General features: G+C 48.4%; 1 gene segment (V, D, J or C); it reads right to left on the reverse strand.

Moving 5' to 3' along the window:
* Nucleotides 1-16,013: 16,013 nt before the first annotated feature.
* Nucleotides 16,014-46,010, reverse strand: LOC148149312 (Ig kappa chain V region Mem5-like). The segment is given in 3 exon segments: nt 16,014-16,851; nt 45,458-45,775; nt 45,962-46,010. Coding segments are annotated over 3 exon segments (696 nt in total).
* Between the last annotated feature and the right edge of the window lie 24,926 nt (nt 46,011-70,936).

The raw sequence follows: 70,936 nt of genomic DNA on the forward strand, positions 1-70,936 counted from the left end.
AAATGGGAAAGGCCAATGGGATTTTGGAATGAATATTGAGAGTGAGGAGATGGAGGGGAGAGTGGCCAGGACAGCTGTACTGAAGAAGGGTTAGGTCACATCTGGAATATGGTGTACAGTTAGGGGCTTCATTGAGGGGCAATGCAGAATGGGACAGGGATTGGGGACCTAGGTCACAAGGAAATGCCAGACCAGGATCTCGAGGAGGGAGGGAGGATATTCTGATATTCAAAACATCTTAATGAAATCGACACAGTAAATGTAGATTTACTGTCAATGTCGGCAAACAGAAAGGCAGGTACAGGAAGGAGATCAGGAAAAATATTTTGATGTAGAGATTGGAATTTAGTAAGTGCTGGTAAACGGAGTCCTCCATTCATAATGGGACAGAATTTGGAATTTGGAATTTTGGAATTTGAACAGGTCTGAAGCAAAAGAGCAAATTAGGATCAATTAGTCATTTGAGAATATTGACTTAGCCTGAAAAATGCTCGGTTTTTGGAAGCTTTTCATTTTGCCCTCATCAGGACAATTGTAAAAGTACCAATCAAAGGAGAAAAACATGACATTTATATTGCATATGAGGAAAGTGCTGATCGGTTGAGGTGTTGTCACTATGAACACGCCAGTTTAAATATTGTTTTCCTTTGCTGTGGCATTTCTTGTAAATTGTCCTGATGCATGCAAGACAAAAAACTTCAACAAAATGCTTTGATTTTTGCAACATTCAAATAAGGATCAGTTTGGAGAGAAAGAATGAACATGGAAATGTATTAAGTTAACAATGAAAATTGGTCTAAATTCAGGATAGCTTCACCTTGAACTTAATACAGGAATTATCAGGTGAAGTTTAATCACTGGAATTATTTAATCATCTTCCACCAGTTTAATTGTTTAAATTGTCCATCAGTTACATTGATTACTCCTGGGATGGAGAGGACATTGACGTATCTGCTATTTATTGCCCTTCCCTAACTATCCTGGAGAGTCATGATTTGGAGATGCCGGTGTTGGACTGGGGTGTGCAAAGTTAAAAATCACACAACACCAGGTTATAGTCCAACAGGTTTAATTGGAAGCACACTAGCTTCCAGAGCACTGCTCCTTCATCAGGTGATAATGGAGGGCTCAATCATAACACAGAATTTATAGCAAGAATTTACAGTGTGATGTAACTGAAATTATACTGAAAAATTGATTGCCTGTTTCATCTGTTAGAATACAGTGATAGTTTCACTTCTTTCATGTGTAAATCACAAAACCTTTTTTTTAAAAAAGTTGCATTCTCGGGTTAGCTGTTAACAATGGTGATAGCTAGACAATATGTTGAAGGTGTTGGCCCCCTGTATTCTCTTTCTATGCCATGATGTTTAGATTGATTCTAATCTAAAAAGTGAGATAACGGAGTTTTACATAAATTCATGCAGTTTTTGAGCTCAGAGTTCTACATGAATGCATGTAGTTTTTGAGCAAAGTATTATGTAACCCTGCAAGTACAAATTCACCCCATAAAACATATGTGTGCATGTGGGTCTTTGTCTGTCTGAGTGTGTGTGTCTGTCTGGGTTGGGGGTTGTGAGTGTGAGAAAGTGTATGTGTGTGTGTAGTGAGTGCAGAGTGTCTTAAGTCTGTGAGGGGGTGCATGTGTGAGTGTGGGAGTGTATGTGTCTGCAAGGGTGTGTGTGTGGGTGTCTGTGTGCGCGTCTGTATTTATGTGTGTCCATGTGTATGTGTGCATAGGAGTGCCTGTGTGTGTGAGAGAGCGTGTGTGTGTAGGAGTATCTGTGAGTGTGTATAGTGCAATGGTGGTCACCTGTAATGTGACATGAACCCAAAGTCCCGGTTGAGGCCCTCCATATGGGTACCGAACTTAGCTATCAGCCTCTGCTCGGCCACTTTTCTCTGCTGCCTGTCCCGAAGTCCACCTTGGAGGATGGTCACCCAAAGGTCCGAGGCTGAATGTCCTGGACCACTGAATTGTTCCCCAACTGGGAGGGAACCCTCCTGTCCATTGATTGTTGTGCGGTGCCCATGAACGGTGTGTGATTTTTAACTTTATCCTGGATAGGGGGGTGGTGAGCCATGAGTTTCTCGAAGAGGATCTGACAGAGGGACAAATCATGTGCTGGGCCTGAGAACAGCAGTCCCTCAGGAGAATGAGCTGTGGCACAAGGGAAAACCTGGGAGTAGTGGAAAGGCACAGGCAGCCCGGCTAGGCTGCAGAGGGGCAGAACCAGTTTTGACGAATGAGCTGAGGTCCTTCCGAGCTGAGTTGCAGACTCAGGCTTTCAGGATCGCACAGCTCACACTGTTACTGACCATAGTTCCATGTTGATGAAGCCTGCCCCATGAGAACATCCACAGAAAGCTGCCTCCTGTGTGTCTCTCAGACATGACTGAGCAGGGAGCAAGGGTTTCAGCAGCAACAAAGATGTTACTTTAGTGCCCCTCCCACTTTTACCCATCGACTTACAAACTCCTTCTGGGGAAAGGGTTCAGCACATGCTATCGCCTGCTTCAATGTCTCACACCCCAACTCAAGACAACAGACCCCACAGTCCCCTGCCCCCATCATCTGCTCTCCATCTCTCTCCTGAAGGCACTATCTCTGGCTGGGAAACATCTCTAGCTTCCCCAAATGGTCTCATTCCTCCAAGTGTGGGCTGGGATGGGGAAGCAAGGCAGGCTATTGGACTGGGAGATGTCAGCCTGGCCTCAGTGGGCAGCACTCTCCCCTCAGACTCACTATGTTGCAGACTGGGTGGATGAGCCATTGGGAAATGCAGGGTTACAGGGATTAGATTAGATTACATTGTGGAAACAGGCCCTTCGGCCCAACAAGTCCACACCGACCCGCCGAAGCGCAACACAGCCATACCCCTACATTTACCCCTTACCTAACACTACGGGCAATTTAGCATGGCCAATTCACCCGAACCTGCACATCTTTGGACTGTGGGAGGAAACCGGAGCACCCGGAGGAAACCCACGCAGACACGGGGAGAACGTGCAAACTCCACACAGTCAGTCGCCTGAGGTGGGAATTGAATCCGGGTCTCTGGCGCTGTGAGGCAACAGTGCTAACCACTGTGCCACTGTGCTGCCCACACGGTGGCACAGTGTAGTGGTTTGAATCTGGTTGGGATGCTCTTCGGAGGATTAGTGTGAACTCATTGGGGTGAATGGTCTGCTTCGACATTCTACAGATTTCATCATAACATGATTCTATCTCTGAAGCAAATTATCCATGCACAGGGAGTGCCATACTGTCAGAAGGTCAGTACTGAGGGACTGCCACAGTCAGAGGGACAGTACTGAGGGAGTGCCACACTATTGGAGGGTCAGTACTGAGGGAGTGTTGGACTAATGGTGGGTCAGTACTGAGGGAGTGCTGCACTGTCAGAGGGTGAGTACTGAGGGAATGCCGCACCGTCAGAAAGCCATATTGTGGGAGTGCTGCAGGAGTGCTGCACTGCTGGTGTGTCAATACTGAGGGAGTGCAACACTGTCAGAGGTTCAATGCTCAGGGACCATCTTTCAGATGGGATGTTCTGATATCTGCCCTCTCAGGGGCAGTAGAAGATGCCATGACGCTATTAGAAGAGCAGAGCAGATCCCCATGGTGTCCTGGTCAATATTTTAAAAATATACCTTTTAAAAAATACCTGGATCAGCACCTGAAATATCTGAACATTCAATGCTTTGGGCCCAGTTCTGGGAAGTGGATGGAGAGTAGATTTAGTTTTGCCTTGGTGGGACAGACATGATTGGATGAGAGACTTCTCCTACACTGTATGATTCTCTGATTCTGTGAAACCTCTGGCTGATGACCACGTACTGTCCTCCCTCGGCTGATGAATCAGTCTCTCTTCAACTCTTCACCCTTCCTCCTTCGTGTCTAAATCCTGAGCTCTCACTGTTTCTGGGAGATTTGAGAAGCAGATTTACTCACTTGCTCATTCACTCCCTTCTCAGCCTCTCTTTATCTCCTGAAACTCCACTCAACACCAATCTGCTGGGTCAGGAGCAAGGCTCTCAGCTCAATGAATAAAGGAACCTTTTCCAGCACCAAGCTGGTGAGTGTCAGCTGGAGAACAATGTTCCATTGCAATAATAAAGGTGTCCAGCCATTCTGTATATCCACGTTCACTCCTGGAGGGACCAGGGAGAGAGGAAGAGTCAGTGCAGCCATTGTGCAGCATCCAGTGTCGAGTTGCCCCATTTCCAATCCCACTGCAATGTCATTGTCAATTTGCAAGAAATGGCACAGCAAAGGCAAGTACCATGTAGACTGGAGATCCTAGAGGGTCAGGCAGCACCCATGGAGAGAAAGCAAGGCAAAATGAAATGTTTTCATAAGAAGGACTTTTTCTCACTCTCGTTCCAAATTCTCAAATGGCTATTTGATCCTGATTTCCTCTTTTGCTTCAGACCTGTTGAAATTTTAAAAAGTAATTCTGTCCTTTTGTGAATGGAGCACTCAGTTTATCATCATTCATTATTAAGTTACAATAACTGCATCAAAATATTTTTCCTGATCTCCTTTCTGTAGCTGGTATATGACTGGAGAATATGTTATTTTGCCTTTCAGTTTGTCTGCTCTGATGGTAAATCTACATTTACTGTGTTCCTTTGTTTAAGAATTTTTGAACATCAGAATTCCCTCCCTCCACTGTCGAGATCCTTTTCTGGCCTTCATAGAATCATAGAATCGAGGAATTCCTTCAGTGTGGATGGAGGCCATTCAGCCCAGCAAGCTCGTACCGACCCTTTGAAGATCATCCCACCCAGACCCACACTTCCCCTACCCTATCCCCGTAACCCTGCATTTTCCATGGCATTTTCCATTTGCTAGCCTGTGCATCTCTTGGACATAATGAGTAATTTAGCACGGCCAATCCACCTAACCTACACATTTTCTCTCAGTTTTGTAAATGAAACATCAGTTTTGAATTTTACACTTTGGGCTAGATGTAACACAGTTGGAAACATAACTCGAGGCACATTTAATCTTTCAAGTGGCCCATTTCAATGCCCCCAATGGTAGCAACATTTCTCCCAATGAATATCAGGATAGAAGGAGTGAACTGGAATTCCCAGCCACCAACAGACGACATAAGCTAGATTGAGGAGCCAATTGACATCAACATTCCTGAATCTATCCTGATTTAATGGCAGTTCAGGGATTAAATCAGCTTGGCTTTCCCACAATGTGTCCAACCAAGGGACCTTGCTTCAGATGATGTCCTCATGTTAAACTGCCACCTCTCCCATGACCCACACCTGCCTTTAGTTGCATTTGGCCTGAGATTCCATAATAAGTCAAGGTCTCCAGTGAGAGCCCTGCCTCCAACAGGCATTGCTCTGCTCGCTTCCAACTGGGGACCATCCCAGGAACCAAAAGGAGCTCCCCAGCAGTTCTGATCTCACTGATGGGTGAGATCGTTGTTGACCCAACTTAGAGTGGGCTGAACCCAAACCTTTCTGACTCCATGGAAGGAGTTCTACCAACTTAGCCAAGGCTGAAACTTAAAGAAAGTCATAAAATCTGTCGATAATTAGCACTGCCTTTGTGTGAGGTCAGAGTTTTGAGGTTTAAACGTGTTCTTTTGGAATGCAATGAAGCGTTACCATGGAGAATGTTGCTGCTGGACAAGAACAGCCAACTCTGCACAAAAGGTCACCACAATAATTAATCCATCACCATCCAGTCGAATGCTTTTCAGCATTACTTTCCCTTTATTATTCCTCTTTTTCAGGTCATTAAATACCTTTTAAAATAGTGCACGTATGGGAACATTGCCACCTGCAAGATTTCTCCCAAACCATTCATCATCCTGACTTAGAAATATCTCATTGTTCCTTCACTGTCACTAAAATTGGGGAATTCTCTCCCTCAGGGCATTCTTGGTCTATCTACAGCACATGGCTGCAGCAGGTTCAGGAAGGCAGCTCCTCACCACGTTCAAAGAAAATGAGGGACATGCAGGAAATGCTGGCCAGCCAGCAGTGCCCATGTCCCACCAGAGAATAAAACATGGATAGGTTTTGTTTTAACAGCCTGTGGCAGAAAATTGCAAATTCTTACCACCTTCTGTGTAAAGAAATCTACATCCCGAAATAAAACTTGTGACCTAGATCCTCTATCCCTGTCCCATTATGTATTGTCCCGCAAAGCAGCCCCTAACTGTGCACCATATTCTCGCCATGACCTAACCATTCTTCAGGACAGCTGCCATGGTCACTCTCCCCTCATCTCCTCACTCTCAATATTCAATCCAAAACCACATTGACCTTAGTTTCTGATATTGTTTCCAAGGTAAAGGAGATATATCACTCGACATCCTTTCTTGCGCGCTGCAGTGTTGTTTATAAACGGCCCTTCAACCTTTATCGTTCTCAGAGGAGTTACAACCGAGAAAACCCCTTCCAGCTCTCAGTGGAGAAATTCAGTTATTCCCGTTTCCCTGCTCGATCCCAATAGCTTCCCTTTATGTGTGACTGTGCTTCCGGTGTGTTCAGCAATATCTGACACTTGCCTGCTGTTAGAAACGAAAATCGCTTCTCAATAATCGCTCTAGACAAATTCAGGAAAACAAAGTTTTATTAACAAGTCTGCAGAGTTGGGCACCCTTAAAAAAAAAGGCGCGCTGAGGCTTACAAAGTCTCCCATTATATACAGTACAAGTCCCCCCCCTCCTTGGCTCTAACGAGCCATGAGGTTCACATTCTTAAAAACATCATTATTCTCCAATTTGCACTCTTATCACAAAGTCTGTAACAAATGTCTTCAGAGTCTCTAAAGTTGTTGTTTTTCTCACTCTGTAGTCTTATCAGTCAAAGACTTATTCTTCTCTGTCTGTGCTAGCGGTCTTATCAATCTGTAGCAGATGTCTCTCGAGTCGTTTCCCTATCCTGCAGTCTTATCAGTCAAGGACTCATCCTTCCCTGCCTGTGTTAATGGTTTCATCAATCAAGGGCCTGTTTGTTTTTTTACTCTGCTCACAAATTGTCAGCATTCTGCACAATTTAAACTATTCTACTTTTGAGTATATAAAATGTTCTAGAAAAGAAACAAAAGTTTTGTCTTTTATTATAGATCAGTCTGTGGTCCAGGCACATCTTAAAGTTTAAACCGAAATTACCTCTCACACCTGCCTAATGCTCTTACACCCACTGATACCTGTTGAGTTCTCCCACATAAATTGCTGCTCTTTGCAGTTTGGTGACCCACTTTGATAGCCGTGTGTTCGGTCTTTGAGTGTAATTCATTTTGTGCCTGATCCCAGTGTCAATCCGAAGGACACTCCACCTTTCAGTCTGACAAACCAGGTTCACCCATGTCATGGCTCTATTTCTAGCCTAGGCTCCAGTCTTTCAAAGAAATGAATTCAAGCCTCTCCAGTTTGATCATTTGAAGTGTATCTCATTTATTTTGATTTCTCCTGGGATGGGCGGGCACAAAAGTAGCTGCTATTTGTTGCCCTTCCCTAATTGTCACTGGAGAGGGCAGTGGTGAGGCATATAATATCTGGGAAGGAAGGCGTTGGGATCTGAACAAAAAAAAACCCATGAAACTCATGAATGTTCACGAATGTAGTTTGGACAAGGGAACCCAGTCACCACCCGGTCTGTGACTCCAGTCCCACAGTGACATGATTCATTCTTAACGGCCCCATCATCTGGCTCAGAACTCATTCAGAGTAACTAGAGATAGGCAATAAATTTGAGGTATAATTTAGAATAGTTTATAAAATAGTTCATTTTAAAAACTATTTAAAATAGTTAAATCTATGTTAACCTGAGTGTACAAGGCATAATTTCAAAATTTGCTGATGGTATGAAACTTGAATGTATTATGGCTCATGAAGAAGATAGTGTCTAACTTCAAAAAAAGATATAGGTAAGTTAATGGAATGAGCAGATGGTTGCGGATAGAATTTAATGGAAAGAGATGTCACTGATTCATTTCGGAGGGAAAATGTGGAGAAACAAAACAAACTAAAGGGTACAAGTATGGGTGGGTGTAGGGGCAGTAGGACCTGGATGTTTCTGTGCATCAGTCACTGAAGGTGGCAGGATAGGTAGCTGTTCTCATGACAGAGCAGCTGATTAAAGCAGATGCCATATCAACATGAACATAGAATACAGCGTGGATGTGAAAAGAATGCTTCCTTTTCAGGGAGAATATAAAACTAAAATAAGTTCCCTCATTTAAGACCAAGATAAGCAGAGTTTTTTTTTCTTGCTTAAGATCATAGATTTTTGGAACTCTTCTCCAAACATAGAAATGAAACCTCTGAATGCTTGTAGTGAGGAAGTAGATAGCCATTGCTTATCAAAAATCTATCAGAGTGAGGCAAGAATGTGGAATAATCAGGTCAGCCATGGGGAGCAGCTCAAGAGGATGAAGCTCTTTCATTTGTCCCTAATTCATATGACCATGCGTCAGTTCCACCATTGAAGGATCAGCGCCTTGAAAGCTTGTGGTTTTCAATAAACCAGCTGAAGTGGCTGCAGGTTTGTGTGGGCGCGAATGGAAGGGGACTTTACCCATAATCCTCAGCAGCAGGGCAAACGCTCTCTCGCCACTAGAGGGCAGCTGCTTCACTGTCCCTGATCAGTAAAACATAAACTGGGGCCCTGCTTGGAGCTAACTGGCTCAATCTGTAAAGATACATGGAGTGTTCAGCTTTACACGCAGGGTACTTGTCACACCACAATGAAAATGTCCCCTGTGATAAGGAAAGTACTTTGATGTGACTTTTGTTTGTCTTCACAGCGTGCTGTTTTGTTCATTCTGTTAAACACATCAACAATGACAGTATTGAGTGGCACAAAGTATATTTCCTCCTCTAAACCCTTTCCAAAACACCCTCTCCATCTTGCTTTACTCCTTATTGACTCTTCTACAATTGTCCCTGTTCCCTTACTCCATCCCGGTCCCAGAGGGATTGATGGCCGGAGTTCATGACCCCGCACTGTGTGAAGGTTGGTGTGAAGTGAGGCCAGTGTTTTGGAGCTTGGGCTCCTGCCTCGGGCCCAGGTGTAGGGGCCTGTTCAACAATCTGCACATTGTCCTTTTTGTCTTTCTGACAGTACTGGAGTTTTCAAACTGCAGTAACTTGCTGGCAACAAACTGTCTTGTCTAAAATGATCCCAGCACTGGACAGATCTCTGCTGTTGATCTGTTTTCTCTCAGGAGCCTGCTCTGTATTCAGTGCCTGTTATCATTTTGTTAGAGTTCATATGTCAGCTGCTGCTTCCTTGCTATGATACTGGAAAAAAATCATCAATGCCTCTTGAGATTTAAAATACTCCGTCTTTATGAAAGTGGTTGGCAGACTTTTTAACATCATTTAACATTCTAATGATGTGAATGCATCTGTGTTGTTTCTGGCTGGGAGCATTTAACATCATGATCCTAGTTTTTAATGGAGCCTCACTCGTGGTAATAAGTTTGCAATGTTTCTCTCTCCTTCCGTTTTTTTTAAGAGGCTTTCAAATGTGTTATAATGAGAACACCGTGTGATGGAATGGGTGATTGTTTGGATTCCCATCTCATTATCGTCCAGCTTTCAAAGAAAATGCTGTAGTCTTTGAAATGAGATTGTACTCAGTTTTTATACATATTGTGTTTGGATTTTATTTTTGGAATGCCAATTTGTCATAAAAATATCCTGTTCGGTTTTGTAGCTCAGTAGTTGTGTTTGTTCTCTGAGATCCTGAGAATTTACACAACCCTCCATATGCCACAACCCAAGCCATTGTCTTGCTCTCTGCAGTTATACCATCAACTTGGTTTCTCAGTGTGAGCCAGGAGACCACTGCGTGGTGACTTCCTGCCCCACTGTCGGTGGAAAGGCAAGTGGGAACTGTCAAGGTTAATCCCATCATGAACAACAGAACATTCCACTCAGCTGGAAATACATCCACTAACTAATTTCATTGGCTGCCATTGCAGTAAAAGCAAATCTCTCCCTTTGCCAGCAGAAAGAGAAAGTGCCCATCAGATTCCCTCATGCGTGATGGTTTAGCCCAATAGGAGCAGCACTGGTAGATCATGTTGTATCAGCCTGTACAGAAACCTGGGCAACCTCCAAATGAAAGCATGACCTTCAGTGGATCTGCTGCCACACGAAATATGGAATTGGAATCCTTGTTACTGAGAAAATATAAACCAAACCCATTTCCCAAGGACATATGTCACAACAAGAAAGTGGGGAACAGACAGTTACTGTTCGCCTGTCTCTGGGGAGTGTCACGTTTCCCGTCCCCCCTCTCTCTGCGGGGTACCATTTTTACCAACCTTTCTGTCTGAGAATATTACTGTTTCTGTCCCATTGTCTTGGGGAGAGGATGGGGTTGTCACACTCACCCAGTTTTTTTGTTCCATTTACTCTTGTGAAATGGATAATCCCTGCTTCACTCTGTATGTGAGCCATGTGTGAAAGCCCAGCACAGCTAACCCTTCATCTCAATCAGATCACAGGGTCTAAGGTTGGTCAGTACTGTCTGGACCAGACAAAAACACTGACTGGCTGGAGACAATTTAGATCAAGGCCCATGAGACAGCTATTGACCTTCATCCTCAAAGCCCACTGAGGAGCTGGTCATTAATCCCAGTGTTGTCATAGATTAAGTTGTCCCAGATTTTCATGGTTCATTCTAGATTTTACACAAGTGTGTAATGTTGTCAGGCGACAGCTGGGCAGACATGGAGATAAAATATAAAAGGAGAGAGAATTATATATGTGTTATACGTTCCTTGAACTTCGGATGTTTGAAAATGTTTTCCAGCCAATGGAATACTTCTGAAGTCCAGACATTGTTGTAATGTGGGAACTGTGACAGCCTGGGCAAGGCAGATCATTTGGCAGCACCACCCAGAGACTGGAGGCTGCTACTGCAGACAGGCTCCAACCAGCTCTGATGTGAGAGAAGGATATTGGGGCACAGAAGGACATGGGAAATAGAAGCAGGAGGAAGCCTCCAATAGCTGTCCATCCTTTCTTAAATACAGGGACCAGAATTGCACACAATACGCCAAATGCAGGCTCACTAACACCCTGTACAGTTTTAACAAGACTTCTCTACTTTTAAATTCCAACTCCCAACAATAAAGGTGAAAGTTCCATTCACTTGCTGTACCTGCACTAACTTTCTGTGTCCCATGCACAATACTACCCAGATCACTTTGTTGGAATCTCTCACTATTTAACTAATAGTCGGCCTTTAGATTATTCTGACGCAAGTGCATGGTCTCACACTTTCTGATATTAAATTCCGTTCACTGTGTATTAGTGTTTCATTTCCAGTTTGGTCTTCTCTTTGATTGACCGTTTCAATGCATCTATCTGTAGCATGCACCATTCCCATTTATTCATGGCCCTGACACTTGGTTGTCTAATCCCTTCCTGCTGGTTCCATTCAATGATAGGCAGGAGATTGGAAAAATACAGCAAGTTAGGCAGCATCAGGTGTTGAAGAAGTTGACATTTTGGGTGTAACTCTTCTTCAGGAATGGGGTTGGGTGTTGGGGGAGCTGCCGATAAAGGGGGTGACTGGGACAGGATGATGAAGTGGGGATCAGTGATGTCAAGTAGATGATACTACCTGGTTGGTTAATGGGAGGAATGAATCTGTTTGGTGGCAGGGAGGAGTGGAAGGGAGGGCGAGGAGTTGGGAAGGGAGTCTGGGGATGGGAAGGGTGATTATTTGAAATTGGCAAACTTAATGTTGAGTCCTCCAGGCTGTAGGCTGCCCAGACAGAAGATGAGATGTTGTTCTTTTGATTTGTGGTTTGGTTCATTGTGGCAATGGAGGAGGGCAGTGATCGTCATGTCAGAAAGGGAGTGGGAAGGGGAATTAAAATGGGTGGTGACTGGGAGGACCGTTCAGTCCCTCCGGGCCTGGCTGAAATGCTTGGTAAAATGTTCCCTAAGTTTACGTTTGGTCTTCCCGATGTAGAGATGACCACATCAGGAGCACCTGATGCAGTGAAATAGGTTGGAGGAGAGGTAGGTGAACCTCTGTCTCACCTGGAAGGACTGTTTGGGGTTCTGGATAGAGGTGAGGGGTTGGTGTACCAGCAGGCTTTGCATCTTTTTGGGTTGCAAGGGAAGGTTCCTGGGGGTTCGGGAGGGTTGGTGAGTGAGTGGCACAAACCAAGAATTGTCAAAGGGAATGGTCCTTGTGGAAGGCAGCCAGCGGTAGGGAGAGGAAGATGTTCTTGGTGGTGTGGTCTAGCTGGAGTTGGTGGAAGTATTTAAGGATGATGTGGTGGATGCGGAGATTGGTGGGGTGGTAGGTGAGGACAAGGGGGCTCTGTCTTTATTACGTTTGGAGGGGTTTAGAGCAGTGGAATGGGAAATGGAGGTGGTGCAGTGCATGACAGAAGGAGGAATAGCACATTGTTCATAATAGGTGGACATCTGTGATCAGTGGAATGTCTCCTTATCCGAGCAGTTGGGGCAGAGGCAGAGGAATTGGGAGAATGGGATGGAGTTCTTGCAGGATACTGAGTGGGAGGAGGTTTACTCCAGTTAGTTATGGGAGTCTAAGTAAATGTCAGTCTGAAGATTGTCACCGGAGATGGGAATGGAGAGGTCATTAATGGGGAGGGAGGTGTCCAAGGTGGACCAAGTGAATTTGAGGCCAAGGTGGAAGTTGTGGGTGAAGTCGATGAACTGCTCCAGTTCAGTCTGGGTGCAGGATGCTGCACCGATGCAGTCATCAGTGTAATGGCAGAAGAGCTGGGACACAGTGCCTGTGTAGGCAAGAAAGAGGGACTGTTCAACATAGCCAATAAAGGGGCGGGTTAGCTGGGGCCCATCCAGGTACTCATAGCCACCCCCTGGATTTAGAGGAATTGGGAGGAGTTAAAGGAAAAGTAGTAGAGCGTGAGGACCAGTTCAGCAAGGCGGAGGAGGGTATTGGTGGAGGAGACTGGATAGGTCTGTTGGAGAGGAAGAAGCAGAGGGCTGGAGGCCATCCTTATTGGGTATGGACATATATAAGGACTGCACACCCATAGTGAAGGTAAAGCACTTAGGGCTGGGGAACTGGAGGTTACTGAAGAGATGGAGGGCATGGTTGGTGTCACGGATGTCGGTGGGAAGTGTCTGAACCAAGGAGGAGAGGATGGAGTTGAGGTAGGATGAGATGAGTTCAGTGGGGCAGGAGCATGCTGAGATGTTGGGTTACCCAGGGTATATGGGCTTGTGGATCTTGGGGAGCAGACAAACTGGGCATTGCTGGGCTGGGGGACTGAGATTAGAGGCAGTAGAGGGGAGATCACTGGAGGCAATGGGGGCACTGACAGTGCGAGTGATTTTGGCCTGATGGGTCGTGGCGGGGTCATGGGCAAGTGGGAAGTAGGATGTGGTGTTGGAGAGTTTGCGCTTGGCCTCTGCGACATAGCAGTGAGTCTTCCAGACTACCACTGCCCCACCTTTGTCAGCGGGTTTGATGGTGAACCAGGGGTTGGAGCGGAGAGAGTGGAGTGCTGCATGTTCGGGGAGGGTGTGGCTGGAGAGGGTGAGGGGAGAAATTGAGGCACCTGATGTCACATCAGCAGTCAGCAATGAAGAGGTCGAGGAAGTGTACACAGCTGGAGGGGGTGACCAAGTGGTGGAGGAAGGTTGGAGGTGGGAGAAGGGGTCCTCAGAAGGATGTTGGGAGTTTTTGTTAAAGAAGAAGACACGGAGGTAGAGGCGGTGGAAGAAGAGCTCCGCATCGTGGTGGTTGTGGGATTCGTTGAGGTGGCGTCGGGCGGGAATGACTGTGAGCCCTTTCTGAGGATGGACCTTTTGGCCTCAGAGAGTTCGAGGTTATGGGGGGATAGTAAATATGGGGCAAGGCTCGGGGGCGAGGTCTTCGGGGGGGCCCAAGTTGGCTGAAGGAGGGGAGGGGGGAAGGGTGATGGCATGTGGTGGGTGAGGGTTGGTTGTGATGCAGCACGGTGGAATGGGTGTGGGAGAGAAAGGAGATTGGGACGGAGGTGGGTTGTGGAGTGAGGTGGGGGAATGGGAAGGTGGGGATGAGGTGAAGAGGGAGAAGTGGAGGGATAGGGTGCACTGTGGGGATGGATGGGTGAGGAGGATGAGTGAGTGTGCTGGCTAGCTGCAGGTAGGACTTAGGGTGACCCTGGGAAATGCAGCCAGAGTCTTAGTTGCAGAGTGGATGGGGCCAGAACTAGAGGCAGAGGCTGGAGCGAAGTCAAGACTGGTCCGAGTGTTTTGACCCGGGTTTGATTCCAGCCTCAGGCAACTGTCTGTGTGGAATTTGTACATTCTCCCTGTGTATGCGTGGGTTTCCTCTGGGTGCTCTGGTTTCCTCCTACAATCTAAAGACGTGCAGGTTAGGTGAATTGGCCGTGCTAAATTGCCTATAGTGATCTGCCAACCAACCCCCTCCTTCTGTCACCCTCAATCTCCCCATGCTTACTCTTGATGCCCCTTCGATCCAGCTTGTGCTGTCTTTGGGAGAGGTTGACCTTCGCTCCATCAACCAGAAATGTGGTCATCATCCCAGAGCAGTCACACTTTTAACCTGAGGGTCATCACAGCTGGGGCAAGAGGAGAGTAAGTGGCACCGTCATGGTAGTCATGGTAGTTGTTATTAATCTACCGCAACCTCTCTTGGGGCTGCAAGAGTTCAACCTCCCTCACTCAGACAGCTCCCCTCCCTGGAAGGTAATATTGCTGCACCTAGTTTTGGGTTAATTAACTACTGAAATATGACTATGGGGAGCCAGCATTGGCTGGGCAGGCAGCCACGACTGCTCTGACCCTGGATTCAGTAAATCCCCTCGGAATTGGGCAACACATTTGGGAGCACAGTGTCCACGACCTCTGAAATCACTCACTTACCGAGAATATACTCTCAGCTGCCATCTCAATTTACTGGAAATTCTGTGTCCAATGATCCTGCCCCTCCAGCTACCTGATGAAGGAGCAGTGCTCTGAACGCTTCTACTTCCAAATAAACCTGTTTGACTATAACCTGGTGTTGTGTGCTTTTTAATTTTGGCCATCTGAATGAGCTGCCATCTCAGACTGAATCAGCTGAACTGTTTTTCATTCATGATTTGAGAAGATTAAAGCCTAATCTACAATCCCCAGCACAAGGCCCATTCTCAATCCAGGGCTCGAGACACATTCCTCAGAGAAACACCGACATGCAGCACAGAGTAACACACTCGGGTTGAGACACCTACAGGCAATACTAAGTAACACACGCACTCTGAGAAATAGGCAGCACTGAGTAACATGATGACACTCCATGCTGCGGATTGATCTCTCTGAATGTGCGTGTGTTACTCAGTGCTGCCTGTTGGTGTCTCTCTGAGTGTGAGCATGTAACTCAGTGCTGCCTGTCGGTGTCTCTCTGAATGTGGGTGTGTTACTCAGTGCTGCCTGTAGGTGTCTCTCTGAGTAACATACCCACACTCAGTGAGACACCTGCAGGCAGCATGAAGTTAAACACTCACACTCAGAGAGACACAGCTGACAATTTCTGTGAATGGTCGAGATTTTTTTCAGGGGCTACCCAACATGCAGCAAGGATTGCACAGTGCAATCCCTTCAGCTGGGCCTGGACCAACTGATTGAAGAGGGAATGTGTCAGATTGTACTTATTAAGTCCTAACAGCTTTCAGTTTTTGTTCTTTTCACCTAATGAAGGAGCGTCGCTCCGAAAGCAAGTGTGCATCCAATTAAACCTGTTGGACTATAACCTGGTGTTGTGTGATTTTTTAACTTTGTACACCCCAGTCCAACACCAGCATCTCCAAATCATGTTCGTATTAGAATCTTATAACCTACATAAATTCCTGATCAAAGGGATTATTTGAAAAGGATTGATGATTGATGATTATAATTGATGGACAGGCCAAGCAACCAATTGTGACAATGACCTACTGAAATGCAGCCAATCAATAGGGGGAGGGGGGAGGTCGTCTATTTTCAAAGCACACAGAGACGAAGACTGAATTTTCATCTTTATTCCCTTTTCCATATTCACATTGACAGAAAAAAAACAACTGGAATTAATAGCCCAGACAGAGTAAGCTGCTCAAATTCATAGCCCAATGGAGCTTGAGGAAAACACTTGTGGAGATTTTCTCAACAACATGAGAAAACAGTGACAAAACCCTTAAATTGGAACTGGCGGCTGAGCAGGAAGATGATCTGGTTAACTGAAGCAGAGATCTCTGAGGTTCACATTGTTTTGTACAGCTGACAGTCTTCAGCATCTTCAAGAAATTTTATTTAGCATCACAAGTCAACCCTGTCCCCATCAAACACTCCCAGGACAAGGACAGCATGAGGTTTGACACAGCATTAAGCTCTCTCGACACAATCCAAACACCTGCTTTAACATCCAAACCTCAGGAGTGTCTCCAAGTCAGTCCCGAGAAGGAAGAGTTGAAATTCAGTACTAACAATGACCTTTGTCCTGCCAGCTCAGCCCTGTTCTATTTAAAGTTGTGTCACCTCTGTGGACTGTCTTGAACACTCTACACACATTCTGATCTCACTATGCTCTTGCTGAGGGGAGAGGAGAGGGTCACGTGGGTGAGGGCACAGGAGAAGCGAGCGTTGGACTTCCAGTCAGACCCAGAGAGGGTCAGCAGGCTGCTGACACTGTAGGTGCTGTCCGAAGCTCGCAGGTAGTTGCTGGTCTGAACCCCGTCTGAAATGACTGCACCGTCCTTCTTCCACTGCACCTCCAGCTCATCAGGATAGAAGTGATTGGCAAGGCACACCAGGGTGGCAGTGCCCTTGGCATTGACCTGCTCTGGGGAGGGGGGCAGCAGGGTCTGCTTGGGCTGAGAGTTCTCACAGCCTGAAAGACAAGAGAAACAATTTTAATCCCTGCCATTTGAAGGGAATTTAACCCTCACAATATTCACTGGCAAAACAATCTTTGTGAACATTTTTGGTCAATACAGAATAAACACGACAAAAGTATGGGCATTGTTCACATTGCTTCTTGGGATGTGAGTGTTACTGGCAGGGCCAGCATTTATTATCCATCCCTAATTGCTCCTGAGAGGGTGATGATGAAAGAGAAGGGACAGTTTTAGACCATTGTTTATGGAATGAATGAGGGCAGCTGGAAGGGTTATCAATGGGGGATCATTTTAGTGACAGTGATCAGAACTCAGAGAGATTGAGAGGAGGGATGGAAATGGAGAACCATGGAGCAAGTGTAAAAGTTTTCATTCTATTAAACTGTGTGGTGCTTTGGTAAAAGTGGACCGGAAGCAGTGACATGATGGGAAATCAGTGTCAGGGCAGTGGGAGCCCTCAAAGGACGAGACAGAGATCGTTCAGAATCTGTTCCCACAATGAGTAAGGGTGGGACTCCCAAATCTCGACCGAATGAACAAAGGGATTAGGGGTCATGCACTGACATGGATTGGGAACTAGTTGGCAGACAGGACAGAAAGAAGGAGTCTTTTTCTGAATGACAGGTAGTTACAACTTAGAGTACCACATGTGTCAGTCCTTGGTACCCAGTTATGCATAATATATAATCATAGAGTCATCGAGTCAGAGAGACCCAAAAGGCCCATCAGCCCATTGCGTCCATGCTGGTCAAAAAACAACAACTCAATAATTGTCATCCATTTTTCCAGCAAGAGGGAATTAGATGCAGTATGTGTTTAAGACGGAATTAGATATAGTTATTCGGATTAAAGGGATCAAAGAATGTGGGGAGAAAGCAGGAACAGGGGACTGTGTTGGATGATCAGCCATGATCATATTGAATGGTGGAGCAGGCTTGAGGGGCCAAATGTCCTACTGCTGCTCCTAGTTTGGACGTTTCTATCTTTTTCTCACACAATGAAGGAATGTCTCTCATCAATTTGAAGCTGGAGGTCACATGAGTGTGGAGGTGGAAGATGTGGCCATGGTGATTAATGCGGGTCAGTAAGGTGATCAAGAAGACACATGGGAGAAAGTGTTTTTCTTTTACTCTTAATGGAATGAGGACATTGCTGGATCAGTAGCATTTATTGCCCATCCCTAATCACCCAGAGGGCAGTTTAAAGTCAACCACATTGCTGTAGTTCTGGAGTCACATGGTAAGGATGGCCATTTCCTTTGCGAAAGGACATGAAGGAATCAGATGGCGTTTTTCTGACAATCAACAATGGTTTCATGGTTGTCATTAGACTCTTAATTACAGATTTTGTTTGATTGAATTTGAATGCCACCATCTGCTGGATCCTAACCCTGGTCCCCAGAACATTATCTGGATCTCTGGATTAACAGCTCAGCAATAATACCATTAGACCATCGCCTCCCTTATCTCATTTTCGGTTGACAGTGAAAGCGAGGAGTTTGTTTATTCTGGAACTGTATATAACCCCAGTTAGAGCATAGTGAGAGAACAGTGTACGGTTCTGGTCACCACATGACAGGAAGGATGTGATCCCATTAGAGACGGGGATAGAGGAGGATTTTGTCAGAAAAGGGGAGTTTCAGCTTTGAGGAATGATTGGATTGGCTGGGACTGTTTTCTTTGGAACAGAAGAGGCTGAGGGAAGATTTGATCGTAGTGTGTAAACAATGGGGGGCCTGGATAAGGTGTGTAGGAAGGACTGATTTCCACCAGCACAGAGGGCAATAACCATGATGAGAGATTGAAATCATTTGGGGGCAGGGTTTGAGGGGAGTTGACGGTAATTGTTTTCCACCAGAGGCTGGTGGGATCTGAGACTGTCTGTCTGAAGGGGTGGGAGAGGCAGAAACTCTCATCACATTGAAAAACACTTGGATATTCACTTGAACAGTGAAACCTCCAGAGCTATGGAGCAAGAGCTGGAAAGTGGGATGGAGCTCGATACGTCTTTAACAAATCTCCGATCACCCACAGATCAGGAGAACTTTATCCGAGAACATTGGAGCAGACTTGGATCTACACAATTCAGGAAAGAGTCACATTGGGTGTCTGTGTAGAAGGTTGTAGATTACATTCCAAGCCTTGCTGCACACCACTAGGCTGACGTCAAGGGTGAGGCTGCAAAGAGTCTCAGTGTCCTGGGGTCAGATATGGTCACTGCTCCTAATGAACCCTGGAAGGTGAGAGTGCGCAGACAATGGGTGAGGATCCGGATCAGGAGACTCAAACCTTAATAACAGACTTGCATTTGTGTAGGACCTGTCCCCATCTCAGGATGCCCCAATGGATCTTTCCAGCAGACTGTGCATAGCAAGATCCCAAACACGGTATGATAATTAACAGAGGAATATATTTTTAGTGATTTTGACTGTAGGATAAATATTGACCAGGGACACCAGGGGGAACTGCCGGCTCTTCATCCAAAAGTGTCATGGAATGGCATCTTTCACAACCGAAAGACTCCCAGTTCATCCAAAAACAAAAATAATAGTTCCTTGAATGTGGAGTTGCAGGCAGGTGGGGGGGTAAATAAATAATTTGGTTTGCTTTCCTTTATTGGTCAGTGCATTGAGTATTGGAGTTGGGAGCTGTTGCGGGTGTACAAGACATTGGTTCAGGCACTTTTGGAATACTGTGTGCAATTCTGGTCGCCTTGCTGTAGGAAAAATGTTGTGAATCTTAAAATGGTTCAGAAAAGATTTACAAGGATGTTGCCAAGGTTGGGGGGTTTGAGCAAAAGGAAGAGGCTGAACAAGCTGAGGCCATTTTCCCTGCAGCATTGCTGGTTGATGGGTGACCGTATAGAGGTTTATAAAATCATGTAGGGTTTAGATAGGGTGAATAGAGAAGATCTTTTCTCCAGAGTGGGGGAGTCCAGAACTGGAGGGCATAGGCTGAAGGTGACAATGGAAAGATTTAAAACGGACCGAAGGGACAACGTTTTCATTCAGAGGGTGTTAATTGTGTGGAATGAGCTGCCAGAAGAAGTGGTGAAGGCTGGTACAATTACAACATTTAAAAGGCATGGGTATATAAATAGGAAGAGTTTAGAGGGATATGGGTCAAATGCTGACAAATGGGACTAGATTAATTTAGGATATCTGGTCAACATGGACAAGTTGGACCGAAAGGTCTGTTTCTGTGCTGTCTATCTCTCTGACTCTAATTGTATTTCAATCCAGCCCTTAATACTTCAGGCTCGCCCAAAGACATTTACAGACTGTTTTGTTTGACAAGCAGTCACTGTTGCAATGCCAGTAAAGTGGCAGCCAGTTTCTACACAGCACGATCCCACTAGAAGCAATGAGATCAAAGAGCAATAATGATGTTGGCTCAACGATAAATATTGGCCTGAACTCAACCCAAAGAGAAAGTTATTTGGTTCAGTTGGATGGAAAATGAGAAAATGGAAGGTAAAGGAGAAGGGAGGATTGCTGGTTAGTGATGGGATTGATTATTACCAGAAAATAAAAGGAAGGGACAGAATTTTTGAATATCAAAGGAACCATAAAAGTGCAGGGAAAATCAATAATAGAACAAACTTAAAGAGTTTGTATCTAAACACACGAAGCATTCCGAGTAAGGTCAACAAAGTGATGCCACAAATTGAGATAAATTAAGTTTCCAAAGAATTTAAACCAGTTAAAATGGAGGAGGGCTCAGGAGAGGGTATTCAAGTTTTTAGAAGATGTAATAAGTTTGAGAGGATGGAAAGGATCAGAGATCAAATATCAAGCACAGCAGATAAGAGGACAATGATGAGAAGGAGCTTAAAAATGTGTTGCTGGACAAATGCAGCAGGTCAAGCAGCATCCAGCATCTGCAGTCCTCACTTTCTCCTAATGATGAGAAGGAGGGCAGTCAATGCAGGACTGAGGGTGTTGTACTTAAAAGCACACAGTATACACAATGAGCTTGTAGTGCAGATTGAAACTGGCAGGTACAATGTTGTGGGTATCACAGAGACATGGCTGTAAGGGGATCCAGGCTGGGAACTAAATATACAAGAATGCATGTCCTATCAAAAGGACAGGCAGATGGTCAGAGGGGGGAAGAGTTGCCTTGTTAGTGAGAAATGAAATTAAATCAATAGCAAGAAGTGATAGAGAGTCAGAAGGTGTAGAATCTGTGTGGGTAGAGTTGAGGAACCGCAAGAAATAAAGAATCTGATGCAAGTTTTGTTCAGGTCTCCAAGCAGTAATCAGGGTGTGGGGAAGGAAATCTATCAGGAAACAGAAAAGCCATAAACTAAATGTCAGGGCAGACTTCAATGGATAGGTGGACTGGGTAGCGCATCTCAAGGAAAGGATTTCATGGAATGTCGATGAGATGGTTTTTGGAGCAGCTTGTGGTTGAGCCATTATGGAACAAGCAGTTCAGGATTCAGTGATGTGTAATGAGGCAAACTTGATTAGTGAGTTTAAGGTGAAAGTATCCCTATGGATACGTGACCATAATACGATAGAATTCCCCCTGTGGTTTGAGAGGGAGAAGCTGCAATCAGATGGAACAGGATTTCAATTGAGTAAAGGTAACTACAAAGACATGAGGAAGGAGCTGGCCAGAGTTGACTGTAAGGGGAGCCGAGCAGGTAAGATGGTGGGGCAGCAAACAGCAGAGTTTCTGGGGGTAATTCAGGAAGCAGAGTAGGAATTCATCCCAAAAAAGAAGAAACATAATAAGGGGAGGACAAGGCAACCATGGCTGATGGGGGAGGTTAAGGACAGCATAAAAGCAAAAGGAAAAGCACACAATGTGGCGGAGAATAGTGGGAAGTCAGAGAATTGGGAAGCCTTTAAAAACCTGTAGGGGAAACTGAAAAATCATTAAGGGTGGAGAAGGTGAAATGTGGGGGTAAGCTAGCCAGTAATATAAAAGAAGGTTGCAAGAGTTTTATCAAATATATAAAAAGGAAGAGGGAGGCAAAAATAGACTTTGGATCGCTGGAAAATTAGACTGGAGAACGAAGAATAGGAAATGAAGGAATAGCCGAGGAATTGAATCGATACTTTACATCAGTCTGCACCATGGAAAACACCAGCAGCATACCAGTACTTCAAGGCTGTCAGGGGGCAGAGGGGAGTGTAGTGGCCATCACTAAGGAGGAGGTACTGGGGAAGCTGAAAGGTCTAAATGTGGATAACTCACCCAGACTGGAAGAACTACACCAGTGTGTTCTGAAAGAGATCACTGAGGAGGTTGTGAGGACATTGGTGATGATCTTTCAGGGATCAATGGAGTCAGGGTGTGGAGGTGGGGTGTCGTGGGATTTAGTGGGGGCAAGGGACAGGAAAATGGCTCACACAATACCACTGTTTAAGAAGGGAGGCAGGTAGATAATGGGAAACTATAGGTCAGTTAGCCTGGACTAAGTTGTTGGTAAAGTTTTAGACTTCAATTTAAGGATGAAATTGTAGAGGACTTGGAAGTGCAATGGTAAAATAGGGCTGAGTCAACACAGCTTCATCAAGGGGAGGTCATGCCTGGCAAATCTGCTAGAATTCGTTGAGGTGACAATGAGCCAGTCAGACAAAGGAGAGTCAGAGGAAGTAATCTACTTGGATTTCCAGAAAACATTTGACATACAATAAGCGCCCATAGTTTTAGGGGCAATGTACTGGCATGGACTGAGGACTGGCAGGTTGGCATAAAGCAGAGAGTGAGGAACAACGGCAGCTGGTGACCGGTAGAGTTCTGCAGGTGTCAATGCTGGGACCAAAACTATTCACGTTATATATGAACAATCTGGATGAAGGAAGTGAAGACATTGTTGCTAAGTTTGCAGGTGACATGAGATAGGTGGAGGGACAGGTAGTGTTGAGGAAGTGGGGAGGCTGTAAAAGGTCCTAGATAGGCTCGGAGAGTGGGCAAAGAAGTGGCAGATAGAATACAATGTGTTACAATGTGAGGTTATGCACTTTGGCAGGAAGAAGAGATGCAAAGACTGTTTTCTAAATGAGGAAAGCCTTTGGAAATCTAAAGCACAAACCTCATTCAGGTTTCTCTTCAGGTTAACAGGCAGGTCCAGTTTGTGCTTGGGAAGGCAAATGAAATGATAGCATTCATTTCAATAGATCTAGAATACAAGAGCAGAGATGTACTGCTGATGCAGTGTAAGGCTCTGGTCAGACTGCATTTGGAATATTGTGAGCAGTTTTGGGACCCATATTTTAAGAAACAATGTGCTGGCATTGGAAGAGTTTGCAAGAATGATCCTGGGGATGAAGAGCTTGTCATATGAGGCATGGTTGAGGACTCTGGGTCTGTACTTAATGGAGTTTAGAGGGATGAGGAGAGATCTTATTGAAATTTACAGAATACTGATAGGCCCAGATAGAGTGGATGGGGATAAGATGTTTCCAAAAACAGGAGAGACTCGGTAACCAAGGCACAGCCTCAGAATGAAGGGCCGACCCTTTCGAGCTCAGATGAGGAGGAATTTCTTCAGCCAGAGGGTGGGAAATCTGTGGTACTCATTGCTACAGAGGGAAGTCGAGGCCAAGTCACCGAGTGTATTTAAGACAGAGATAAATAGGTTCGTAATTGTTAAGGGGATTGAAAGTACCTGTGAGTAGGCGGGAGAATGGCGGTGAGAAGCATATCTGCCAAGATCAAATGGCAGAGCAGATTCAATGGGCTGAATGGCTGATTTCTGCTCCTATTTCTTAAAGTCTTCTGGAGAGTTTCACCAAACCCCTGGAACACTGAACCCACTGGACTGTGAGCCCTGCTGGAGCTGTTTCTCATCAGAATGTTGCCAAGAGATAACCAAAGAGTGGAGAGAATGTGCATCTATGTGGGAATTTCAGAATGCTTCCCAGCTTCTGGAGTACCATGAGTACAGGAAGTCTGGTCAGTGACAGTAGTTGGAGCTCCAGGTTTCAGAGCTTGAGCAGCAGCTGGTGTCAGTGTGGAGCGTCCGTGAGGCTGAGAGCTCCATGGAGAGCACGTTTCAAGATGTGGTCACTCTGCAGCTTCAGAGTATGCAGGGAGAGAGGGAATGGGGAAGCAGCAGACCATCCAAAAGGACCAGGCGGCTAGTATAGAAATCCCCTGAGTGCATCTCACACTCCAACCAGGATTCATTTCAGAATCCTGATGAGAATGATGGTTCATCTGGGGAGTGCAGCCAGAGCCAAGTCCCTGGCACCACGGGGGGCTCAGCTGTACAGGGAGGCACAAGGAACACTGGAAGAGCGATAGTGAGAGGAGATTCAAGAGTGAGGGCAATTGATGGGTGTTTCTGCAGCTGCAGATGGGAATCCAGGATGGTGTGTTGTCTCCCTGGTGCCAGGGTCAAGGATGTCACTGAACAGCTGCAGAGCACCCTGAGGGGACAGGGGGAACAGTCAGCAGTCGTGGTCCACATCGGTCTCAGTGATGGATGGAGAAAAAGGATGTGGTCCTGCAGTCAGAATTTAGGGAGCGTGGAAAGGAATTAGGAGCAGGAACTAAAAAGAAGGAATCTGCACATTACTTCCAGTGCCCCCCACAAGTGAGAAGAGGAACAGGAGGATAATACAGGTGACTGTGGGGCTGGAGAGAGGGTCCAAGAGGGGGGGCTTTAGATTCTTGGGACATTAGGAGTGGGTCTGGGGGAGATGGGACCTGGACAGACCAGACAGTGTTGCTGCTGAACAGAGCTGGGACTGAGTTCCTTTGGGGTGATTTACTGGTGCTGTTGGAGCGGGTTTAAATTAACTTGGCAGGGCTGTGGGAGCCAGGAGGGAATATCAGAGAGGAACACCAAGGTCCACAGAATCCTCACCACCCAGCGGGAAGGATGTGGAGGAATACAAATTCAAGGAATTTACAGAGACTTGCAAATATGATAGAATGGGGTGACGGGGTCTTTAAATTCTGTATATAGACTGGGGCAGTAGCAACGTAACAGGCAGAGAGGGGCCAGAATTGCGAGACTATGTTCAGGTGAATTTTCAGATGGCATCGTGGCCAGTGAAGAAGGCTGTATAAGAGTACGATGGAATCTTGACCAACTGGGCCAGTAAGCTGAGGAATGGCAGATGCAGTTTAATTCAGATAAATGTGAGTGCTGTATTTTGGTAAGACACAGGAGATGGGTGAGATCCTAAACAAATATTTCAGGTCAGTATTTATTGTGGTGAAGGATATGAAAGCGAGGGAATTTGGAAAAATAGTGATGTTTTGAAAAAGTCCACAATACAAACGAGGAGATGCGAAAGGTCTTAAAACATATAAAGGTAGATAAATCCCTAGGACCTGATCAGGTGTATCCCAGAACATTGTGGGAAACTAGGGAAGAGATTGCTGGGCCCCTTGCTGAGATATGTTTATCATCAACAGCTATAGGTAAGGTGTTGGAGAACCAGAGAGGTTGGCTAATGTTGTATCATTATTTCAGAAAGGCTGTAAGGAAAAGCCAGGGAACTATAGACTAGTGAGCATGATGTCAGTGCTATGTAAGATATTGGAGTGGATTCTGAGGGACAGGATTTACATCCATTTGGATAATCAATGTGATTTTGTGCATGGGAAATTGTGTCTACCTGACTTGATTGAGGAGGTGACAAAGAAGATTGATGAAGGCAAAACAGTAGACAGTGTCTTTATGGACTTCAGTAAAATGTTTGACAAGGTTCCACATGACAGACTGGTTAGTAAGGTTAGACCACATGGGATCCAGGGGGAGATAGCCGTTTGGGTAAAAAAATTAGCTTGAAGATAGGAGAGAGGGAGTGGTGGTAAAGGGTTGAATTTCAGATTGGAGATCTGTGAATAGCTGTGTGCCGCAAGGAGTGGTGCTGGGTTCACTGCTTTTGGTCATTTAAATAAATGATTTCTCTGTGGATATAGGACTTAACATAAGTTTGTAATTGACACTAAAATTGGCGGGACAGTGAATAGTGAAGAAGATTATCTCAGGGTACAGTGGGACCTTGATCACATGGGGCAATGGTCAGAGGTGTGGCAAATGGAGTTTAATTTAGATAAATGTGAGATGTTGCATTTTGGAAAGGCAAACCAGGGCAGGACTTGTACAGGAAATGGTAGGGCCCTGTGGAGTATTGCTGAAATAGGAGACTGAGAGGTGAAGGTGAAGGTGAAGGTGAAGGTGAAGGTGAAGGTGAGGATGAGGGTGAGGGTGAGGGTGAAGGTGAAGGTGAGGGTGAAGGTGAGGGTGAAGGTGAGGGTGAGGGTGAGGGTGAGGGTGAAGATGAAGGTGAAGGGTGAGGGTGAGGGTGAAGGTGAGATTGAGGGTGAGGGTGAGGGTGAGGGTGAGGGTGAAGGTGAAGGTGAAGGTGAGGGTGAAGGTGAAGGTGAAGGTGAGGGTGAGGGTGAGGGTGAAGGTGGAGGTGATGGTGAAGGTGAAGGGTGAGGGTGAGGGTGAGGGTGAAGGTGAAGGTGAGGGTGAGGGTGAGGGTGAAGGTGAAGATGAAGGTGAGGGTGCGGGTGAAGGTGAGGGTGAGGGTGAGGGTGAAGGTGAAGTTGAGGGTGAAGGGTGAGGGTGAGGGTGAAGGTGAGATTGAGGGTGAGGGTGAGGGTGAGAGTGAGGGTGAAGGTGAAGGTGAAGGTGAGGGTGAAGGTGAAGGTGAAGGTGAAGGTGAGGATGAGGGTGAGGGTGAATGTGGAGGTGACGGTGAAGGTGAAGGTGAGGGTGAGGGTGAAGGTGAAGGTGAGGGTGAGGGTGAGGGTGAGGGTAAGGGTGAAGGTGAAGATGAAGGTGAAGATGAAGGTGAGGGTGCGGGTGAATGTGAGGGTGAGGGTGAGGGTTGGGTGAAGGTGAAGGTGAAGGGTGAGAGTGAGCATGAGAGTGAGGGTGAGGGTGAGGGTGAAGGTGAAGGTGAGGGTGAAGGTGAGGGTGAGGGTGAGGGTGAGGGTGAGGGTGAAGGTGAAGGTGAAGGGTGAGAGTGAGGGTGAAGGTGAGATTGAGGGTGAGGGTGAGGGTGAAGGTGAAGGTGAAGGTGAGGGTGAAGGTGAAGGTGAAGGTGAGGGTGAGGGTGAGGGTGAAGGTGGAGGTGACGGTGAAGGTGAAGGGTGAGGGTGAGGGTGAAGGTGAAGGTGAGGGTGAGGGTGAAGGTGAAGATGAAGGTGAGGGTGCGGGTGAAGGGGAGGGTGAGGGTGAAGGTGAAGTTGAGGGTGAAGGGTGAGGGTGAGAGTGAGGGTGAAGGTGAGATTGAGGGTGAGGGTGAGGGTGAGGGTGAAGGTTAAGGTGAAGGTGAGGGTAAGGTGAAGGTCAAGGTGAGGATGAGGGTGAGGGTGAATGTGGAGGTGACGGTGAAGGTGAAGGGTGAGGGTGAGGTTGATGGTGAAGGTGAGGGTGAGGGTGAGGGTGAGGGTGAGGGTGAGGGTGAAGGTGAAGATGAAGGTGAAGGTGAAGGTGAGGGTGAGGGTGAAGGTGAGGGTGAGGGTGAGGGTGAGGGTGAGGGTGAAGATGAAGGTGAAGGTGAAGGGTGAGAGTGAGCATGAGAGTGAGGGTGAGGGTGAAGGTGAGGGTGAGGGTGAGGGGGAAGGTGAAGGTGAAGGTGAAGGTGAAGGTGAGGTTGAAGGTGAAGGTGAAGGTGTGGGTGAGGGTGAGGGTGAAGGGTTGTGGTGAGGGTGAAGGTGAGGTTGAGGGTGAGGGTGAGGGTGAGGGTGAGGGTGAAGGTGAAGGTGAAGGTGAAGGGTGAGGGTGAGGGTGAGGGTGAAGGTGGAGGTAAAGGTGAAAGTGAAGGGTGAGGGTGAGGGTGAAGGTGAGGGTGAAGGTGAGGGTGAGGGTGAGGGTGAAGGTGAGGGTGAGAGTGAAGGTGAAGGTGAGGGTGAGGTGAGGGTGAAGGTGAAGGTGAGGGTGAGGGTGAAGGTGGAGGTAAAGGTGGAAGTGAAGGGTGAGGGTGAGGGTGAAGGTGAAGGTGAGGGTGAGGGTGAAGGTGAAGGTGAGGGTGAGGGTGAGGGTGAAGGTGAAGATGAAGGTGAAGGTGAAGGTGAACGTGCGGGTGAAGGTGAGGGTGAGGGTGAAGGTGAAGGTGAGGGTGAAAGTGAAGGTGAGGGTGAGGATGAAAGTGAATGTGAGGGTGAGGATGAAGGTGAAGGTGAGGGTGAGGATGCGGATGAAGGTGAAGGTGAGGGTGAGGGTGAGGATGAGGGTAAGGGTGAAGGTGAAGGTGAGGGTGAGGGTGAGGGAGAGGATGAAGGTGAAGGTGAGGGTGAGGGTGAGGGTGAAGGTGAAGGTGAGGGTGAGGGTGAGGGTGAGGATGAAGGTAAAGGGTGAGGGTGAGGGTGAGGGTGAAGGTGAAGGTGAGGTTGAGTATGAAGGTGAAGGTGAAGGTGAGGGTGAGGATGAAGTTTAAGGGGAGGGTGAGGGTGAAGGTGAAGGTGAGGGTGAGGGTGAAGGTGAAGGTGAGGGTGAGGATGAAGGTGAAGGGTGAAGGTGAGGGTGAGGATGAAGGAGAGGGTGAGGGTGAGGATGAAGGTGAAGGTGAGGGTGACGGTGAGGGTGAGGGTGAAGGTGAGGGTGAGGGAGAGGGTGAGGATGAAGGTGAAGGGTGAGGGTGAGGGTGAGGGTGAGGATGAAGATGAAGGTGAGGGTGAGGGTTAGGGTGAGGATGAAGGTTAAGGTGAGGGGGAGGGTGAGGGTGAGGGTGAAGGTGAGGGTGAGGGTGAGGGTGAGGATGAAGGTGAGGGTGAGGGTGAGGGTGAGAGTGAGGATGAAGGTGAAGGTGAAGGTGAAGTTGGAGGTGAAGGTGAAGGTGAAGGGTGAAGGGTGAGGGTGAAGGTGAAGGGTGAGGGTGAAGGTGAAGGTGAAGGTGAGGGTGAGGGTGAATGTGGAGGTGACGGTGAAGGTGAAGGTGAGGGTGAGGGTGAAGGTGAAGGTGAAGGTGAAGGTGAGGGTGAAGGTGAAGGTGAAGGTGAAGGTGAGGATGAGGGTGAGGGTGAATGTGGAGGTGACGGTGAAGGTGAAGGTGAGGGTGAGGTTGAAGGTGAAGGTGAGGGTGAAGGTGAGGGTGAGGGTGAGGGTGAGGGTGAAGATGAAGGTGAAGGGTGAGGGTGAGGGTGAAGGTGAGATTGAGGGTGAGGGTGAGGGTGAAGGTGAAGGTGAAGGTGAGGGTGAAGGTGAAGGTGAAGGTGAGGGTGAGGGTGAGGGTGAAGGTGGAGGTGATGGTGAAGGGTGAGGGTGAGGGTGAGGGTGAAGGTGAAGGTGAGGGTGAGGGTGAGGGTGAAGGTGAAGATGAAGTTGAGGGTGCGGGTGAAGGTGAGGGTGAGGGTGAGGGTGAAGGTGAAGTTGAGGGTGAAGGGTGAGGGTGAGGGTGAAGGTGAGATTGAGGGTGAGGGTGAGGGTGAGAGTGAGGGTGAAGGTGAAGGTGAAGGTGAGGGTGAAGGTGAAGGTGAAGGTGAAGGTGAGGGTGAGGGTGAGGGTGGAGGTGAAGGTGAGGGTGAGGGTGAGGGTGAAGGTGAGGGTGAGGGTGAGAGTGAGCATGAGAGTGAGGGTGAGGGTGAGGGTGAAGGTGAAGGTGAGGGTGAAGGTGAGGGTGAGGGTGAGGGTGAGGGTGAGGGTGAAGGTGAAGGTGAAGAGTGAGAGTGAGGGTGAAGGTGAGATTGAGGGTGACGGTGAGGGTGAAGGTGAAGGTGAAGGTGAGGGTGAAGGTGAAGGTGAAGGTGAGGGTGAGGGTGAGGGTGAAGGTGGAGGTGACGGTGAAGGTGAAGGGTGAGGGTGAGGGTGAAGGTGAAGGTGAGGGTGAGGGTGAAGCTGAAGATGAAGGTGAGGGTGCGGGTGAAGGGGAGGGTGAGGGTGAAGGTGAAGTTGAGGGTGAAGGGTGAGGGTGAGAGTGAGGGTGAAGGTGAGATTGAGGGTGAGGGTGAGGGTGAAGGTGAAGGTGAAGGTGAGGGTGAAGGTGAAGGTGAAGGTGAGGGTGAGGGTGGGGGTGAAGGTGGAGGTGACGGTGAAGGTGAGGGTGAAGGTGAGGGTGAGGGTGAGGGTGAGGGTGAGGGTGAAGATGAAGGTGAAGGGTGAGGGTGAGGGTGAAGGTGAGATTGAGGGTGAGGGTGAGGGTGAGGGTGAGGGTGAAGGTGAAGGTGAGGGTGAGGGTGAAGGTGAAGATGAAGGTGAAGGTGAAGGTGAGGGTGAGGGTGAAGGTGAGGGTGAAGGTGAAGGGTGAGGGTGAGGGTGAGGGTGAAGATGAAGGTGAAGGTGAAGGGTGAGAGTGAGCATGAGAGTGAGGGTGAGGGTGAAGGTGAGGGTGAGGGTGAGGGGGAAGGTGAAGGTGAAGGTGAAGGTGAAGGTGAGGTTGAAGGTGAAGGTGAAGGTGTGGGTGAGGGTGAGGGTGAAGGGTTGTGGTGAGGGTGAAGGTGAGGTTGAGGGTGAGGGTGAGGGTGAGGGTGAAGGTGAAGGTGAAGGGTGAGGGTGAGGGTGAGGGTGAGGGTGAAGGTGGAGGTAAAGGTGAAAGTGAAGGGTGAGGGTGAGGGTGAAGGTGAGGGTGAAGGTGAGGGTGAGGGTGAGGGTGAAGGTGAGGGTGAGAGTGAAGGTGAAGGTGAGGGTGAGGTGAGGGTGAAGGTGAAGGTGAGGGTGAGGGTGAAGGTGAGGGTGAGGGTGAGGGTGAAGGTGAAGTTGAGGGTGAAGGGTGAGGGTGAGGGTGAAGGTGAGATTGAGGGTGAGGGTGAGGGTGAGAGTGAGGGTGAAGGTGAAGGTGAAGGTGAGGGTGAAGGTGAAGGTGAAGGTGAAGGTGAGGATGAGGGTGAGGGTGAAGGTGAAGGTGAGGGTGAGGGTGAAGGTGAAGGTGAGGGTGAGGGTGAGGGTGAAGGTGAAGATGAAGGTGAAGGTGAAGGTGAACGTGCGGGTGAAGGTGAGGGTGAAGGTGAAGGTGAAGGTGAGGGTGAAAGTGAAGGTGAGGGTGAGGATGAAAGTGAATGTGAGGGTGAGGATGAAGGTGAAGGTGAGGGTGAGGATGAAGATGAATGTGAGGGTGAGGGTGAGGCTGAGGATGAAGGTAAATGTGAGGGTGAGGGTGCGGATGAAGGTGAAGGTGAGGGTGAGGGTGAGGATGAGGGTGAGGGTGAAGGTGAAGGTGAGGGTGAGGGTGAGGGAGAGGATGAAGGTGACGGTGAGGGTGAGGGTGAGGGTGAAGGTGAAGGTGAGGGTGAGGGTGAGGGTGAGGATGAAGGTAAAGGGTGAGGGTGAGGGTGAGGGTGAAGGTGAAGGTGAGGTTGAGTATGAAGGTGAAGGTGAAGGTGAGGGTGAGGATGAAGTTTAAGGTGAGGGTGAGGGTGAAGGTGAAGGTGAGGGTGAGGGTGAAGGTGAAGGTGAGGGTGAGGATGAAGGTGAAGGGTGAAGGTGAGGGTGAGGATGAAGGAGAGGGTGAGGGTGAGGATGAAGGTGAAGGTGAGGGTGACGGTGAGGGTGAGGGTGAAGGTGAGGTTGAAGGAGAGCGTGAGGATGAAGGTGAAGGGTGAGGGTGAGGGTGAGGGTGAGGATGAAGATGAAGGTGAGGGTGAGGGTTAGGGTGAGGATGAAGGTTAAGGTGAGGGGGAGGGTGAGGGTGAGGGTGAAGGTGAGGGTGAGGGTGAGGGTGAGGATGAAGGTGAGGGTGAGGGTGAGGGTGAGAGTGAGGATGAAGGTGAAGGTGAAGGTGAAGTTGGAGGTGAAGGTGAAGGTGAAGGGTGAAGGGTGAGGGTGAAGGTGAAGGGTGAGGGTGAAGGTGAAGGTGAGGGTGAGGGTGAATGTGGAGGTGACGGTGAAGATGAAGGTGAGGGTGAGGGTGAAGGTGAAGGTGAAGGTGAAGGTGAGGGTGAAGGTGAAGGTGAAGGTGAGGATGAGGGTGAGGGTGAATGTGGAGGTGACGGTGAAGGTGAAGGTGAGGGTGAGGTTGAAGGTGAAGGTGAGGGTGAAGGTGAGGGTGAGGGTGAGGGTGAAGATGAAGGTGAAGGGTGAGGGTGAAGGTGAGATTGAGGGTGAGGGTGAGGGTGAAGGTGAAGGTGAAGGTGAGGGTGAAGGTGAAGGTGAAGGTGAAGGTGAGGGTGAGGGTGAGGGTGAAGGTGGAGGTGATGGTGAAGGGTGAGGGTGAGGGTGAGGGTGAAGGTGAAGGTGAGGGTGAGGGTGAGGGTGAAGGTGAAGATGAAGTTGAGGGTGCGGGTGAAGGTGAGGGTGAGGGTGAGGGTGAAGGTGAAGTTGAGGGTGAGGGTGAGGGTGAAGGTGAGATTGAGGGTGAGGGTGAGGGTGAGAGTGAGGGTGAAGGTGAAGGTGAAGGTGAGGGTGAAGGTGAAGGTGAAGGTGAAGGTGAGGATGAGGGTGAGGGTGAATGTGGAGGTGACGGTGAAGGTGAAGGTGAGGGTGAGGGTGAAGGTGAAGGTGAGGGTGAGGGTGAGGGTGAGGGTGAGGGTGAAGGTGAAGATGAAGGTGAAGGTGAGGGTGAGGGTGAGGGTGGAGGTGAAGGTGAGGGTGAGGGTGAGGGTGAAGGTGAGGGTGAGGGTGAGGGTGAAGGTGAAGATGAAGGTGAAGATGAAGGTGAGGGTGCGGGTGAATGTGAGGGTGAGGGTGAGGGTTGGGTGAAGGTGAAGGGTGAGAGTGAGCATGAGAGTGAGGGTGAGGGTGAGGGTGAAGGTGAAGGGTGAAGGTGAGGGTGAGGATGAAGGAGAGGGTGAGGGTGAGGATGAAGGTGAAGGTGAGGGTGACGGTGAGGGTGAGGGTGAAGGTGAGGGTGAGGGAGAGGGTGAGGATGAAGGTGAAGGGTGAGGGTGAGGGTGAGGGTGAGGATGAAGATGAAGGTGAGGGTGAGGGTTAGGGTGAGGATGAAGGTTAAGGTGAGGGGAGGGTGAGGGTGAGGGTGAAGGTGAGGGTGAGGGTGAGGGTGAGGATGAAGGTGAGGGTGAGGGTGAGGGTGAGAGTGAGGATGAAGGTGAAGGTGAAGGTGAAGTTGGAGGTGAAGGTGAAGGTGAAGGGTGAAGGGTGAGGGTGAAGGTGAAGGGTGAGGGTGAAGGTGAAGGTGAAGGTGAGGGTGAGGGTGAATGTGGAGGTGACGGTGAAGGTGAAGGTGAGGGTGAGGGTGAAGGTGAAGGTGAAGGTGAAGGTGAGGGTGAAGGTGAAGGTGAAGGTGAAGGTGAGGATGAGGGTGAGGGTGAATGTGGAGGTGACGGTGAAGGTGAAGGTGAGGGTGAGGTTGAAGGTGAAGGTGAGGGTGAAGGTGAGGGTGAGGGTGAGGGTGAAGATGAAGGTGAAGGGTGAGGGTGAGGGTGAAGGTGAGATTGAGGGTGAGGGTGAGGGTGAAGGTGAAGGTGAAGGTGAGGGTGAAGGTGAAGGTGAAGGTGAGGGTGAGGGTGAGGGTGAAGGTGGAGGTGATGGTGAAGGGTGAGGGTGAGGGTGAGGGTGAAGGTGAAGGTGAGGGTGAGGGTGAGGGTGAAGGTGAAGATGAAGTTGAGGGTGCGGGTGAAGGTGAGGGTGACGGTGAGGGTGAAGGTGAAGTTGAGGGTGAAGGGTGAGGGTGAGGGTGAAGGTGAGATTGAGGGTGAGGGTGAGGGTGAGAGTGAGGGTGAAGGTGAAGGTGAAGGTGAGGGTGAAGGTGAAGGTGAAGGTGAAGGTGAGGGTGAGGGTGAGGGTGGAGGTGAAGGTGAGGGTGAGGGTGAGGGTGAAGGTGAGGGTGAGGGTGAGAGTGAGCATGAGAGTGAGGGTGAGGGTGAGGGTGAAGGTGAAGGTGAGGGTGAAGGTGAGGGTGAGGGTGAGGGTGAGGGTGAGGGTGAAGGTGAAGGTGAAGAGTGAGAGTGAGGGTGAAGGTGAGATTGAGGGTGACGGTGAGGGTGAAGGTGAAGGTGAAGGTGAGGGTGAAGGTGAAGGTGAAGGTGAGGGTGAGGGTGAGGGTGAAGGTGGAGGTGACGGTGAAGGTGAAGGGTGAGGGTGAGGGTGAAGGTGAAGGTGAGGGTGAGGGTGAAGCTGAAGATGAAGGTGAGGGTGCGGGTGAAGGGGAGGGTGAGGGTGAAGGTGAAGTTGACGGTGAAGGGTGAGGGTGAGAGTGAGGGTGAAGGTGAGATTGAGGGTGAGGGTGAGGGTGAAGGTGAAGGTGAAGGTGAGGGTGAAGGTGAAGGTGAAGGTGAGGGTGAGGGTGGGGGTGAAGGTGGAGGTGACGGTGAAGGTGAGGGTGAAGGTGAGGGTGAGGGTGAGGGTGAGGGTGAGGGTGAGGGTGAAGATGAAGGTGAAGGGTGAGGGTGAGGGTGAAGGTGAGATTGAGGGTGAGGGTGAGGGTGAGGGTGAGGGTGAAGGTGAAGGTGAGGGTGAGGGTGAAGGTGAAGATGAAGGTGAAGGTGAAGGTGAGGGTGAGGGTGAAGGTGAGGGTGAAGGTGAAGGGTGAGGGTGAGGGTGAGGGTGAAGATGAAGGTGAAGGTGAAGGGTGAGAGTGAGCATGAGAGTGAGGGTGAGGGTGAAGGTGAGGGTGAGGGTGAGGGGGAAGGTGAAGGTGAAGGTGAAGGTGAAGGTGAGGTTGAAGGTGAAGGTGAAGGTGTGGGTGAGGGTGAGGGTGAAGGGTTGTGGTGAGGGTGAAGGTGAGGTTGAGGGTGAGGGTGAGGGTGAGGGTGAAGGTGAAGGTGAAGGGTGAGGGTGAGGGTGAGGGTGAGGGTGAAGGTGGAGGTAAAGGTGAAAGTGAAGGGTGAGGGTGAGGGTGAAGGTGAGGGTGAAGGTGAGGGTGAGGGTGAGGGTGAAGGTGAGGGTGAGAGTGAAGGTGAAGGTGAGGGTGAGGTGAGGGTGAAGGTGAAGGTGAGGGTGAGGGTGAAGGTGGAGGTAAAGGTGGAAGTGAAGGGTGAGGGTGAGGGTGAAGGTGAAGGTGAGGGTGAGGGTGAAGGTGAAGGTGAGGGTGAGGGTGAGGGTGAAGGTGAAGATGAAGGTGAAGGTGAAGGTGAACGTGCGGGTGAAGGTGAGGGTGAAGGTGAAGGTGAAGGTGAGGGTGAAAGTGAAGGTGAGGGTGAGGATGAAAGTGAATGTGAGGGTGAGGATGAAGGTGAAGGTGAGGGTGAGGATGAAGATGAATGTGAGGGTGAGGGTGAGGCTGAGGATGAAGGTAAATGTGAGGGTGAGGGTGCGGATGAAGGTGAAGGTGAGGGTGAGGGTGAGGATGAGGGTGAGGGTGAAGGTGAAGGTGAGGGTGAGGGTGAGGGAGAGGATGAAGGTGACGGTGAGGGTGAGGGTGAGGGTGAAGGTGAAGGTGAGGGTGAGGGTGAGGGTGAGGATGAAGGTAAAGGGTGAGGGTGAGGGTGAGGGTGAAGGTGAAGGTGAGGTTGAGTATGAAGGTGAAGGTGAAGGTGAGGGTGAGGATGAAGTTTAAGGTGAGGGTGAGGGTGAAGGTGAAGGTGAGGGTGAGGGTGAAGGTGAAGGTGAGGGTGAGGATGAAGGTGAAGGGTGAAGGTGAGGGTGAGGATGAAGGAGAGGGTGAGGGTGAGGATGAAGGTGAAGGTGAGGGTGACGGTGAGGGTGAGGGTGAAGGTGAGGTTGAAGGAGAGCGTGAGGATGAAGGTGAAGGGTGAGGGTGAGGGTGAGGGTGAGGATGAAGATGAAGGTGAGGGTGAGGGTTAGGGTGAGGATGAAGGTTAAGGTGAGGGGGAGGGTGAGGGTGAGGGTGAAGGTGAGGGTGAGGGTGAGGGTGAGGATGAAGGTGAGGGTGAGGGTGAGGGTGAGAGTGAGGATGAAGGTGAAGGTGAAGGTGAAGTTGGAGGTGAAGGTGAAGGTGAAGGGTGAAGGGTGAGGGTGAAGGTGAAGGGTGAGGGTGAAGGTGAAGGTGAGGGTGAGGGTGAATGTGGAGGTGACGGTGAAGATGAAGGTGAGGGTGAGGGTGAAGGTGAAGGTGAAGGTGAAGGTGAGGGTGAAGGTGAAGGTGAAGGTGAGGATGAGGGTGAGGGTGAATGTGGAGGTGACGGTGAAGGTGAAGGTGAGGGTGAGGTTGAAGGTGAAGGTGAGGGTGAAGGTGAGGGTGAGGGTGAGGGTGAAGATGAAGGTGAAGGGTGAGGGTGAAGGTGAGATTGAGGGTGAGGGTGAGGGTGAAGGTGAAGGTGAAGGTGAGGGTGAAGGTGAAGGTGAAGGTGAAGGTGAGGGTGAGGGTGAGGGTGAAGGTGGAGGTGATGGTGAAGGGTGAGGGTGAGGGTGAGGGTGAAGGTGAAGGTGAGGGTGAGGGTGAGGGTGAAGGTGAAGATGAAGTTGAGGGTGCGGGTGAAGGTGAGGGTGAGGGTGAGGGTGAAGGTGAAGTTGAGGGTGAGGGTGAGGGTGAAGGTGAGATTGAGGGTGAGGGTGAGGGTGAGAGTGAGGGTGAAGGTGAAGGTGAAGGTGAGGGTGAAGGTGAAGGTGAAGGTGAAGGTGAGGATGAGGGTGAGGGTGAATGTGGAGGTGACGGTGAAGGTGAAGGTGAGGGTGAGGGTGAAGGTGAAGGTGAGGGTGAGGGTGAGGGTGAGGGTGAGGGTGAAGGTGAAGATGAAGGTGAAGGTGAGGGTGAGGGTGAGGGTGGAGGTGAAGGTGAGGGTGAGGGTGAGGGTGAAGGTGAGGGTGAGGGTGAGGGTGAAGGTGAAGATGAAGGTGAAGATGAAGGTGAGGGTGCGGGTGAATGTGAGGGTGAGGGTGAGGGTTGGGTGAAGGTGAAGGGTGAGAGTGAGCATGAGAGTGAGGGTGAGGGTGAGGGTGAAGGTGAAGGTGACGGTGAAGGTGAGGGTGAGGGTGAGGGTGAGGGTGAGGGTGAAGGTGAAGGTGAAGGGTGAGAGTGAGGGTGAAGGTGAGATTGAGGGTGAGGGTGAGGGTGAGGTTGAAGGTGAAGGTGAAGGTGAGGGTGAAGGTGAAGGTGAAGGTGAGGGTGAGGGTGAGGGTGAAGGTGGAGGTGACGGTGAAGGTGAAGGGTGAGGGTGAGGGTGAAGGTGAAGGTGAGGGTGAGGGTGAAGGTGAAGATGAAGGTGAGGGTGCGGGTGAAGGTGAGGGTGAGGGTGAAGGTGAAGTTGAGGGTGAAGGGTGAGGGTGAGAGTGAGGGTGAAGGTGAGATTGAGGGTGAGGGTGAGGGTGAGGGTGAAGGTGAAGGTGAAGGTGAAGGTGAGGGTGAAGGTGAAGGTCAAGGTGAGGATGAGGGTGAGGGTGAATGTGGAGGTGACGGTGAAGGTGAAGGGTGAGGGTGAGGTTGATGGTGAAGGTGAGGGTGAGGGTGAGGGTGAGGGTGAGGGTGAAGGTGAAGATGAAGGTGAAGGTGAAGGTGAGGGTGAGGGTGAAGGTGAGGGTGAGGGTGAGGGTGAGGGTGAGGGTGAGGGTGAAGATGAAGGTGAAGGGTGAGAGTGAGCATGAGAGTGAGGGTGAGGGTGAAGGTGAGGGTGAGGGTGAGGGGGAAGGTGAAGGCGAAGGTGAAGGTGAGGTTGAAGGTGAAGGTGAAGGTGTGGGTGAGGGTGAGGGTGAAGGGTTGTGGTGAGGGTGAAGGTGAGGTTGAGGGTGAGGGTGAGGGTGAGGGTGAAGGTGAAGGTGAAGGGTGAGGGTGAAGGTGAAGGTGAGGGTGAAGGTGAGGGTGAGGGTGAGGGTGAAGGTGAGGGTGAGAGTGAAGGTGAAGGTGAGGGTGAGGTGAGGGTGAAGGTGAAGGTGAGGGTGAGGGTGAAGGTGGAGGTAAAGGTGAAAGTGAAGGGTGAGGGTGAGGGTGAAGGTGAAGGTGAGGGTGAGGGTGAAGGTGAAGGTGAGGGTGAGGGTGAGGGTGAAGGTGAAGATGAAGGTGAAGGTGAAGGTGAACGTGCGGGTGAAGGTGAGGGTGAGGGTGAGGGTGAAGGTGAAGGTGAAGGTGAGGGTGAAAGTGAAGGTGAGGGTGAGGATGAAAGTGAATGTGAGGGTGAGGATGAAGGTGAAGGTGAGGGTGAGGATGAAGATGAATGTGAGGGTGAGGGTGAGGCTGAGGATGAAGGTAAATGTGAGGCTGAGGATGAAGGTAAATGTGAGGGTGAGGGTGAGGGTGCGGATGAAGGTGAAGGTGAGGGTGAGGGTGAGGATGAGGGTGAGGGTGAAGGTGAAGGTGAGGGTGAGGGTGAGGGAGAGGATGAAGGTGAAGGTGAGGGTGAGGGTGAGGGTGAAGGTGAAGGTGAGGGTGAGGGTGAGGATGAAGGTAAAGGGTGAGGGTGAGGGTGAGGGTGAAGGTGAAGGTGAGGTTGAGTATGAAGGTGAAGGTGAGGGTGAGGATGAAGTTTAAAGTGAGGGTGAGGGTGAGGGTGAAGGTGAAGGTGAGGGTGAGGGTGAAGGTGAAGGTGAGGGTGAGGATGAAGGTGAAGGGTGAAGGTGAGGGTGAGGATGAAGGAGAGGGTGAGGGTGAGGATGAAGGTGAAGGTGAGGGTGACGGTGAGGGTGAGGGTGAAGGTGAGGGTGAGGGAGAGGGTGAGGATGAAGGTGAAGGGTGAGGGTGAGGGTGAGGGTGAGGATGAAGATGAAGGTGAGGGTGAGGGTTAGGGTGAGGATGAAGGTTAAGGTGAGGGGGAGGGTGAGGGTGAGGGTGAAGGTGAGGGTGAGGGTGAGGGTGAGGATGAAGGTGAGGGTGAGGGTGAGGGTGGGAGTGAGGATGAAGGTGAAGGTGAAGGTGAAGTTGGAGGTGAAGGTGAAGGTGAAGGGTGAAGGGTGAGGGTGAAGGTGAAGGGTGAGGGTGAGGGTGAAGGTGGTGGTGAAGGTGAAGGGACGGGAAGGGTTGACGGGGAGGGGTTGAGGTGTAGGGAGAGGGTGGTGGTGAGGTAAGGGGTTGAGGGAGGGGTGAGGGGTGGAGGTGATGGGGATAGGGTGGGTGTAGGTGGGGGTGGGGGTGGTGGTTGGGGATGGGGTAGGGGTGGGGTGGAGGTTGGAAGGGTTGGGGTGGCGGGTGGGGGAGGGTGAAGGTGAAGGTGAGGGTGAGGGTGAAGGTGAAGGTGAGGGTGAGGATGAAGGTGAAGGGTGAAGGTGAGGGTGAGGATGAAGGAGAGGGTGAGGGTGAGGATGAAGGTGAAGGTGAGGGTGACGGTGAGGGTGAGGGTGAAGGTGAGGGTGAGGGAGAGGGTGAGGATGAAGGTGAAGGGTGAGGGTGAGGGTGAGGGTGAGGATGAAGATGAAGGTGAGGGTGAGGGTTAGGGTGAGGATGAAGGTTAAGGTGAGGGGGAGGGTGAGGGTGAGGGTGAAGGTGAGGGTGAGGGTGAGGGTGAGGGTGAGGATGAAGGTGAGGGTGAGGGTGAGGGTGAGAGTGAGGATGAAGGTGAAGGTGAAGGTGAAGTTGGAGGTGAAGGTGAAGGTGAAGGGTGAAGGGTGAGGGTGAAGGTGAAGGGTGAGGGTGAGGGTGAAGGTGGAGGTGAAGGTGAAGGTGACGGTGAAGGTGAACGGTGAGGGTGAAGGTGAAGGGCGAGGGTGGAGGTGAAGGTGAAGGTGAAGAGTGAGGGTGAGGGTGGAGGTGAAGGTGAAGGTGAGGGTGAAGGTGAAGGGTGAGGGTGAGGGTGAAGGATGAAGGTGAGGGTGAAGGTGAAGGTGAAGGGTGAGGGTGAGGTTGAAGGTGAAGGGTGAGGGTGGAGGTGAAGGTGAAGGTGAAGGTGAAGGTGAGGGTGAGGGTGAAGGTGAGGGTGAGGGTGAAGGTGAGATTGAGGGTGAGGGTGAGGGTGAGGGTGAGGGTGAAGGTGAAGGTGAAGGTGAGGGTGAAGGTGAAGGTGAAGGTGAGGGTGAGGGTGAGGGTGAAGGTGGAGGTGATGGTGAAGGTGAAGGGTGAGGGTGAGGGTGAGGGTGAAGGTGAAGGTGAGGGTGAGGGTGAGGGTGAAGGTGAAGATGAAGGTGAGGGTGCGGGTGAGGGTGACGGTGAGGGTGAGGGTGAAGGTGAGGGTGAGGGAGAGGGTGAGGATGAAGGTGAAGGGTGAGGGTGAGGGTGAGGGTGAGGATGAAGATGAAGGTGAGGGTGAGGGTTAGGGTGAGGATGAAGGTTAAGGTGAGGGGGAGGGTGAGGGTGAGGGTGAAGGTGAGGGTGAGGGTGAGGATGAAGGTGAGGGTGAGGGTGAGGGTGAGAGTGAGGATGAAGGTGAAGGTGAAGGTGAAGTTGGAGGTGAAGGTGAAGGTGAAGGGTGAAGGGTGAGGGTGAAGGTGAAGGGTGAGGGTGAGGGTGAAGGTGGAGGTGAAGGTGAAGGTGACGGTGAAGGTGAACGGTGAGGGTGAAGGTGAAGGGCGTGGGTGGAGGTGAAGGTGAAGGTGAAGAGTGAGGGTGAGGGTGGAGGTGAAGGTGAAGGTGAGGGTGAAGGTGAAGGGTGAGGGTGAGGGTGAAGGATGAAGGTGAGGGTGAAGGTGAAGGTGAAGGGTGAGAGTGAGGTTGAAGGTGAAGGGTGAGGGTGGAGGTGAAGGTGAAGGTGAAGGTGAGGGTGAGGGTGAAGGTGAGGGTGAGGGTGAAGGTGAGATTGAGGGTGAGGGTGAGGGTGAGGGTGAAGGTGAAGGTGAAGGTGAGGGTGAAGGTGAAGGTGAAGGTGAGGGTGAGGGTGAGGGTGAAGGTGGAGGTGATGGTGAAGGTGAAGGGTGAGGGTGAGGGTGAGGGTGAAGGTGAAGGTGAGGGTGAGGGTGAGGGTGAAGGTGAAGATGAAGGTGAGGGTGCGGGTGAACGTGAGGGTGAGGGTGAAGGTGAAGTTGAGGGTGAAGGGTGAGGGTGAGGGTGAAGGTGAGATTGAGGGTGAGGGTGAGGGTGAGAGTGAGGGTGAAGGTGAAGGTGAAGGTGAAGGTGAGGATGAGGGTGAGGGTGAATGTGGAGGTGACGGTGAAGGTGAAGGTGAGGGTGAGGGTGAAGGTGAAGGTGAGGGTGAGGGTGAGGGTGAGGGTGAAGGTGAAGATGAAGGTGAAGGTGAGGGTGAGGGTGAGGGTGAAGGTGAAGGTGAGGGTGAGGGTGAGGGTGAAGGTTAGGGTGAGGGTGAGGGTGAAGGTGAAGATGAAGGTGAAGATGAAGGTGAGGGTGTGGGTGAATGTGAGGGTGAGGGTGAGGGTTGGGTGAAGGTGAAGGGTGAGAGTGAGCATGAGAGTGAGGGTGAGGGTGAGGGTGAAGGTGAAGGTGAGGGTGAAGGTGAGGGTGAGGGTGAGGGTGAGGGTGAGGGTGAAGGTGAAGGTGAAGGGTGAGAGTGAGGGTGAAGGTGAGATTGAGGGTGAGGGTGAGGGTGAGGGTGAAGGTGAAGGTGAGGGTGAAGGTGAAGGTGAAGGTGAGGGTGAGGGTGAGGGTGAAGGTGGAGGTGACGGTGAAGGTGAAGGGTGAGGGTGAGGGTGAAGGTGAAGGTAAGGGTGAGGGTGAAGGTGAAGATGAAGGTGAGGGTGCGGGTGAAGGTGAGGGTGAGGGTGAAGATGAAGTTGAGGGTGAAGGGTGAGGGTGAGAGTGAGGGTGAAGGTGAGATTGAGGGTGAGGGTGAGGGTGAGGGTGAAGGTGAAGGTGAAGGTGAAGGTGAGGGTGAAGGTGAAGGTCAAGGTGCGGATGAGGGTGAGGGTGAATGTGGAGGTGACGGTGAAGGTGAAGGGTGAGGGTGAGGTTGATGGTGAAGGTGAGGGTGAGGGTGAGGGTGAGGGTGAGGGTGAGGGTGAAGGTGAAGATGAAGGTGAAAGTGAAGGTGCGGGTGAGGGTGAAGGTGAGGGTGAGGGTGAGGGTGAGGGTGAGGGTGAGGGTGAGGGTGAAGATGAAGGTGAAGGTGAAGGGTGAGAGTGAGCATGAGAGTGAGGGTGAGGGTGAAGGTGAGGGTGAGGGTGAGGGGGAAGGTGAAGGTGAAGGTGAAGGTGAGGTTGAAGGTGAAGGTGAAGGTGTGGGTGAGGGTGAGGGTGAAGGGTTGTGGTGAGGGTGAAGGTGAGGTTGAGGGTGAGGGTGAGGGTGAGGGTGAGGGTGAAGGTGAAGGTGAAGGTGAAGGGTGAGGGTGAGGGTGAGGGTGAAGGTGGAGGTAAAGGTGAAAGTGAAGGGTGAGGGTGAGGGTGAAGGTGAGGGTGAAGGTGAGGGTGAGGGTGAGGGTGAGGGTGAAGGTGAGGGTGAGAGTGAAGGTGAAGGTGAGGGTGAGGTGAGGGTGAAGGTGAAGGTGAGGGTGAGGGTGTGAAGGTGGAGGTAAAGGTGAAAGTGAAGGGTGAGGGTGAGGGTGAAGGTGAAGGTGAGGGTGAGGGTGAAGGTGAAGGTGAGGGTGAGGGTGAGGGTGAAGGTGAAGATGAAGGTGAAGGTGAAGGTGAACGTGCGGGTGAAGGTGAGGGTGAGGGTGAGGGTGAAGGTGAAGGTGAAGGTGAGGATGAAGGTGAAGGTGAGGGTGAGGATGAAGATGAATGTGAGGGTGAGGGTGAGGCTGAGGATGAAGGTAAATGTGAGGGTGAGGGTGCGGATGAAGGTGAAGGTGAGGGTGAGGGTGAGGATGAGGGTGAGGGTGATGGTGAAGGTGAGGGTGAGGGTGAGGGAGAGGATGAAGGTGAAGGTGAGGGTGAGGGTGAGGGTGAAAGTGAAGGTGAGGGTGAGGGTGAGGATGAAGGTAAAGGGTGAGGGTGAGGGTGAGGGTGAAGGTGAAGGTGAGGTTGAGTATGAAGGTGAAGGTGAAGGAGAGGGTGAGGATGAAGTTTAAGGTGAGGGTGAGGGTGAGGGTGAGGATGAAGGTGAAGGGTGAAGGTGAGGGTGAGGATGAAGGAGAGGGTGAGGGTGAGGATGAAGGTGAAGGTGAGGGTGACGGTGAGGGTGAGGGTGAAGGTGAGGGTGAGGGTGAGGGAGAGGGTGAGGATGAAGATGAAGGTGAGGGTGAGGGTTAGGGTGAGGATGAAGGTTAAGGTGAGGGGGAGGGTGAGGGTGAGGGTGAAGGTGAGGGTGAGGGTGAGGGTGAGGATGAAGATGAGGGTGAGGGTGAGGGTGAGAGTGAGGATGAAGGTGAAGGTGAAGGTGAAGTTGGAGGTGAAGGTGAAGGTGAAGGGTGAAGGGTGAGGGTGAAGGTGAAGGGTGAGGGTGAAGGTGAAGGTGAGGGTGAGGGTGAATGTGGAGGTGACGGTGAAGGTGAAGGTGAGGGTGAGGGTGAAGGTGAAGGTGAAGGTGAAGGTGAGGGTGAGGGTGAAGGTGGAGGTGAAGGTGAAGGTGACGGTGAAGGTGAACGGTGAGGGTGAAGGTGAAGGGCGAGGGTGGAGGTGAAGGTGAGGGTGAAGAGTGAGGGTGAGGGTGGAGGTGAAGGTGAAGGTGAGGGTGAAGGTGAAGGGTGAGGGTGAGGGTGAAGGATGAAGGTGAGGGTGAAGGTGAAGGTGAAGGTGAAGGGTGAGGGTGAGGTTGAAGGTGAAGGGTGAGGTTGGAGGTGAAGGTGAAGGTGAAGGGTGAGGGTGAGGGTGGAGGTGAAGGTGAAGGTGAGGGTGAAGGTGAAGGGTGAGGGTGAGGGTGAAGGTGAAAGTGAAGGTGAGGGTGAAGGTGAAGGGTGAGGTTGAAGGCGAAGGGTGAGGGTGAGGGTGAGGGTGAAGGTGGAGGTGAAGGTGAGGGTGAAGGTGAAGGGTGAGGATGAGGGTGAAGGTGAAGGGTGAGGTTGAGGGTGAGGGTGAAGGTGGAAGTGAAGGTGAAGGTGAGGGTGAAGGTGAAGGGTGAGGATGAGGGTGAAGGTGAAGGGTGAGGGTGGAGGTGAAGGTGAAGGGTGAGGGTGAGGGTGAAGGTGAAGGGTGAGGGTGGAGGTGAAGGTGAAGGTGAAGGGTGAGGGTGAGGTTGAAGGTGAAGGGTGAGGTTGAGGTTGAGGGTGAGGGTGAAAGTGGAGGTGAAGGTGAAGGTGAGGGTGAAGGTGAAGGGTGAGGATGAGGGTGAAGGTGAAGGGTGAGGGTGGAGGTGAAGGTGAAGGTGAAGGGTGAGGGTGAGGGTGAAGTTGGAGGTGAAGGTGAAGGTGAAGGGTGAGGGTGAGGGTGAAGGTGAAGGTGGAGGTGAAGGTGAAGGTGAGGGTGAAGTTGAAGGGTGAAGGTGAAGGGTGAGGGTGAGGATGAGGGTGAAGGTGGAGGTGAAGGTGAAGGTGAGGGTGAAGTTGAAGGGTGAGGGTGAGGGTGAAGGTGAAGGGTGAGGGTGGAGGTGAGGGTGAAGGTGAAGGTGAAGATGAAGGGTGAGGGTGAAGGTGGATGTGATGGTGAAGGTGAGGGTGAAGGTGAAGGGTGAGGGTGAAGGTGAAGGGTGAGGGTGGAGGTGAAGGTGAAGGTGAAGGTGAGGATGAAGGTGAAGGTGAGGGTGAGGGTGAGGGTGAAGGTGAAGGTGAGGGTGAGGATGAAGGTGAAGGTGAGGGAGAGGGTAAAGGTGAAGGTGAAGGTGAGGGTGAGAGTGACGGTGAAGGTGAGGGTGACGGTGAAGGTGAAGGTGAGGGTGAGTGTGAAGGTGAAGGTGAAGGTAAGGGTAGTGTGCATTATTCCTTATAACTGGATCACTGGGAGAAAGGGTGATAAAGAAGGTGTTGGGAATGTTTGCCTTTAGTGGTCACTGTATTGAGTATAGGAGTTGGGACATCATGGTGCAGCTGTACAGGAGATTGTTGAGGCCACTTTGGGAATAATGTGAACAAATCTGATCATTCTGTGATAGGAAGGATATTGTTAAACTTTAAAAAGGTGCAGAAAAAGATTTGCAAAGATTTTGCTAGGAATTGGAGGGTTTGAACGATAGGGAGAGGATGAATAAATTGGGGTAATTTTCCCTGCAGCATCGGAGGCTGAGAAATTTATAAAACCATGAGGGACATGGATAATTCAGGAAGCATGTGAATGTTTTGTAGAGATGACAAATTATATTCTTAAAGATCATTCCAGGGATGATGAACATCAGTTATGAATATCCACTGGAGAATTTGGGACTGTCTTCTTTGAAGAAGGCTGAAAGGAGATATGTTCGAGGAATTCAAAATCAGGAGGGGCCTGGATACAGTAAATAGGGAGAAAATGTTCCCATATGAGAAAGGTTGAGACCGAGAGACCACAGATTGAAAGTAATTGGGAAAAGTAACAAAATGAGATGGGGAACAACATGTTTAGCCAGTGAGTGGTTAAGGTGTGGAATTCGCTGCCTGAGAGTGTGGTGGAGGCAGCTTCAATTGAAACGTTCCGAAGGGAATGAGAATGTTATTTGAAAAGGAACAATGTGCAGGGTGACAGGGAGAAGGCAGGAGAATGACACTCAGTGAATTGCTCATTCAAAGAGCCAGTACAGACAGGATGGGCAGAATGGCCTCCTTGTGCACTGTAACAATTCTGTGATTGTGTGATTGAGCGGAGTTAAAGCTGGGGGAGGTGGGAGCTCGGTGTCTCACTGTGCTGCTGCTGCTGCTGAGGTCAGTGAGATCAGAGACTGGGACAGGGAGCCAGAGCTCACATCAAACTCTGCCCGTGTCCGTCACACTGAGACTGGCAGGAGGCTACTCATTGATTTCACTCCATGCTGCAGGAATGGGACCACAGGCTACAAATGGACAGAGCTCCTCCACACGGTGAGTAAAACTGACTGACTTATATCTTGTTGCTTAAAAGGGGCATGGAACTAAAGAAATACAGCTGGACACCCTGTTAGACACAGTGCTCCTCAATCAACCATTTCGTTCAGTGCAGCTCCCCACTAACACCTTCAACAATTCAGCATTTGTGTTTTAGAAATTGTGTTTCAGTATTGACAGGGTTAATAACGGAGGATTGAGGTTTATTTACTCAGTCTGAGCTTGGTTCCTCTACCAAACGTAAAGGCCAGCTGACAGTAATAGTCAGCGATATCCTCATTCTGAATGTTGCTGATTTTCAGGGGGAAACTGGTCCCTGATCCACTGCCGGTGAATCGATCAGAGACTCCTGGGAATCGATTTGTTGCATCATAGATCAGGGGAGAGGGTTTCTGACCTTCTCGCTGCTGGTACCAAGCAAGGGCACTGCTAATACTTTGACTGGCCGTACAGATGATGGTTGTGGTCTGGCCCAGTCCCACTGACAGCACCGGGGGAGACTGGGTCATGGTGATGTCCCCACTGATACCTGAGAGGTCAGAGAGAAACACAGTGAAGTCAGAACTGTCACAGAAAGAGCCTGTCAAATGAGAGATTGTTGGAGACACTGAGCATTCCTCTGGTTTCAGCATTTTCCCTTCAATCACAAGTCAGTGGAATTGGAGTGAAATGGAGAGCAGCTAAAGATTCAAGGTGGAAGGAGAGAGATTTGTACCTGCGACACAGAATGTCAGGGGCCAGATCAGCTGGATGTGTGAAATCATGGTGTGTGCTCCTGTCCCTGTGCCTGGTTCCTGATAAACTCTCCCTTCACTGGGCTCTGCTTTATAAAGCTGCAGCCTGTGAGAGTCTGACTGGGTGTTCCTCAGTATGTAAATGGAATCAGGCAGAGAGAGCCACGTCAGCCCCTCACACTTCCTCTTCTTTCTCTCTCCCCCTCATTCTCTCTCTGTCTGTCTCAGAGAGTCAATGATGTGAACAGCACTGAATGAGGCCATTTGGCCCATTGTGTCTGTGCTGGTCAACAGCGAACTGATGACACTAATCCATCCTCCAGCTCTTGGCCCATTACCTTGGAGGTTACAGCAACACAAGGGAATATCTAAACACTGCTCCAATGTTACGAGGGTTTGTGACACAACCAGCCTTTCAGGCAGTGAGTTCCAGACTCCCACCACCCTCTGGGTGAAAACAATTCTTCTCAACTCTCCTCTCACTCTCCAACTCGACTGGGCCTGGACTCACTCGAGTTTAGAAGGATGAGGGGATCAGATTGAAACATATAAAATTCTAACAGGGCTGGGCAAGGGGGAGGTTTCCCCTGGTTGAAGAGTCTGGAACCAGGGGACACAGTCTCAGTGGGATACAGAGTAGATCATTTAGGACTGAGATGAGGAAACATTTTTTTCACACAAAGGGTGGTCAATCTATTGAATTTTCTACCACAGATGGCTGTGAAGGACAAGGAACTGAATATATTCAATAAAAAGAGAGAGATAATTGTTTTGCATTTTAACAGCATGAAGGGAATGGGGAGAAAGCAGGAATATGGCCTTGAGATGGAGGGTCAGCCATGATCATACTGAATGACAGAGCAGACTCAAATGGTTGAATGGCCTACTCCAGCTCCGAGTTTCTGTGTGTCCATGTCTGTGTTACCTTCAATCTCGGTCCCTGGTTATTGAGTCCCTTAGTCTTGTAAAATGTCCCTTCCTACCCACCCTGTCACTGCCCCAAATAATCTTATACCCCTCTATCATGTCCCCTCTCAACCTTCACTGATCCAAGGAAAACAACCCCAACCTTTCCAATCTTTCCTCACAGCTGGCCCTCCATCCCAGGCAGCATCCTGGGAAATCTCTGCACCGTCTCAAGTATGATCACATCCTTCCCAGAATGTGGTGACCACGACCTGTCCACCTCTCTCTCTCTATCTCCCTTTCTGACTCACATCTGCCACTTGTTTCTCTCTACTACTATCTCTTTCTCCCACTGCTAATCTCTTTCATATTCTCTCTCTCTCTTTCTTTCTCTCTCTCACTCTGTCTCATAACCACTCTCTCCAACTCACTCCGTCGGATATTCTCTATTTCTCCATCTCTCTCTGTCTCCGTCACCCGCTTCAATTGAAAGCCTCCAAATGTTAGCTGCCCCTTTCTATTCCTCCCTCTGTCTCTCTCCCTATCTCTCCATACCTCAATCTACAGTCTTTCTCCCTCCCTCTCCGTCATTTTGTCTCTAACCCTACTCTTGTCTGTCTCTCTCTCTCTCTCTCACACACACACACACACTCAACCCTACCCTCTCTCTCCCAATTCCCTTCATTCTTGGTCTCACTCCTCTTGTTCTTTCTGTCACTCTTTCCCTCACTCCATCCCTCTCAGGCACATCTTGTTTCTCTCCCTCTATCCCTCAACACCACCATTTCTACCTCTCTCGACCTCTCTCTTGGTCACCTCACATTTCTCACACTGTCTCAGATGCTCCTCCCTCTATCCCTTGATCACACACGCGCAGACACTCTCGCTCTAACTCTCTCTGTCTCGCTTCTCTCTCTTTCTCACAGTGTCAGTGTCCCGGGTGGTGACAGTTGAATTCAGGATAAATCCCCCTCTGCTCTGCCCCACTAATGGATGTTAACCCTTGACCCCAGAAGCATGTCTTCTCCTGGAGTAAGGCCCCATTTCCCACAGTGACCAAGGTTTAGCCTGTCTCAGGAAGGTGGACAGATTCTTGTCAAGTGAAGGACAGTTCTGTGCTGTTGGCCTGTTCTCACTGGGGACTGGTTTGGACACAAAGCTCATTCCATGAAGGCCCAGCAGTGAGATGAGATCCTCAGGTTATCAGTGTGAGCTGGACGGACAGGACAAGCTCTGACCCACTGACTCATCCTGTCCATTCAAAACATTTCCAATCCATTCCCCTCTCCTTTCCCTTCCATGATCAGTCTCTGAATCAGGGTGTTTCACTGGGATGAGTTACAACAGAAAGGAAGTGAACCACACAGCAACCATGATGTCCATGATACACTGAGCACTCCAACAGATTCCGGTAAACATGGGCCTCGTTCTGACTGGATCCTGCAATAGAAACCAGTAAACATCGGCCTCCTATTCACTGGACCTTCCAATGGAGATGAGAAGATGACTGAGTTTTTGATTAAGTAACCAAGAAGATAGATTAAGGTAGAACAGTGTACACTGTCTACATGGGCTTTAGCAAGGCTTATACATGGTTCCCCATGGTAGACTGCTTAGGAGGATTATATCACATAGGATCCAGGGAGAGCTCGCCAATTGGATATAAAATTGGCCTGATGGTGGGAGGCAGAGGCTGGTGTGAGAGGGTTGTTCTTCAGACTGGAGGCCAGTGACCAGCCGTCTGCCACAAGAATCAATCCTGGATCCACTGTTGTTCATCATTTATATGAAAATTTGGATGAGAAAATAGCAGGAACGGTCAGGAAGTTTGATATTAAAATTGTTGGCATCGTGGACAGGGAAGAAGGTTATCCAAGAGTGCAATGTCATCTTGATCAACTGGGCCAGTGGGTCAACAAATTCAGATGGAGTTTAATTTCGATAAATGGAAGGAGTTGCATTTTGGTAAGACAAACCAGGGCAGGAATTACACAATTAATGGTAGAGCCATGGGGAGTGTTGTTGAACAGAGAGACTGAGGGGTACAGGTACATAGTTCCTTGGAAGTGGTGTCACAGATAGACAGGGTGGTGAAGAAGGTATTGGGCACGCTCACCTTTATTGGTCAAAGCAGGGAGTACAGGAGCTGGGACATCATGTTACAGCTGTACAAGGCATTGGGAAGGCCACATTTGGACACTGTGTACATTTCTGCTCACCCTACTATAGGAAGGAAGTTATTACACTGATTTGAATAAAAGAAAGACTAACAGGGATATTACCAAGATTGGAGGGTTTGAATTATAAGGCGGAGGTGGAGAGGCCGAGATGTTCCAGAAGAGACCAGTAAACAACAGCCTCTCTCCCATGGGACTGTCCAGTACCTGAGCTGCAAACCCACATCCTCTCCGTCATGTAGGTCTCTTATTTCATTCTCAGCAACATTGTCTGTCTCTCCACTGCCTCAGCTCTTTGACCACAGAAACCCTAATTCTTGCTTGTCCCGCCTCCTAACTATATGATTCCAATGTCCTCTCCCAGCTTCCTAAAGCCACATTCCATAAACTCCGACTTGTCTGATATGGAGTGGGCCCTTCACTGTCTTACCTGTATGTCATTGCAGAATGACCCCTGACCTCACCGCCAGCCAATTGCCTCCATGGCCTCCCTCCTCCCTCACTCAGTGTTCTACTGCAGACTTACGTTCCCTCCTTTTCCCTTCCATCTCCTGTCTTTGGTCTCCTGCCCATTGCTGCTTCCTCCATCCCACCATTGACAGCAGAGCCTTCAGACCCCGAGAGCATGCTCTCTGACCTCCTGCCCTTCATCCCTCCCCCTCTCAATGGTTGTGCTGTTGAAGATATTGTTCAGTTCCTTCACTTTTGTTTCACGGTTCACTTGCCATGGATTTGCTAATTTATTCCAGTAAATCTAATCTGGCCTATTCCCTGAGTTGGTTCAAAACTGTTTTGTTTGAGAAAACACTCTTCTGTAAACAAGGTTGTCTGTTTCTCCCAGTCATTGTGTAAAGGTGAGTCTAAGTGTGTGTAAGCTCTTATACAGCACAGACAGAGGTCACTGGGCCTATTATGACTGTTAGTCAAATGAGTCCAATGAGTCCCATTTACCCAGCCCTTCCTGTATAACCCTGCAATTGTTTCCTTTTCAGCTATTTCTCCAAATGCCCTTTTGAAAGTTGCTGTTGAATCCACTTCCACTCACCTTGCAGACAGTCATCATGAACTCGCTGGATAAAAATGTTCCTATCTTCTCTCTTGTCCTTCAGACCCTTTCTGAAATGTGTGCCCTCTGGTTACTGACCCTCCTGCCTGGAGACACAATTTGTCCTGTATTTACTGCATCCAAACTCTCGAATTGTGAACCCCTCATTGAGTGAGACCTATTTCCAGCACAGGGAGAGAACATTCAGCCTGTCAGGTAAATGCTGTCATTTCATGGAGCAATCCAATCAGTCCCACCCCCTCCCCTACTCGACTCCCAGAGCCTTGCAGGTTTATTTCCATCAAGAGCCCATCCAATCTGCCATTGCAATAACTGAGTGTCTTCGCCTGCCTCACCTGAATGGGCACTAATTTCCACGTCATTACCAATTGCTGCTAAAAACAAAGTTCTTCCTGACATCCTGTATCTCCTACCGAACAAAATGTAAGGTATTCTCAATGTGAAGATAGGATTTTGTCTCCACACGGACTGTGCGGTGGTCACTCTTACTGATACTGTCATGGACAGATACACCAGCAGCAGGCAGATTGGTGAGGGTGATAGTGAGTATGTTTTTCCCTCTTGTTGGTTCCCTCACCACCTGCCCCAGGTCCAGTCTAGCAGCTGAATCAGGTGGAACGTGACCACCTTGCTCAGTAGCGATGCTTCTGAGCAGCTCTTGATGGTGGACTTTGAAGTCCCTTACTCAGAGTATATCCTAGATCCTTCCCACCCTCAGTGATCCCTCCAAGTGTTGTTCAACATGGAGGAGGACTGACTGCTCAGTTGAGGTTGGAGGGGAAGGCGGTGCTATGTGATAATCAGCAGGAGGTTTCCTTCCCCATGTTTGACCTGCTGTCATGAGGCTTCGTGGGTTCCATAGTTAATGGTGAGGACTCCCAGGGCAACTCCCTTCCGACTGTACACACCACTGTGTTGCCTCCCCTGCTTGGTCTATCCTGCCAGTTAAAAACTGAATGAGGGAACAATTCTATGCAGGGTTCACAGCTTGGAGAGAGAGCTGCTGCTGGATTCTGTTTCTGATCTCCGAGTGTAGGCGTGTGTGTTTGTGAGAGAGTGACTGACACTTTTTCCATCACTGTGCTGTTTCTGCAAAAAGAAATCCCAGAACCAGCCTCCTGTGCTATCAGATTCCAGGGAGTGCAAATGGTTCACAGTTTTCTCCCGTCTCAGTAACAAACATCCAGCTGCTCCGAGCTCCTCCTTTCACTTCCTCTCTTGGTGAAGTTTCAACCTTGCGATCTGACAGGCTTTGCAGTTATTTTTTACACTGGGGCTTTCTGCTGTGGTCAGAATCTCTAATAATAAGTGTCCAATCAGTGACAATCACAGCAGCTAAGAGCAGTCAGGACTGAGGAGCCAGGCTCACTGTGAAACATCTTGGGAAGATCAAAGCCACCCTCTTCATCTCCTGGTACAAACTCCATTCCTCTCCCTGAGCATTGTCTGCTGCTCAACCAAGCTCTTTATAAGCTTGGCCTCATCTTTGAGGCTGATTTGAGCCCCACATCCTCCGCATCACAAAGATCAGTCACTGAAAATCTTAGCCATGTCATGGGGACTCCAAGTATGACCATTCCAATGTTGTCCTGCCCCATATCACAGCCACCACACTCTGTAAATGTCAGCTCATCCCAAACTCTGCCGCCCATATCCAAACTCACACCAAGTCCCAACCTCATCCCCCACCCATCCCACCACCCCCCCACCAATGCTCACTGACCTACATTGGCTCCCGGTCTAGCAACATGTCAATTTTCAAATTCTCATGCTTGTTCTCAAACCCCTCCTTGCCTTCTCTGCACAACGAGATCATGCTTCCTCAGATCAGGGGACCAAAACTGCACAGAATAGAATCATAAAATCACACAGTACAGAAGAGGCCCTTCAGCCCATTAAACTCATACCAGCCAAACAACACTAAACCTACATGAGTCCCGCTTTCCAATATTAGGCCCACAGCTTTGAATGTTATAACATTTCAGTGTTCACCCAATTACATTTTAAAGGTTATGAAGTTTCCTGCCTCAACTACCCTCCAAGTCAATGCATTCAGACCCTCACCATCTTCTGGGTGAAAATTATGTTCCTCAAATCCCTTCTAAAGTTCCTGCCTTTCACATTGAATGTGTGCCACCATGATATTACCTCTCTGTCTAAGGAGAACTTTCTATCCACTCTGTGCATTCCCCTCATAACCTTATATATCTCTATCAGGGATCCCCCTCAACCTTCTCTGCCCCAAAGAGAGCTTATCTAACCTCTCTTCATCATTGAAATGCTCCATCCCAGGTAACTTTCTGGTCAATCTCATCTGCACCCTGTCCAGTGTAATCACATCCTTCCTATAGTGTGGTGGCCAGAACTGCACACAGTACGTCAGCTCTCGCCTCCCCTCAGTTCTGTACAGCTCCAACATAACCTCCCTGTTTTTATCACCCACCCCTGAAATTAGAAAGCTAAGTGTCCCATATGTCTTCATTCCCGCCCTGTTGTGTCTTCCACAGTGCTTCACCTGACATTTAGCAGGGTTAAATTCCACCTGCCTTTGCTCTGCCTATCTGACCAATCCACTTATATCCTCCTGTAACACCTTCTTCCTCACAGTTAACCATCCTTCAATTTTCATGTCACACACAAACTTAGTTATCATTCACTGACCCCACCCCTCACCCCATCACATTCTCATCCACATTGTTTCTAAGTTTCACAAACAATAAGTACCCAGCAGTGATCCCTGTGGTATCCCACTGCACACTGGACTCCAGTCACACAAACAGCTTTCTGTCTCTACCCTCTGTCTCCTGTCACTGAGCAAAATTTTGATGGAATACTCCAGGTGTGATCTTACTGACACCCTGCAAAATTGCAGCAAGACATCCCTGCCCCTGTACTTGAATCCTGTCGCTATGAAGACCTCAATACCATTGGCCTTCTTCACTACTTGCTGCTCCTGCAATGCTTACTTTTAGCGACTGGTTTATAAAGACACCGAGGTCTTATTATACCTCCCCATTCCCAATCTATCCCCATTCAGATGATAACCTGCCTTCTTGTTTTTGATGAGAAAATGAGGTCTGCAGATGCTGGAGATCAGAGATGGAAATGTGTTGCTGGAAAAGCGCAGCAGGTCAGGCAGCATCTAGGGAACAGGAGAATCGACGTTTCGGGCATTAGCCCTTCTTCAGATTCCTGAAGAAGGGCTAATGCCCGAAACGTCGATTCTCCTGTTCCCTAGATGCTGCCTGACCTGCTGCGCTTTTCCAGCAACACATTTCCATCTCTTCTTGTTTTTGATACTAAACAGGGTAACTTCACATTTATCCACATGATACTTCATCTGTGACTTACTCAACTCATCCAAATCACACAGAAGCATCTCTGCATCCTCCTGACAGCTCCCCCTCTCAACCAGCTTTGTGTCATCTGCTAACCTGGAGATATTAATCTTAATTCCATCATCTAAATCATTAACATATCATGTGAATCATTGGTATCCAAGCTTGTGGTCCAGACTTGAGCTCATCCAGCCCTTTCAGAAAAAGGCCCATTTATTCCTACATTACACCTGTATCAATGATTTGGATGAGAATCTACAAGGCATGATTCGTAAGTTTCCGGATGACACTAAAATAGGCGGTATCATGGACAATGAGGCAGGTTATCAGAAAGTGCAGCAGGACCTGGGGAAGTAGGCAGAGAAATGGCTAATGGGGTTTAATGTAGACAAGGGTGAGGTCTTGCATTTTGGAAAGTCAAATCAAGGTAGGGGTTTCATGGCGAATGGTGAGGGAGTGTAGTGGAGCAGAGGGACCTTGGAGTTCAGGTGCACGATTCTCTGAAAGTGGAGTCACTGTTAGACAGGGCAGTGAAGAAGGTTTTTGCCACACTGGCCTTCACCATTGAGTATAGAAGTTGGGAAGTTACATTACAGTTACACAGGATGTTGGTGAGGCTGCACTTGGATTATTGTGTTCAGTTTTGGTCACCTTGTTATACAAGGACATTATTCAGCTGGAAAGGGTGCAGAAGAAATTTACAAGGATGTTGCCAGAACTCAAGGGACTGAGTTATATAGAGAGGTTGGATAAGCTAGGACCTTTTTCTCTGGAGCATAGAAGACTGACAGGGGATCATTTAGCAGTGTGTAAGACCATGAATGGCATGGATAAGGTGAATGCACTCAATCCTTTTCCCCGAGTTTGCAAATAGAGGACTAGAGGGCATCAGTTTAAAGTTAGAGCGGAAGGAATAAAAGGGAACCTGGAGTGCTCTTTTTAATACAGGTGGTGGTCTGCATGTGGAATGAACTGCCAATGGAAGTGATTGAGGTGGGTGCATTGACAACGTTTAAAAGGCAATTGGCCAAATACATGGATAGGAAAGGTTCAGAAAGACATGGGCCAAGTGTATGGAAATTGGGTTAGTGTGGTCGGACATTTTGCTTGGTGTGGGCCAGTTTAGGCCGAAGGGCCTATCTCCGTGCTGTAGGACTCTATGACTCCATTACTTTGTTTTCTGTCTGCAATCAGTTTTCTATCTATGTCAGTACATGCCCGCAATCCCATGAGCCTTAATTTTATACGCGATCCACTTTTGTGGGATTTATCAGAAGCCTTTTGAAAGTGCAAATGAAGCACATTAATCCAGAATTAAGAATCTAATGATGACTATGAGTTCACTGTTGATTGTTGGAAAAACCCATCTGGTTCACTAATGTCCTTTAGGGAAGGAAACTGCCATCCTTACCTGGCCTGAAGTACATGTGTCTCCAGACCTACAACGATGTGGTTGACTTTAAACTGCTCTCTGGGCAATTAGAGATGGGCAATAAATGCTGCTGATCCAGTGACACCTTCATCCCGTGAATGAATAAAGAAAAAAAGAATTCACTATCTCCCCTTATTAAATCCAATCCTTACATCATCAAACAATTCCAGTTGATTTGTTAAATATGATTTCCTTTCCCAAAATCCATGCTGACTCGATCCAATCCTGTCACTGTTTTTCATTCGCTCAGCTATTAAATCTTTTATAACGGACTCAAGTATTTTCCCCAATATCAATATCAGATTGACTGGTCTAAAATTCCATGTTTTTTCTCTCCCTCCCATTTTAAGTGTGAGGTTACATCAGCAACTCTCCAATCTGAATGACCTGTTCCAGGATCAATAGAATCTTGTAAGATGACCACCAATGTTTCCAAAATTTCGGAGCCATTTCCTGAATACCTAGGATGTCGATTATCAAACTTTAATCCCATCAATTTTCCCAAAATCATTTCCTTTTAAAAACTGATTTTCTCCAGTTCCTCCCTTGCTCTAGACCCTGTGAACACAACAATCTGGGGATGTTTTAGAGTCTTCCTTTGTGTACAAAAGTCCTGAATATATATTTAATTATACTGCCATCTTTTTGTTCTCATTATAACATTGTAAATTTTGTGTGCAACTTTCTTGAATGCCTTCTGGAAGTTCATGTGAACAATACCCATTGACATTCCCTTATCTCACCTCTTTAATAAAATGTAGCCAGGTTAGTTAAAGGTGTTTAACCCTGAGAAAATCCATTTTGACTTTCTTGAATCAGTTCATATTTGTCAGACATTCTATCTCTAAAAAACAGATTCAATCACTTCCCAACAAGAGACATTCAATGGAGAGGTTCATTGTGAATGAATTAGTAAACAGCTAGCACTGACACAAGGGACTGAACAGCCTCCTACTGTGCTGGATCCTTCTCTGTCTCCTTGACTGAAACATTCAGAATAGGAACAGGAGCTGGGCTGCAGCTTCAACAATAAGTTCCATGTGGATGGATGGACTGTCATTAATGGGGAATATACAGTGTACATTGTGTTCAGGAGCCCCTCGAAAAGACGTCTTTCTCTTTCTCCCTTTTAGCTCCAGGGCTGTCATGAAGGAGCTGAAAGGATCTTTGGTGAAGGTGTTTCCGGACGGTGATGGCTGTGTGAAGGGTTTCAACAGTGAGTAATGATTGCAGCTCGTTGTTCAGTCTGCTCCTCCCCTACCGCTGATCAAACCATGTAACCTCCTGTCACACTGAGTGACATTGCAATCAATATCATAGTGTCAGTGCCAGCAAACAACAGCATCACAGTCTGACCCACTGGGACAGGCATCACTGCCTGACGTCAAAGAACGAAGCCTGTATCCCCTCCCCCACCACAATCATAAACCGTACAGCATCAAAAACATAATGAGACCCAAACCCTTCTATTAAATACTGACTCCCAGAGAACCCCAGTCAGCACCAAGACAGAGGGAGGGCTGGGGGGAGGGGAGCGTAGGGCGGAGAAGAGAGAGAGAGAGATGGAATGGCCTCCTACTGTCCCTATTCCTTCTGTTCTGATGACGGTGTCAGTGTGTGTTGATGAGAAATGGGGTTCCTCTGTTGAAACTGCTCCTGATTTAATGATGGAGCTGGAAACCAGGAGAAACTGCAGAAGCTTCAATTTCTAACCATAAACTGCCCACTCAGCCTCTTGGACACCATGAGCTGGTTTGCTGTGCCCAGCATTGACACCTCCTCCCTCCACCCCCCCCCCCCCCCCCCTCCACCCCCTCCCCGACAAGGCTCTGTCTGATTGGATTCTCATTGTTACATTTTCCCGGTTCTGGAGGAGACTCCCCCTCTCAGATTCACCATTTCCACTCACTCCCAAAACCTGACCCGAGATCTCCTATGATCCGGAGTGCACCTGTTCCTGTCCAATATCAAGTCGAATTATGACAATTGCTGTGGGGAAAGGATCTCTCTCTCTATCTATCGCTCTCCCCCCCCCCCACAACTCTCTCTCTCTCTTTCTATGAGCTCCATCCCTCTCTCCATTTGAGCTGCTGAGGGTCTGATCTGAGCGAATTCCAGTGAATCCCATGGAAAATAATGTGAGATATTTGGAGTGTAAGTGTGATGAAGTAAATGTGAACCATTGCAGCAAAGACATTACAGATGGTTTGTACAGACAGCAAAGCCCAAACCAGAGCATTGTGTCAATCAACACAGAACTAATGAAAGCTTCAATAAAAACGGTTATAAATGTGATTCTCAGAGATGTGTCATAATTCTCGTTTCAAACAACTCTTACCCAGTGAGGGTCCTGAAAGGCCTCCTCCTATTCCAGAGATCTGTAGAATGTGTTCTGAACTCAAATTCCCATACTTCAAGAGATATTCCCAGATCTGAATCCTGGGATCACTCAGATAGTTTACACACACACAAGCAGAGGCCCCTCGCAGATAAGGATGACTCTCAGGGTGAGTCCATATGTGGCTGGACAGACTGATGTGGCGACAGCAGGTTCTGCTATATGTGGGGCACGTGGCAATCACGGGAAGGGGTAGATGGGGCATTGGTGTCGCAGAATGTTCCTTTCCCTGTTTTCGTCTGGCTTCCATTGTTTCTCCCAGTGGCGAGTCTCAAGGTGCTCGATGCTCATCCTCCACTTTAGACAGTTTTGGGCCAGTGAATCCCAGGTGTCTGTGGGAATGCTGCACTTTGCCAATGAGGCCCTGAGGGTATCCCTGAACCACTTCCTGTGTCCACCTGGGGCTTGCCTGCAGTTTCAAAGCTGGGAGTAGAGCACCCAGCTTGTGTCGGTCATGCAGACGACATATCCAGCCCATTGTGGCCAATCAAGGGTGGTCAGTGCCTCAATGCTGGGGATGTTGGCCTGGTCGAGCATTAACTGGTATTTGTGTGTCTGTCTTCCCTGCTGACTCACAGGATCTTGTGAAGGCAGCATTGGTGATACTACTCCAGTGCCTTGAGGTGCTTTCTCTGACAGTCCATGTCTCAGAGCCATATTGGAGGGTGGGAACCACCACAGCTCTGTAAACCATAAGCTTGGTGTCAGAACTGTTTTTGTTGTCCTTGAACACTCTTTTCCTCAGGCGGCTGAAGCCTGCGCTAACGCATTGGGGGTGATGTTGGATCTCTTCATCAACAATTGCTTTGGCCAACAGAAGATTTCTCTGGTATTGGAAGTGGTGAACATTTTCCTTATGGACCTTGATGATCAGGAGTTTGCTCCACAATGCCAGGCCAGGTTGGTGTAGGACCTTCATCTTGTGAATGTTTAGGGTGATACCCATGCTCTCATGTGACTCACTAAAGATGCTGACAAAGCTCTGGAGTACATTCTCTGAGATTACACACACACACGCATCATCTACATACTGCAGCTCGATGACACTGGTTGAGGTAACTTAGGTTTTGCCTGGAAGGCAACAGAGGTTGAATAATTTCCAACACTCTCTGTAAGTTAGCTCCATTCCAGCAAGGAGTTTACTGGTGGTGAGGTGAATCAGTGCAACGAGGTATAATGAGAATAGTGTTGGGGCGATAATCCAGCCCTGCCTGACATTGGTCCAAATGGGGAATGGGTCGGCGATGAAGCCATTTGTGATTGTGGAGCAGGCAAAGGATGGTGACAAATATAATGGTGCAAACAAAGTGGAGAATGTAGGGGTCTCTCCCTCTCACACATACACACGCGCGCGCACACACACACACACACACACACAAACTCTCCCAGATTCTCTCACACTCTCTTCCACATACTGTGGGATAAGTGGAAGCAACAACTTGATAATAGACCACAGGATCTTTTCCAGCTGGAAGATGCAATGAATCCAGTGATGACTCTGAAACAATCACAAACGTCATAAAAACTCATCAGGTTCACTCATGTGCTCTGGGGAAGGAAATCTGACATTCTTATCTGGTCTGGCCTCCATGTGGTACCAGAGCCAATGATGAAGCAGGAGAAGCTCCTTGCAGGAAAATCTACATCAGAGCAGTGGGAGTCTTTCCAAATGAAATAGTGAGAGTGCAGGGCCAACATGTTCCTGTAAAGGTGAAGAGTGGGACCAAGGCCAGAGAACCTTGGATGTCAAGGGATGGACAGGATTGGAGAAGGAAAAAGGGGAACGTTTATGGCAGTTGGTGAGGACTCAGCATTGTACTGAAGATCAGAGGGACCTCAGTGAGTATATCCAAAAATCTCTGAAGGTAGCAGGACAGGGTGATATGGTGGTTCAGAAGACAAATGGGATAATTTCCTTTATTAGAATATAAGAGCAAGGTTGGGGGGGGGAGATGGTTGGTGGTGGGGGGTTATGCTAGAACTCCATAAAACACTGGTTAGGCCATAACTGGAGTATTGTGTGTAGTTCTGGTCACCATATTAATGGAAGGGTGTGGTTGTACTCCAGAGGGGGCAGAGGGGATTTCCCAGGATGCAGCCTGGCCTGGAGGGTCTGAGCTATGAGGAAAGATTTGAAAGGCTGTGGTTGTTTTCCTTGGAGCAGTGAAGGCTCAGAGGGGACCTGATGGAGGGCTACAAGACTATGAGGGGCAGAGAGAGAGTGGATAGGAATGCATTCTTTTCATAAATTGGCTAAACTGGGATTAAAAATAGGTTAATTACACGAACATCTGTTGTTTGAAAAATATTGGAATTAATCATTAAGGGAACAGTAATAATAATAAAAATATTAAGGCTGACTAATTTTTTTGAGTTTATCATAAAAGACCCACCAGAGTGGATAGAGGGGATCCAGTAGATGTGTTGTAATTGGACTTCCAGAAGGTGTTCAGCAAGGTGCCCAACAGAAAGTTAAATGATAAGAGCCCATGGAGTTTGAGGTTGTGTATTGACATAGATAGAGAACAGGCAAATGGACAGGAAACAGAAAGTGGGAATAAGGGGGTTCCTTTTCAGGTTGGTGACCTGTGACCAGTGATGTTACACAGGGATCAGTGCTGGGACCACAACTATTTACAATATTTATCAATGACGTGGATGAAGCAAGTGAATGTACTGTAGCCACAATTACAGGTGGCACAAACCTAGGTGGGAAAGGCAAGTTGCAAGAGTGATACAACAGTTATCAGATATTTATTGGTTAGGTAAGTGAGGAAAGGTTGGCAGATGAAGTTTCATGTGGGACAATGTGAAGTTGTACCTTTTGGAAGGGAGACCAAAACAACAGAATATTATTTAAATGGAGAAAAACTGAGAAAGGTGCAACATGAACATGCCTGAAACACAGAAAGTTAGCGCACGGGAGCAGCAGGGAATCAGGAAATCTATTGGGATGTTGGCCCTTATTTCAAGGGGATTTCAAGGGGAAGTGTAGGGAATTCTTACTGCCAATGTACAAGGTGCTGGTGAGACCACAGCTGGAGTGGTGTGAACAGCTTTGGTTGCCTTTTTTATGAAACATATTATTTCACTGGAGGCAGATCAGAGAGTTGGAAATGTGTTGCTGGAAAAGCGCAGCAGGTCAGGCAGCATCTAGGGAACAGGAGAATCGACGTTTCGGGCATTAGCCCTTCTTCCTGAAGAAGGGCTAATGCCCGAAACGTCGATTCTCCTGTTCCCTAGATGCTGCCTGACCTGCTGCGCTTTTCCAGCAACACATTTCCATCTCTGATCTCCAGCATCTGCAGACCTCACTTTCTCCTCGCAGATCAGAGAGTGTTCACTGGGATGATCCTCAGGGTGGAGGGGACTGTCTTATGAGCAAAGGTCAAAGGTTTGAAATCTGCTTTCTGGAGTTTAGGAAAATGAATCGCAATCTCATTGAAACATATAGGATTCTTAAGGGTCTTGACAAGATAAACAGTAAGAGGATGTTTCCCCTCATGGAGGGTAAGGTCTCCACAGACAGAAAAGCATTAGGTAACCACCAGGGAGACATAGGCAGGATACAGAACATGTGAGGACCTGAAAGCTAAATAGTATCTATTTTAATACAAGGAGCTTGACTGGTAAGGCAGATGAACATATAACATTGATCAGCACATGGGAATATGACATTGTTGCAATCACTGTGACACAGTTGGAGGAAGGACAGGACTGGCAGCTTAACATTCCAGGGTATAGAAGTCTCAGGTGGGATGGGGAGATGCAACAGGGAGTTGGGGGCATTGCATTATTCATAGAGGAAACCATCACTGCAGAAATGAGGGAGGATGTCTTAGAAGCGTCTTCAAATGTGGCCATCTGGGTTGACGAAGAAATAAAACAGGTGCCATCACTTTGCTGGGATTATACTGCAGGCTCCCCAATAGTCAGATGGAGATAGAAGAGCAGATATGCAGGCAAATCACAGAGAGATGTGAGAGGAATAGGGTTATATTAGGAGAGAATTTCAACTTTGTGAACATTAGCTGGGATCGCCTTTATGTGAAAGGATAAGAAAGACTGTCAGGATAAGAAAGAAGCATATGTCACATACAGAGAATTAAAAGCAGGGGAGACTCTTCAGAAATATAGTGGGGTGCTTAAAAAGGAAATTCTGAGGACAAAGAGGTGTCAGCACAGGTAGACAGGATGGGGAAGAAGGCATACGGGATGCGTGACTTCATCAGCCAGGGTGCAGAAGTTAGGAAAAAGGAAGTTTAGTGATGCTTGACAGAGCCCTGATCAGGCCACAGCTGGAATACTGTGTGCAGTTCTGGTCACCACACTATCAGAAGGACATGGTTGCAGTGAAGAGGGTACAGAGGAGATACACCAGGACGTTGCCTGGGATGGAAAGTCTCAGTAATGAGGAAAAACTGGATCAGCTGGGTTTGTTTTCCCTGGAGCAGGGGAGGCTAAGGGGTGCACCTGATTGAGGTACACAAAATTATGAAAGGCAAAGACAAAGTAGATCATGTGATTCTGCACTGGATGAATGGTGCTCTGGCTGGAGACTGCACTGAATGAGTGAGCCTTGACAGCAATCACTGGGTCCTGACTGATTCTTTCCCTTCAGGAAGGGATCCGGTGGATTGTCATCATTGGACTCAATATTGGACCGGAACAGGTCCACTCTGGGTCAAAAGGAAAATCAGGTCAGGTTTTGGGAATGACCGGGATGTCTGGATCTGAGAGCCAAAGACTGGTCGGATGTAAGAAGGAAGATTGTGGTTTTAGGTTCCAGGATGATGTAACCAAATTGGTCAGATGGGCATATCATGGAAGATGGAATTTAACCCTGATAAATGTGAGTTGATGCATTTTGGAAAAAGTAACAATGAGAATCCAGGAAAATGTAACAATGAGAATCCAGTCAGACAGAGACTCGTTAGGAAGGGAGGGGTGACGGTGTGGGTACAGTAAACCAGCTCATGATGTCCAAGAGGATGAGTGAGCAGCTTCTGGTTAGAAACTGAAGCTTCTGCATCTTCTCCTGGCTTCCAGCTCCATCATTAAATCAGAAGCAGTTTCAACAGAGGAATCCCATTCTCATCAACAGACACTGACATCATCATCTGAACAGAAGGAATAGGACAGCAGGAGGCCATTCAGCCCCTCTCCCCTCTCTCTCCCCATTACTCCCTTGCTGTCTCCCTCTCTCTCCATGCTCTGTCTCTCTATTTTGTTGCTGAGTTCTATGTTTATGGGGATTCAGACTCTCTTCTTTGATGTCAGGCAGTGACGCCTGTCCCAGTGTGTCAGACTGTGATGCTATTGTTTGCTGGCACTGACACTATGATATCGATTGCAATATTACTCAGTGTGACAGGAGGTTACATGGTTTGATCAGTGGTGGGGGAGGAGCAGACTGACCAAGGAGCTGCAATCATTAGTCACTGCTGAAAATCTTCGCACAGCCCACACCGAGAGATTCAGTATGGATATAAAAGGGGTCAGACATATTTAACTCACTCAATTACGTTTTTAAATGAGGTCACCAATGTGGGAGACAAGGGAATGTCATTGCATGCTTTTCCTATGAACTTCCAGAAGACATTCAAGCAAGTTTGGCACCAGAATGATAATGTTATAATGGGAACAAAAAGATGGCAGAATAATTAAATGTATATTCCGGATCTTTATACACAAAGGAAATCTCAAATATATCACAAACATATTGGAATCACAGGGTCTAGGGTGAAGGAGGAACTGCAGGAAATGAATTTTATTAGGTAAAAGATTTTGGGAAAATTGATGGGATTAAACTTTGACAAATCCACAGGAACCAACAAGCTGCTTCTTAGAGTACCTGCGTAAGTGCCCAAGTACTGGACAGTCCTGACAGATTGGAGAGTTGATGATGTAACATCGCTATTTAAAATGAGAAGAAGAGAGAAAACAGGGAATTTTAGTCCAGTCAGCCTGACGTTGATATTGGGGAAAATACTCGAGTCCATTGTAAAGATTTAATAGCTGAGCATGTGGAAAACATTGACAGAATTGGACACAGTCAGCATGCATTGTTGAAAGGGAAATCATGCTTAACAAATTGACTGGAATTGTTTCAGGATATAACTAGTGGATTTGATAAGGGGGAGCCAGTGGGTATGGTTTATCTGGACTTTCAGAAGGTTTTTCATAAATCCCTGATAAGATGCCAGTGTGTAAAATTAAGGTAAAATTAATCGTATACAATGTACTGATATAGATAGAAAACTGGTTGAGGAGAAATAAAGAGGCCTTTTTCTGAAAGGATACTGCATGCCTAGACTCCAGCTATTCACAATATCGCCTACTGATTTAGATGAAGGAACTTCAGTATAACAGCTCCAGGTTTGCAGACGTCACAAAGCTGTGTGGGAGAGTCAGCTTTAAGGAGGATGCAGAGATGCTTCAGTGTGATTTGGACAAACTGAGTGAGGGACAGATAAAATACAATGTGGCTAATATGACATTAACCAGTTTAGTAGCAAAAACAGTGAGGAAGATTATTATTTGAATGGTGACAGATTGGGAATGGGATGTGCAATGAGACCTGGGTGTCCTTGTATATAGGTCGCTGAAAGTAAGTGTGCAGGAGCAGCAGGCGGTGAAGAAGGCAAATGGTACATTGGATTCATCACAAGAGGATTCAAGTACAGGAGCAGGGATGTCTTGCTGCAGTTATACAGGGCCTTAGTGATATCATGCCTGGAGTATTCGATTCCAAATGAGTTCGGTGACAGGAGGCAGAGGGTGGAGGCAGAAAGCTGTCTGTGTGACTGGCTCCAGTGTGCAATGTGATACTATAGGGATCAGTGCTGGGTGCCTTATTATATGGAAACAATGTTGATGAGCATGTGAGGGGGGAATAATCAGTAAATTTCTAAATGATGCAAAGATTGGCTGGTTGTACGAAGGAAGAAAGAAGGTGGTTTTAAGTTCCAGGATGATATAACCAGATTGGTCAGATGGGCACATCATAGCAGATGGAATTTAACCCTGATAAATGTCAGTCGATGCATTTTGGAAAAGATAACAAGATAAGGCATTACTCAATGAATGGCAGGACATGAGGAAGCTCACAGCAACAGAGGGAACCTGTGATGGCTGGACATGTTAATGGGACAATTAAGAAAAGAGGTGGGAGACCTGCCTTCATCAGTTGAAGCATAAATTAAAAGAGCAGGGAGGATGTATTAGAGCTAAACAGAACTTTGGTTAGGCCACAGCTGGAGTAGTGTGTGCAGCTCTGGTCACCACACTATAGGAAGGATGTGATTGTACTGGAAGAGGTGAAGAGGATATTCACCAGTAAGTTGCCTGGGATGGAGCAGTTCAGTATGGAAGAGAGGGCGGAGAAGCTTGGGTATTTTCTTGGAGCAGAATGTTGAGTGGGGACCTGATAGAGATGTATAAGGTTATGAGGGACATGGAGCAGATGGATAGAAAGCTGAAGGGTCAATAGCAAGTTGGCTCACATTCACTATGAAAGGCAGGAACTTTACAGAGGATTTGAGGAAATGTTTTTTCAACCAGAGGGTGGGGTCTGGAATACACTGCCTGTGAGGGCAGTTGATGCGGGAAACCTCAAAATCTTTAAAAAGTACTTGGCTGAACACCTGAAATGTCCTGCCATTCAAGGCTATGGGACTCATGTTGGAATGTGGGATTAGTGCAGGTTTAGTGCAGTTTGGCAGATACAAATTCAATGAGCTGAAGTGTCTCTTCTGTCCTGTATGATTTTATGATTTGATCGTGTGTGAGCACAGGTCTGAGCTGAATAAACGGCCATGATCATACTGAAGGGCAGACCAGGCACGAAGGGCTGAATGTTCAACTCCTGCCTCTAGTTTCTATGTTTCTATGTTTGAGAGCCTGGCTCCTCAGTCCTGACTGCTCTGAGCTGCTGTGATTATCACTGAATGGACACTTATTATTAGAGATTCTGACCACAGTAGAAAGCCCCAGTGTAAAAAATAACTGCAAAGACTGTCAGATCGCAAGGTTGAAACTTCACCAATAGAGGAAGTGAAAAAGGAGCTCGCAGCAGCTGGATGTTTGTTACTGAGACGGGAGAAAACTGTGAACTGACTGCACTCTGTGGAATCTGACAGGACAGGAGGGGGCCATTCACCCCATCGTGCCTGTGAGTGGCCCAAGTAGTCCCACTGTCACTCTCTCTCCCCATAACACAGCAAATCTTTCCTTATCAGCTTGATTTCTAATTCCGCCTTTTAGATCTGGGTCCAATGCATGAGGCTGTCCCTAACCTGGGCTCTAAATTTGCATCTCATTCATTCACTGGGAGCAAACTGCATGGATTTGGGAAATGGAGCTTTGGACTCTGAACATTCTCTCTTGTCACCTGAAAGACACTTCATGTTGGGGGACAGTTCCATGACCTGACAGTGCATTCCTACCTTGCTCACTTTCCCATTCTGTGCCTGGAAGCCTGGAGCCTGTCAGCAGGATATTCAACTACAAGAGCCATAACTACTTTATACAAATCTGTCCCACTGCTCTAATTTAGATAGACTTTGAACAAACCTGGCAAGTAAGAACTGCAATCAATGAGGCACTGTGGGTGGTCAATAGAAGCAGCATTGTACCCCAGCAAAATCTGTATCCTCATTTCCCAATGTACCCTCCACTCAACCATTACCATAAACCATGGTTCAATGGAGAGTGCAGGAGCAGCATGAGGCAAACCTGAAAATGTGTTAGTTTAGTGAAGCTACCAAACAGTATGACCTCCATACCAATCAGCATAAGCAGCAAATCATAGAGTCATACAGCATTGGGTCCAAATCATCCATGCTGAACAAGCATTTAATTTCACCTAGTCCCATTTGCCAACATTTGTCCCACATCTCTCTAAAAGCTTCCTATTCATATAACCATCCAGATGCCTTTTAAATGTTGTAATTCTACCAACCTCCACCACTTCCTCTGGCAGCTCAATCCATACAAACACTCTGTGTGAAAAAATGGTTTTTCGGTCTATTTCAAACATTTCCCCTCTCACCTTAAGCCAATGCTCTCTCATTTTGGACTCCCCCACCCTGGGGAAAAGACCTTGCCTATTTACCTTATCCATGCCTCTCATGATGTGATAAACCCCTGTAAGGTCACCCCTCAGCTTCAGCGAAAATAACCCCAGTCTATTCAGCCCCTCCCTATAGCGCAAATCTTCCAACCCTGGCAACATCCTTGTCAATCTTTTCTGGACCCTTTCAAGTTTCACAACATCCTTCCTCTAGCAAGGAGACCAGAACTGAATGCAATATTCAAAAATTGGCCTAATTAATGTCTTGTACAGCTGCAACATAACCTCCCAACCCTTATACTCCATACGCTGACTAACAAAGGCAAGCATACCAATTGCCTTCTTCACTGTCCTTTCTACCTGTTACTCCACTTTCAAGGAACTATGAACCGACACTTCAAGGTCTCTTCACTCAGCAACACTTCCCAGGACTTTACCATTCGGCATTTAAGTCCTGCCCTGATTCACTTTCCAAAAATGCAGCACCTCATCTTTATCTAAATTAAATTTCATTTGCCATTATTCAGTCCACTTGTCCATCTGATCAAGATCCTGTTGGACTCTGAGGTAACATTCTTTGCTGTCCACTATGCCTCCAATTTTGATGTCATCTGCAAACTTACTGACCATACCTCCTTATGTTCACATCCAAATCATGGACAGTTGATAGGGCAAAGTTGCAGTAAGTGTGATGGTTACTGCAGGTATTTTAATGCAAGAAGTTTCAGGAATAAGGGCGATGAACTTTGAGCATGGATCAGTACTTGGAACTATGATGTTGTGGCCATTATGGAGAGTCAGATATCACAAGGGCAAGAATGGTTGTTGGGTGTTCCAGGGTTTAGATGTTTCAAAAGGAATAGGGAGAGAGGTAAAAGAGGTGGGGAAGTATCATTGCTAATCAGGGATAGTATCACAGCTGCAGAAAGGAGGTTGGAAAGGAGGGTTTGTCTACAGAGTTAGTATGGGTAGAGGTCAGAAACAGGAAAGGAGTAGTCATTTTATTCAGAGTTTTTAACAGAAGGCCCCAATTGCAACAGAGATACAGAGGAGCAGAGTGGGAGGCAGATTTTGGAACGGTGCAGAACTAACAGGGTTGTTGTCATGGGTGACTTTAACCTTCCAAATATTGATTGGAACCTCCTCAGTTCAAATATTTTGGATGCAGCTGTTTTTGTCAGGTGTGTCCAGGAAGTATTCTTGACTCATTATGTAATTAGGCTGATTAGAGGGGAAGCCATATTGGATTTGGTTCTTGGCAACAAACCCGGCCACGTGTCAGATCTCTCGGTGGGAAAACATTTCGGTGATAGTGACCACAACTCCCTGACCTTTACTATCGCATGGAGAGGGATAGGAGCCGACAGTATAGAAAAACATTTAATGGGGGAAGGGGGAATTACAATGTTATTAGGCAGGAACTAGGGCATCTAAATTGGGAACAGATGTTCTCAGGGAAATGCAGGACAGAAATGTGGAGGTTGTTTAGGTCGCACTTGCTGATTATACTGGATAGATTTATCCCACAGAGCAATGATGGGATAAAGGAACCTTGGGTGACAAGGGATGTGGAGCATCTAGTCAAGAGGACGAAGGAAGCTTACTTAAAGTTGACGAAGCAAGAATCAGACAGGGCTCATGAGGGTTACAACGTAGCCAGGAAGGAATTGAAGAATGGACTTAGCAGAGCTAGAAGGGGGCATGAAAAAGCTTTATTGTGTAGGATTAAGGAAAACCTCAATGTGTTCTACACTTCTGTGAGGAACAATGGAATGGCCAGAGTGAGGGTAGAGCCAATCAGGGATCGTGAAGGGAACGTGTGCCCGGAGTCAGAGGAGGTAGCGGAGGTCATTAATGAATACTTTGCTTCAGTACTCACTACTGAGATAGACCTCGACCTTTGTGAGGACAGCGTGAAACAGGCTGATATGCTCAAATACGTTGATGATAAGAAGGAGGATGTTCTGAAAATTTTGAAAAATAATATCAGGATAGATAAGTCCCCTAAGCCCAGATGGGATATACCCAAGATTACTATTGGAAGTGAGAGAAGGGATTGCTGCACCGTTGGTGATGATCTTTACATCCTCACTGTCTACTGGAGTAGTGCCAGATGATTGGAGGGTGGAAAATGTTATTCCCTTGTTCAAGAAAGCAATGATCCTGGGAATTATAGACCAGTCAGTCTTACATTTGTGGTGGACAAATTATTGGAGAGAATTCTGAGAGACAGGGATTTATGATGACTTGGAATACCATAGTTTGATTGGAGTTAGTCAGCGTGGCTTTGGGAGGGCTAGGTCATGCCTGACAAGCCTTAGTGAATGCTTTGAGGATGTGACAAAACACATTGATGAAGGTAGAGCAGTGGATGTCGTGTGCATGGATTTTAGCAAGGCATTTGATATGGTTCTCTATGGTAAACATATTCCAAAAATAAGGTGGCATGGGTTACATGGAAATCTGGCTGCCTGATTATAGAATTGGCTGGCCCGTAGAAGACAGAGAGTGGGGCAGTAGATGGAATATATTCAACCTGGAGCTTGGTAACCAATGGTGTTCTGCAGGGATCTATTCTGGGATCTCTGCTGTTTGTGATTTTTATAAATGACTTGAGTGAGGAAGTGGAAGAGTGGGTTAGTAAGTTAGCTGATGACATGAAGGTTTGTGGAGTGGGGATAGTGTGGAGGGCTTTTGGAGTTTGCAACGGGATACTGACAGGATGCAGAGCTGGGCTGAGACGCGGCAAATGGATTTAAACCTGGAAAAGTGTGAAGAGATTTGTCTTGGAAGGTTGAATTTGACTGCAGAATACAGGGTGGATGGCAGGATTCTTAGCAGTGTGGATGGACAGAGGAATCTTGGGGTCCATGTCCATAGTTCCCTAAAAGTTGGCACCGAAGTTGAAAGGTTTGTAAAGAAGGCATATGGTGTATTGGCTTTCATTAGCAGCGGGATTGAGTTGAAGAGCCATGAGGTTATGCTACAGCTCTATAGAGCCGTGATTAGACTACACTTGGAATATTGTGTTCAGTTCTGGTCGCCTCATTATAGGAAGAATGTTGAAGCTATAGAGAGGATGCAGAGAAGATTTACCAGGATGCTACGTGGAGGGCATGTCTTATGAAGAAAGACTGAGGGAGCTAAGGCTTTCTCATTGGAACAAAGAAGGATTACAGGTGATTTGATAGCGGTGTATAAGGTAATGAGAAACATAGATCGAGTGAATCACCAGAGACAATTTTCCCAGGGCAGAAATGGCTATCATGAGGAGGCACAATTTAAGGTGATTGAAGGAAGGTATAGGGGGGATGTTGGAGCTTAGTTCTTTACACAGACAGTGGGTGTTTGCGTGGAATGCACTGCCAGAGGCTGTAGTAGAGTCAGATACATTAGGGACATTTAAGCGACTCTTGAATAGGCACATGGATGATAATAAAATTAAAGGTATATCGGATAGATTGATCTTCGAATAGGATAAAAGGTTGGCACAACCTCGAAGGCCAAAGGGACTGTACTGTGCTGTACTGTTCTGTGTTCTGTGTTCGATGTTCTACAAATGACAAAAAGCACTTTATCCTTCACTGATCCTTTTGGCACACCACTGGTCACAGGCCTCCAGTTCAGAAAGCATCCCTCCACCACAACCCAGTCTTCTGTTGCCTTCAAGCCAGTTTTCTATCCATGTGGCTTTTTGTCCCTGTATTCCATGTGATATAACCTTGCTCAGCAGAATATCAAGAGGAACCATGTCGAACACCTTAATGAAGACTATATAGACCACGTTCATCACTCTGCCTTCATCAATCCTATTACTTCTTCAAAAAGCACAATCAAGTTCATGAGACATGATTTTCCAGGCACAAAGCCATGTTGACTATCCCTGATCAGTCCTTGCCTTTCCAAATACATGCGCAACCTGTCCCTCAGGATTCCCTCCAATAATTTGGCCACCACCAAGATCAGGCTTACCAGTTTATAGTTCTCTGGCTTATCCTTCCCAACTTTCTTAAACAGTGGCATCACGTTAGCCAACCTCCAGTCTTCCGGCACCTCATCTTTGGCCATTGCAGATACAAATATCTCGGCAAGGGGGCCAGCAATCCCTAGCTCCCACAGTGTTCCAGTGCACACCTGACCAGGTCCCAGGGACGTATCCACCTTTATGAGGTTTAAGATTTCCAGCAGATCCTGCTCTGTAATATGAACATTTTTTCAAGAAGTTACAATTTATTTCCCCAAGTTCCCGATGTTCCATATCCTTCTCCATGGTAAACACTGATGCAAAATACTCATTTGCGATAGAAAGTGCTAAGTGATTCCACAACCAGCGGCCCAGATCTCTGCTCTGTAGTCCTGCCATATCCACTCGTGAATGATTGCGGACAATTAAAGAACTCAGTGGAGATGGGGTGCGGGGGGGGTGAGGGGGTCCATAAATATCCCATCCTCAATGATAGAAAAGCCTCACACATCAGTGCAAAAGATAAGGCTTCAGAAACCGCAGCAATCTTCAGCCAGAATTGCCCAGTGGATGATCCACCTTGGCCTCGTTCAGTGATCCCC

Source organism: Chiloscyllium plagiosum, unplaced genomic scaffold (assembly GCF_037043375.1).
Source record: "Chiloscyllium plagiosum isolate Xiang-an unplaced genomic scaffold, Cpla_swu_hap1 HiC_scaffold_9, whole genome shotgun sequence".
Taxonomy (NCBI): Eukaryota; Metazoa; Chordata; class Chondrichthyes; order Orectolobiformes; family Hemiscylliidae; genus Chiloscyllium; species Chiloscyllium plagiosum.